We start from the raw sequence: 72089 nt of genomic DNA on the forward strand, positions 1-72089 counted from the left end.
GATGATGTCTATTGACCTAAGTGAGAGAGAGTCTGGACTCGAATATGTTGTTAAAATTCCCTTATTACGAAAGATTAGCCTGCGAAGGAATACTAGAATGACGAACACTATGAGTGTCTTATAACTTTTGACTCTGTTCAGAAAACGGTATCAACTCCTAGTATACGAGGTCTGTTAGAAAAGTATTTGATCTTTTTTGTGAACGCCTGATGGATTTGAATTTAGCGCGCTTACGTGAGCCCTCGAGCGCGTGTGTGAATCCATCCCCGCCTGTCAATACGGTGAGTTTCTGGCAGGCAGCAGCTGGGCGAAGCGGAGTGTCGCAGCGCTCGCACCCGTTTCTCACTGCGAGGGAGCTGACGCAGCGACTGGAGCAGCGCTGCCGCATCGGATGTTGCCAGGATCTGGGCGACAGCCAGGTGGAGACCATTCGGAAGATTCAGACGGCTCTCGGTGACGATGCTGGGGGCATCTCGGAGATTAAGGAGCGGTACAACCAGTTTAAAGACGGCTGCACATCGGAGCAGACGAGCCACGCTCCAGTCGGCCCACAATATGCCCAAATGATCGGCTCATTGCGGAACCGTCGTGTGACTGTCAGAGAAATTGCAGAAGATGTGGGAATCAGCACTTTTTTGGCACAATCCATCGTGACTGAAGATATGGCCACGAAGAGAGTGTCGGCGAAATTGGTGCCAAATCTGCCGACGACCGAGCAAAAGTAACTCACAGGACTTGCTGGACTCTACAAACAGTGACCCTGACTTCGTTAACGCCATAATCGCTGGTGCACGGATACGGCCCAGAAATCAAATCCCAGTCTTCACAGTGGAAGCATTCCTTATCACCGAGACCAAAGAGCGTCAGTGTCACCAAAAGAGCGTCACCCACGACACGACACCAGAAGTTCTAGCGAAACGATTAGGATTCCATCAGCTGCGCTACAATTACTGCAGATAACTCTGTGTAGCCACGCCTGGCTGCTCTCTTCGACTGCCCCTATTGATACTACTCCCGACATCCTACTCTGACTGCAGTAGGCCCTTCGAAGCGTCCTGCTTCCGAGTTTTATTCAGTTTTCCTCTCCGCCTCCGCCAGTACGTGGCCATATGCCTATATGCGACTATCGCCACCACGGTGCCTCTCGTCAGTGTTTTCATCGATGCGTTTAGGAGCCTCTGACGCGTTGACCGTTTCCTGTGGGTACTGCAAAGTAGCTGATACGCCAAGCCAGGACACTTTGTATCAGGGGGCTACACGTACGTTCATAGCAAACAGCATACGTAGGATAACAATTTCCATAGCAGGCCAGCAAAGCGGGTGGGAAGCGACCACTTGACAACGATGATTGCATTCAAACAAATGCACTCAACCAGATGCTGCACACCACAAAAGACAAACCACAAAATCAGACATCTACCAAACAGAAACGAAGAAGAAACTGGTTAAAAACCACAAAGCTCAGAAACAGAACTAGTAGGCACTCATTAAATCCAACAAAACTGCTTCTATGACTATGAGACACTAGAGGAGACCTTGTGTATTAACAGACTGGAACAGCGCTCAGCATTTTATAAGACACAAAATGCGATGCACATGAAAGGGAGTGATCAATCGGACCGAACGATCGTAAAAGGTTGAAAATCTTCCGACTGATCCTCGTGTACTGCTTGAACACATAGGGAGACTGTGGGCGTGGAGATCGGAAGGGTTCAACCTGGACAGAGTGTTCACAGACCCTGTGACAGTGCATGGCCGCGTAGTCTTCAATCCACCCAGTAGGGGCATGAAATGCCTTAATTCCACCGAGCATCCGTGGCGCAGTTACAACTAAACGCTATGCGCAGTACTTCCAACAATGCGGAGGAGCTGGAAAAGGTCACGGACGAAGAGCCAGAAAGCTGCAATCATATTACTCAATAGGCAATGGGCTGTGAAAAAGATGTCACAACTATGCTCTCATCAATAATTACAGTACAAATCTGTAAAGGAAACGGTGCATGGATAATTTCGTCAATTTTTCCTGACGAGATCCAACCCTCTGGAGAACGGATAGTGAGAACTGCACAGCACGCACAACGTAACAAATTAAACATCACTGCCTGTATGAACACATTTTCAAACGCTATGGCCCTCGTTACGAACAGATACGCGGGAACGCTACGTTAATGACAAGATACACGTGAAGAAACTATACATAGTTAACAGGTATGTCGACCCTATACATACAGCAGCAGGGCTGGAATAAAATCAAACACTGACATCACAATAGCAAATACAAAATCCATCGGGGTTCATCACGTCATGTGGGGCTACACATCGTAATCAATAAGACTGCCACACACAGGACACAAGAAACAAACAACAAGCGGATTCTGTTCATTAAAGCAGACTGGCAGAAATTACAGCACTTTCTAGCAACGCACGACCTTTCACGGATTTAAGAAAGTACTGACTGAAAGATAAATGACTGACGGAGATAAACTGACGGACATCTTGCAGGACGCCCACGATAAAGCAATCCAAACAGAACAGATAAGAGTGAGAGGAAAATATCCTTGTTGGTTAACTGATGTGGGGGAGTGGACGAAATAACGAGGCCATCAGTCCCATCGGATCAGGGAAGGATGGAGAAATGCTGTGCCCTTTCAAAGAAACGATCTCGGCATTCGCCTCGAGCGATTTACGGAAGTCACAGAAAACCTAAATCAAGATCGCCGTACCCAGGTTTGAACAGTCGCCTCGCGAATGCGAGCCCAGTGTGCTAACAACTGCGCCACCTCGCTCGGTAGAAATACCCTGGTCGAACGAGCTTAGCATACCAATCACAATTACTACCAAAAGGCAGTGACAGCTAGAAAGAGAGAAATACCGTTGGAACAGTTTAGGGAGGTGAAGCGACAATACAATGACTTGCTACTGCAAAGACGCGCTGTTGGGATGGGCTAACACAATTAAGCGACAACTTATGGGGACTTTGTGCAAACTGATGACCAAGAGGATGAAAACACCATTTGTGGTAGCCACAGGATTTTGAACCTCCACACAAGGATGGAGAAGTACTGCGAAATTTCTGTTTTACAGGCTCCTGCCTGATGACAACCAGAATACAGGTAATCCATACCACACCAACTTCAGAGGTCTATTATAAACAGAATACACAGTAAGAAAACTCGTCTATACAGACAGATCCGCGGTCTTTGTACGCTCAGGGGAAACATTTTATCAGACGTTGCACATCGTACAACAACTGAAATCAAAAAGATTACAATTGGTATTTCCCTGAATACAGCACTGCATCGGTAGAAGCCGCCTTCAGAAGTGTTGCCACTTGTCATGACTCTGCCTTGTGTAAATTCGACTGTGGCTGATTTTGTGCATATGAAGTCTACACGGTAACGCGTCGTTAGCTGCAACAACCCGGAAGGTGTGCTTCGTTGGTACTGCACACTTGCGCCTAGATAAACTTACGCTGCAGTGTTCTTCTTTGACACGCCAGCGTAGAAGTGCGCACCAAAACAGCTAAGTGAAAAATCCATGCAAAATGCATGTTTATTTATACATTAAATCCGACTACAGCGTTATCCCTTGTGTGAAACTATGTGTCCAAGATTCGTGTCATAATCTGAAGTTATAGATTCGTATATTTAACTATTCACATAGATTCTGCATAATCTTTCGCTGATTGTGTCAATACCCGTTTGTATTGTGATAAATTGCGAAATTTCGAACATTCATGAGTGCTGTGATAAACTTGTACTGTTATCGCCAAACTTAAACTTAATTGTGCTCTTTTAAAATTTTTGAGAATAGTATCTATCGTCGTTCAAAATAATCGTTCTCTAATTTTATTGTATAATTACATGAGAAATAGTTTTTTTGAGAATTTTCAGACGCTTACAAAACTATATTTTTGTAAGGTACTAGTACAAGTGTTTTCGATATCTAACTTATTTCACAGCAGGTCAGCGTTTGTGGTTCACAGTTACTGCCAAAGAATACATCACCCATGAATTTCATTATATATCAACGCAAATAAACATGCGTTTTTGAGAATTTAGGAAGCTACTATTATCCTTTGCATAATCTAGAAGTAATTTGTAGTAAATCGGCGTTTGTAATTTAGCTACTGTAGCAGATACTGTAACATATTCTGTTAATCTAGTTTTGCCTTAAAGAGGAGCAGCCCATTATACGAGGGCGGTTCAATAAGTAATGCAACACAGTTTTTTTCTCGGCCAATTTTGGTTGAAAAAACCGGAAATTTCTTGTGGAATATTTTCAAACATTCGCGCTTCGTCTCGTATAGTTTCATTGACTTCCGACAGGTGGCAGCGCTGTACGGAGCTGTTAAAATGGTGTCTGTAACGGATGTGCGTTGCAAACAACGGGCAGTGATCGAGTTTCTTTTGGCGGAAAACCAGGGCATCTCAGATACTCACAGGCGCTTGCAGAATGTCTACGGTGATCTGGCAGTGGACAAAAGCACGGTGAGTCGTTGGGCAAAGCGTGTATCATCATCGCCGCAAGGTCAAGCAAGACTGTCTGATCTCCCGCGTGCGGGCCGGCCGTGCACAGCTGTGACTCCTGCAATGGCGGAGCGTGCGAACACACTCGTTCGAGATGATCGACGTTTCACCATCAAACAACTCAGTGCTCAACTTGACATCTCTGTTGGTAGTGCTGTCACAATTGCTCACCAGTTGGGATATTCAAGGGTTTGTTCCCGCTGGGTCCCTCGTTGTCTAACCGAACACCATAAAGAGCAAAGGAGAACCATCTGTGCGGAATTGCTTGCTCATCATGTGGCTGAGGGTGACAATTTCTTGTCAAAGATTGTTACAGGCGATGAAACATGGGTTCATCACTTCGAACCTGAAACAAAACGGCAATCAATGGAGTGGCGCCACACCCACTCCCCTACCAAGAAAAAGTTTAAAGCCATACCCTCAGCCGGTAAAGTCATGGTTACAGTCTTCTGGGACGCTGAAGGGGTTATTCTGTTCGATGTCCTTCCCCATGGTCAAACGATCGCCTCTGAAGTGTATTGTGCTACTCTTCAGAAATTGAAGAAACGACTTCAGCGTGTTCGTAGGCACAAAAATCTGAACGAACTTCTCCTTCTTCATGACAACGCAAGACCTCACACAAGTCTTCGCACCCGAGAGGACCTCATAAAACTTCAGCGGACTGTTCTTCCTCATGCACCCTACAGCCCCGATCTCGCACCGTCGGATTTCCATATGTTTGGCCCAATGAAGGACGCAATCCGTGGGAGGCACTACGCGGATGATGAAGAAGTTATTGATGCAGTACGACGTTGGCTCCGACATCGACCAGTGGAATGGTACCGTGCAGGCATACAGGCCCTCATTTCAAGGTGGCGTAAGGCCGTAGCATTCAATGGAGATTACGTTGAAAAATAGTGTTGTGTAGCTAAAAGATTGGGGAATAACCTGGTGTATTTCAATGCTGAATAAAACAACCCCTGTTTCAGAAAAAAAATGTGTTGCACTACTTATTGAACTGCCCTCGTATTATACACATTCACCGCAAATTAACTCTTTTTTCCAGTTTTTTAACAACTGTAGGTAACCTGAAAACGCTTTAGAAAATTAGTAATTTTTACCAAATGCTTTTGCGTTGCCTCAATACAAATTTCATTTTGTGTATTTGCTTCGATTCTTATAGAAAATTAGCAACTTTTTAGCTCAACAGATTAAAAGATAATCAATGAGCTTAATTTAAGGTTATTTGTTCACTACCCTATAACACATTGCACCAGCCAAAATGCAGCCTCACTCTCAGTGGTATCCATGAACATGGGATGAATTGATTGACGTTCGTAAGCAGCTGGAAACCACCCTGATTGCTGTCAAACGATTGGCAGCTGCTGTGAATCGGTGTGTTGGAAGAGATGTTGAGAGTCGCGTACCTGAGATACCTGTACTGCAGATGCCTCAAGTACGGTCTTCTCCTGTGGATCCTGTCTCCTCTACAAGACGTACAGCATCTCTCATTACTCATCCACTTGACTGTAAGAGGTGTGTCAATGGTAGATCTAGGCGTCCTGTATAGGGTGGATGGGAACTAGGGAGGACTCTGGGTGTTGCACCGATCCCCCTAACAAACAAATTTGAGGTGCTGTCTTTCACTGAAACTAAACTGAACCTGTGGGACTCACTTCACTTGTTTTGAGGAAACCTGTTTTGTCTTAATTAAAGAGGAGGCAAATTCAAAAGCCTAGGGTATATTGACCATCGGCAGTTCAAATGTATGATGCTACCCTTAGCCAAATGTCAACAAAGAACAGAAAGGACACCAAGTGCCCTCAGTGTGTATGCCTGGGGCCCTCACTCAACATACCGAAGAGGCTATTCCAGCAGCCGTTAAGGGAACAGGGTGCAACCAACTGAGGTCACACTTGGGTCATTCTAGTGACTAGCAGGAAGGTTGCGAATGACGTTTCAACGAAGGTCGCAATTTGCAGCATTGTTGCCAGAACTGATCATAGCCTTTTGGTTCTGAGGTGAGATTAAGGACTGAACAAGAGACTTTGAAGGTTCTGTGACAAACTAGGCTGCAACTTCCTGGACTTGTGCCATAGGACTGAGAACTGTAGGATCCCCCTAAATGAGTCAGGTGTGCACTACACGTCAGAGGCTGCCACTCAGGCAGCTGACTGTGTGTGGGATGCTCATAAGTTTTTTTTTAGATTAGGCGACTCTCCGTTCAATCCAGATAATGACAGCTGTAGCAGACCCAGAAATATCAGTGTTGTTGTTGTTGTGGTCTTCAGTCCTGAGACTGGTTTGATGCAGCTCTCCATGCTACTCTATCCTGTGCAAGCTTCTTCATCTCCCAGTACCTACTGCAACCATCATCCTTCTGAATCTGCTTAGTGTATTCATCTCTTGGTCTCCCTCTACGATTTTTACCCTCCACGCTGCCCTCCAATGCTAAATTTGTGATCCCTTGATACCTCAAAACATGTCCTACCAACCGATCCCTTCTTCTAGTCAAGTTGTGCCACAAACTTCACTTCTCCCCAATCCTTCCTCATTAGTTACTTGATCTACCCATCTAATCTTCAGCATTCTTCTGTAGCACCACATTTCGAAAGCTTCTATTCTCTTCTTGTCCAAACTAGTTATCGTCCATGTTTCACTTCCATACATGGCTACACTCCATACAAATACTTTCAGAAACGACTTCGTGACACTTAAATCTATACTCGATGTTAACAAATTTCTCTTCTTCAGAAACGATTTCCTTGCCATTGCCAGTCTACATTTTATGTCCTCTCTACTTCGACCATCATCAGTTATTTTACTCCCTAAATAGCAAAACTCCTTTACTACTTTAAGTGTCTCATTTCCTAATCTAATTCCCTCAGCATCACCCGATTTAATTTGACTACATTCCATTATCCTCGTTTCGCTTTTGTTGATGTTCATCTTATATCCTCCTTTCAAGACACTGTCAATTCCGTTCAACTGCTCTTCCAAGTCCTTTGCCGTCTCTGACAGAATTACAATGTCATCGGCGAACCTCAAAGTTCTTACTTCTTCTCCATGAATTTTAATACCTACTCCGAATTTTTCTTTTGTTTCCTTTACTGCTTGCTCAATATTCGGATTGAGTAACATCGGGGAGAGGCTACAACTCTGTCTCACTCCTTTCCCAACCACTGCTTCCCTTTCATGCCCCTCGACTCTTATAACTGCCATCTGGTTTCTGTACAAATTGTAAATAGCCTTTCGCTCCCTGTATTTTACCCCTGCCACCTTCAGAATTTGAAAGAGAGTATTCCAATCAACATTGTCAAAAGCTTTCTCTAAGTCTACAAATGCTAGAAACGTAGTTTTGCCTTTCCTTAATCTTTCTTCTAAGATAAGTCGTCAGCTCAGTATTGCCTCACGTGTTCCAACAATTCTACGGAATCCAAACTGATCTTCGCCGAGGTCGGCTTCTATCAGTTTTTCCATTCGTCTGTAAAGAATTCACGTTAGTATTTTGCAGCTGTGACTTATTAAACTGATAGTTCGGTAATTTTCACATCTGTCAACACCTGCTTTCTTTGGGATTGGAATTATTATATTCTTCTTGAAGTCTGAGGGTATTTCGCCTGTCTCATACATCTTGCTCACCAGATGGTAGAGTTTTGTCAGGACTGGCTCTCCCAAGGCTGTCAGTAGTTCTAATGGAATGTTGTCTACTCCGGGGGCCTTGTTTCGACTCAGGTCTTTCAGTGCTCTGTCAAACTCTTAACGCAGTATCTTATCTCCCATTTCGTCTTCGTCTACATCCTCTTCCATTTCCATAATATTGTCCTCAAGTACATCGCCCTTGTATAAACCCTCTATATACTACTTCCACCTTTCTGCCTTCCCTTCTTTGCTTAGAACTGGGTTGCCATCTGAGCTCTTGATATTCATACAAGTGGTTCTCTTCTCTCCAAAGGTCTCTTTAATTTTTCTGTAGGCGGTATCTATCTTACCCCTAGTGAGACAAGCCTCTACATCCTTACATTTGTCCTCTAGCCATCCCTGCTTAGCCATTTTGCACTTCCTGTCGATCTCATTTTTGAGACGTTTGTATTCCTTTTTGCCTGCTTCATTTACTGCATTTTTATATTTTCTCCTTTCATCAATTCAATTCAATACTTCTTCTCTTACCCAAGGATTTCTATTAGCCCTCGTCTTTTTACCTACTCGATCGTCTGCTGCCCTCACTACTTCATCCCTCAGAGCTACCCATTCTTCTTCTACTGTATTTCTTTCCCCCATTCCTGTCAATTGTTCCCTTATGCTCTCCCTGAAACTCTCTACAACCTCTGGTTCTTTCAGTTTATCCAGGTCCCATCTCCTTAAATACCCACCTTTTTGCAGTTTCTTCAGTTTCAATCTGCAGTTCATAACCAATAGATTGTGGTCAGAATCCACATATGCCCCTGGAAATGTCTTACAATTTAAAACCTGGTTCCTAAATCTCTGTCTTACCATTATATAATCTATCTTATACCTTTTAGTATCTCCAGGGTTCATCCAGGTATACAACCTTCTTTTATGATTCTTGAACCAAGTGTTAGCTATGATTAAGTTATGCTCTGTGCAAAATTCTACAAGGCGGTTTCCTCTTTCATTTCTTCCCCCCCATCCATATTCACCAACTATGTTTCCTTCTCTCCCTTTTCCTACTGACGAATTCCAGTCACCCATGACTATTAAATTTTCGTCTCCTTTCACTACCTGAATAATTTCTTTTGTCTCGTCATACATTTCATCTATTTCTTCATCATCTGCAGAGCTAGTTGGCATATAAACTTGTACTACTGTAGTAGGCATGGGCTTTGTGTCTATCTTGGCCACAATAATGCGTTCACTATGCTGTTTGTAGTAGCTAACCCGCACTCCTATTTTTTTATTCATTATTAAACCTACCCCTGCATTACCCCTATTTGATTTTGTATTTATAATCCTGTAATCACCTGACCAAAAGTCTTGTCCCTCCTGCCACCGAACTTCACTAATTCCCACTATATCTAACTTTAACCTATCCATTTCCCTTTTAAAATTTTCTAACCTACCTGCCCGATTAAGGGTTCTGTCATTCCACGCTCCGATCCGTAGAACGCCAGTTTTCTTTCTCCTGATAACGACGTCCTCTTGAGTAGTCCCCACCCGGAGATCCAAATGGGGGACTATTTTACCTCCGGAATATTTTACCCAAGAGGACGCCATCAACATTTAATCATACAGTAAAGCTACATGTCCTCGGGAAAAATTACGGCTGTAGTTTCCCCTTGCTTTCAGCAGTTCATAGTACCAGCACAGCAAGGCTGTTTTGGTTAATGTTACAAGGCCAGATCAGTCAATCATCCAGACTGTTGCCCCTGCAACTACTGAAAAGGCTGCTGCCCCTCTTCAGGAACCACATGTTTGTCTGGCCTCTCAACAGATACCCCTCCATTGTGGTTGCACCTACGGTACAGCCATCTGTATCGCTGAGGCACGCAAGCCTCCCCACCAACGGCAAGGTCCATGGTTCATGGGGGGAATATATCAGTGTAAGTGCACTAAAATCTCAATGATTAACTGTTGAAGCATTTGCATCGAAATGCTCCTAAAAAAACAGTGAAGCTTAAATAATGCAAGGTACAGAACGATGGTTGAACCCTGAAATTGATAGCAGTGAGATATTTGGGAAAAATCTGATTGTATATCGAAAGGATAGGAAAATGGGAAATGGAGGTGGTGTATTTGTCGCAGTAGACAAAAAACTGGAATCCACAGAGGCAGAAGTTGAAGCTGTATATGAGATTGTTTGGGCAAGACTACTGAGTGGTGGACATAAATCGCCCACTAGACTCACCTCCTGATGTAACCGAAAACTTCAGAGAAAACCTCAGTTCACTTGAGTGTAGGTTCCGAAATCATACTGTAATCTACAGCAGAGACTTTAATCGTTCAACAGTCAACTGGGAAAATTACAGCTTTGTTAGTGGTGGGCCTGATAAGACATCCTGCGAAACATTATTAAATGTCTTCTCTGAAAACCACCTAGAACAGATGACGAAAATGTATTGCATCTAATGGCAACAAATAGGCCTGACCTTTTCGAGGATGTCCACATCAAAACTCGCATCAGTGACCACGACACAGTTGTGGCAACAATGATTACCCAAGTACAAAGGACAACTAAAACAAGCAGTAAGATGTACACAGTTAGAAAACTAGATAAAAAGTCAATAGTGTCATATATCAATGAGAAACTTGAAGCTTTCAGTATAGAGCAGGAGGATGTAGAGCAACTACAGCTGAAGATTGAAAGAATATTTTACCATGCACTAGATAGGGATCTACATCTACATCTACATTTATACTCCGCAAGCCACCCAACGGTGTGTGGCGGAGGGACCCAACAGAACAGTTCATAATGGGACAGAACCTCCATGGTACATAGTCACTGTAAAGAAAGGTCTAATGAAACAGAGATTACTCTGTAATAGGTGTAAAATAAAGCATATGGCCACAGATAGAGAGATGCTGAAAGAAATGCATTTGGCTGTCAAGAGTGCAATGTGTGATGCCTTCAACGATTACTGTAGCAGAATAATGTCAAACAATGTTTCACAAAACAAAAAGAAATTCTGATAGTATGTAAAGGCTGTTATTGTCTCCAAAGTTAGTGTCCAGTCCCTAGCGAGTGACAAAGGAATTAAAACTGAGAGGACAGCAAAAAAAGCTGAAACGCTCAGCTCCATTTTCAAATGTTCTTTTACAAAGGAAAACTCATGATAATTTCCTCAATCCTTGTACTACTGAAATGATGTATGCAATAAATTGTCAGTGGTATTGAGGAACAGCTGAAATCGTTGAAACTGAAAAAAGCTCCAGGACCCGTTGGAATCACTATCAGATTCTATACTGAATTTGCGGTTGAGTTAGCCCCTCTTCTAAGAGTAATCTATCGTAGATCCCTCCAACAAAAAACGTGCTCAGTTCTTGGAAAAAAGCACAGACCACGCCTGTCTACAAAAAGGGTAGTAGAAGTGATCTGCAAAGCTACCATCCAGTGTTCTTGACATCGATTTGTTGTAGAATCTTAGAAATTCTCAGCTCAAATATAATGTGCTATCTTGCACAGTATCACCTCCTCAGTGGCAACAAGCATGAATTCTGAAAACATCGATCTTGTGAAATACGACTCACACTTTTCACGTATGACACACTGAAAGCTTTGGATCAAGGCAGTCACGTAGGTGCAGTATTTCTTGATTTCCGAAAAGCACTTGACTCAGTACCGCACCAGTTCTTATTGTTAAAAGATAGATCATACGGGGTATCAAGTGATATTTCTGACTGGATTGAGGACTTTTTGGTAGAGAGGACACAGCATGTCAGACATAAAAGCAACTACAGGTGTGCGCCAAGGGAGTGTGTTGGGACCCTTGCTGTTCATATTGTATATCAATGATCTTGTAGACAATAATAATAGCAAGCTCATAGTTTTTGCAGATGATACAGTTATGTATGATAAAGTACTGTCTGGAAGAAGCTGCATAAATATTCAGTCAGGTCTTGATAAGATTTCAAAGTGATTCAAAAATTGGCAACTTGCTTTAAATGTACTGAAATGTAAAATTATGCACTTCACAAAACGAAAAAACTTAGAGTCCTATAACTATAATATCAATGAGTCGCTGTAGGAATCAGCTGTCTCATACAAATAGTCAGGTGTAACACTTTGTAGGAATATGAAATGGAATGATCACATAGGCTTAGTTGTAGGTAAAGTTTGGGGTAGACTTCGGTTTCTTAGTAGAATACTGAGGAAGTTCAATGTCTACAAAGGATATTGCTTACAAATCACTCATGCAACCAATTCTAAAATATTGCTGAAGTGTGTGGGACTGTACTAAATAGGGCTAAAAGGGGATACTGAATATATACAAAAAAGGGCAGCATGAATGGTAAAAGGTTTGTTTGATCTGTGGGGGAGTGACCCAGAGATACTGAAGGAACTGAACTGGAAGACTCCTGAAGATAGACGTACACTATACTGAGAAAATCTACTAACAATGTTGTGAGAACCAGCTTTAAACTATGACCCTAGAAATATACTACAACTCCCTACATATCCCTAGAAGAAGGGATCGGTTGGTAGGACATGTGTTGAGGCATCAAGGGATCACCAATTTAGTATTGGAGGGCAGTGTGGAGGGTAAAAATCGTAGAGGGAGACCAAGAGATTTATACACTAAGCAGATTCAGAAGGATGTAGGTTGCAGTAAGTACTGGGAGATGAAGAAGCTTGCACAGCATAGAGTAGCATGGAGAGCTGCATCAAACCAGTCTCAGGACTGAAGACCACAACAACAACAACAGGGATCATGTGGATAAGACTAGAATATTTGCAGCATGCACAGAGGCATTCAAACATTCATTCTTCCGACACTCCATAAATGAATGGAATGGGGAGGAATCATAATAACTGGTGCAATTGAAGGCACCGTCTGCCATGCGCCTCGTGGTGGTTTACAGAGTATAGATGTAGATGTAGGAGTAGATCTCATATCTGCACAAATCTCTTGTCCACATTATAAATATATATATATACTCTATGCTCCACATGGTATGATCTGTCCACACCAGTGATCACATAGATATGCACAGAGAGATCATAGTGCATTGACAATAGAGTATAAATATCTATGAAGTGAGCATCCAGATGCACAGAACGAGAATTGTGTCTGCACCATCTCCTGTGGCTCAAATTGCTTGATTGTGGGACACATTTTAGCCCATAGAACTTAGTATATTTTGAGTGTAATTACTTCGCTGCTACAGATGTATCTCCTTCAGAAGTACGGTGTACCATGAAACTTAATGTTTTACAGACATCTTAAAAGTTTGATACCAGGAGCTGAAGTTGGTTTAAAGATGGCTTGGCTTAAAGATGGCTTGCTCAAAAACAAGCATAATCTATTACTATAGGTTATCCGTCTTGAGCTGACTGCAAACTAATTAAAAAGAATTGCACCAGACACATTTCGCTTTTATTCACAAAGTATCTTCCGTGGTTATTTTGTAAAATAGCAGTGTTTGGTGTCGACAGGCTTCATTTCACATCTGCACTTGGTAGTTTTTGGCATTCTGCAGTATTTCCTGTGCTGCACTATTTACAATTGACTTTCTTTACATAATCTGCTCCGTCATTCTTTCCTAGTAGTGTTTGGTGTCGACAGGCTTCATTTCACATCTGCACTTGGCAGTTTTTGGCATTCTGCAGTATTTCCTGTGCTGCACTATTTACAATTGACTTTCTTAAACTGTTTTTCATTCTGCACTGCCACAGTATTTATGCTTGTTTGTTTGCTTTCGTTCGCGTTGTGAGTGTTGCCAACCTATGAAAAGATTTTGTGTGTGTGTGTGTGTGTGTGTGTGTGTGTGTGTGTGTGTGTGTGTGTGTGTTTGTCAGAGGGAGAGAGAAATTCTCCTGTGTGTAGGTAGAGATGTGAGAGGAGTGGGGGTGGTTTTATATATATATATATATATATATATATATATATATATATATATATATATATATATACTCCTGGAAATTGAAATAAGAACACCGTGAATTCATTGTCCCAGGAAAGGGAAACTTTATTGACACATTCCTGGGGTCAGATACATCACATGATCACACTGACAGAACCACAGGCACATAGACACAGGCAACAGAGCATGCACAATGTCGGCACTAGTACAGTGTATATCCACCTTTCGCAGCAATGCAGGCTGCTATTCTCCCATGGAGACGATCATAGAGATGCTGGATGTAGTCCTGTGGAACGGCTTGCCATGCCATTTCCACCTGGCGCCTCAGTTGGACCAGCGTTCGTGCTGGATGTGCAGACCGCGTGAGACGACGCTTCATCCTGTCCCAAACATGCTCAATGGGGGACAGATCCGGAGATCTTGCTGGCCAGGGTAGTTGACTTACACCTTCTAGAGCACTTTGGGTGGCACGGGATACATGCGGACGTGCATTGTCCTGTTGGAACAGCAAGTTCCCTTGCCGGTCTAGGAATGGTAGAACGATGGGTTCGATGACGGTTTGGATGTACCGTGCACTATTCAGTGTCCCCTCGACGATCACCAGTGGTGTACGGCCAGTGTAGGAGATCGCTCCCCACACCATGATGCCGGGTGTTGGCCCTGTGTGCCTCGGTCGTATGCAGTCCTAATTGTGGCGCTCACCTGCACAGCGCCAAACACGCATATGACCATCATTGGCACCAAGGCAGAAGCGACTCTCATCGCTGAAGACGACACGTCTCCATTCGTCCCTCCATTCACGCCTGTCGCGACACCACTGGAGGTGGGCTGCACGATGTTGGGGCGTGAGCGGAAGACGGCCTAACGGTGTGCGGGACCGTAGCCCAGCTTCATGGAGACGGTTGCGAATGGTCCTCGCCGATACCCCAGGAGCAACAGTGTCCCTAATTTGCTGGGAAGTGGCGGTGCGGTCCCCTACGGCACTGCGTAGGATCCTACGGTCTTGGCGTGCATCCGTGCGTCGCTGCGGTCCGGTCCCAGGTCGACGGGCACGTGCACCTTCCGCCGACCACTGGCGACAACATCGATGTACTGTGGAGACCTCACGCCCCACGTGTTGAGCAATTCGGCGGTACGTCCACCCGGCCTCCCGCATGCCCACTATACGCCCTCGCTCAAAGTCCGTCAACTGCACATACGGTTCACGTCCACGCTGTCGCGGCATGCTACCAGTGTTAAAGACTGCGATGGAGCTCCGTATGCCATGGCAAACTGGCTGACACTGACGGCGGCGGTGCACAAATGCTGCGCAGCTAGCGCCATTCGACGGCCAACACCGCGGTTCCTGGCGTGTCCGCTGTGCCGTGCGTGTGATCATTGCTTGTACCGCCCTCTCGCAGTGTCCGGAGCAAGTATGGTGGGTCTGACACACCGGTGTCAATGTGTTCTTTTTCCATTTCCAGGAGTGTATATATATATATATATATATATATATATATATATATATATATATATATATAAACAAAGATGATGTGACTTACCAAATGAAAGTGCTGGCAGGTCGACAGACACACAAACAAACACAAACATACACAAAATTCAAGCTTTCGCAACAAACTGTTGCCTCATCAGGAAAGAGGGAAGGAGAGGGAAAGACGAAAGGATGTGGGTTTTAAGGGAGAGGGTAAGGAGTCCGCTCCCGGGATTGGAATGATTCCTTACCCTCTCCCTTAAAACCCACATCCTTTCGTCTTTTCCCTCTCCTTCCCTCTTTCCTGATGAGGCAACAGTTTGTTGCGAAAGCTTGAATTTTGTGTGTATGTTTGTGTTTGTTTGTGTGTCTGTCGACCTGCCAGCACTTTCATTTGGTAAGTCACATCTTCTTTGTTTTTAGATATATATTTCCTACGTGGAATGTTTCCCTCTATTATAACCATATATATATATATATATATATATATATATATATATATATATATATATATATATATGCCAGCGTTTCATAGGTGGCAGCGCTCACAACGTGAACGAAAACAAACGGACAAGGATAAACACTGTGGCAGTGTAGAATGAAAAACAGTTTAAGAGAGTCAATTGTAAAAAGTGCAGCACAGGAAATACTGCAGAATGCCAAAAACTGCCAAGTGCCGATGTGAAATGAAGTCTGTTGACAACAACCAATGCTAGCAAGAAAGGAAGGAGCAGATTATGTAAAGAAACACCGTACGCAGCTTGTAGACCAACTCTATAAAGAAAACGCTGTTTTTAACCTAAAACAATCAAAAATGGACAAACGAATGTCTTCAATGTACAGAATAACCATGGAAGATGCTTTGTAAATAAAAGCAAAACGCTTCTGGTGTAATTCTTTTTAATTAGATTGCAGTCAGTGCAAGATGGATAACCTATAGTAACAAATGTTAGCAGCTGCTGCCAAAGATGGCCAAGCAAACTAGCTTAACTAGCATAATCATCTGTGGGGTCCTCAGTGAAGTCAGATGATGTCAACCACGACTATTCAAATGTTTTGTACAGTTATGGCATGACTTCACTAGTAAACTGCCCCACTAGAATAACCAAGCAAACTTTGCATACCATTGCAACTTCAGAAAAAAATATATGGATAACCAGAGGTATCAAAAAATCCTCTGAAACTCTTAGGTATCTCGCTTCAATCAAAAATAGACAGACTCACCCAGACTACAGGGTTATAAACACAAAATCAAATAGGGGTAATGCAGGAGTAGGTTTAATAATGAATAGGAAAATAGGAATGCGGGTAAGATACTACAAACAGCATAGTGAACGCATTATTGTGGCCAAGATAGATACGAAGCCCACGCCTACTACAGTAGTACAAGTTTATATGCCAACTAGCTCTGCAGATGACGAAGAAATTGAAGAAATGTATGATGAAATAAAAGAAATTACTCAGATTGTGAAGGGAGACGAAAATTTAATAGTCATGGGTGACTGGAATTCGTCAGTAGGAAAAGGGAGAGAAGGAAACATAGTAGGTGAATATGGATTGGGGGACAGAAATGAAAGAGGAAGCCGCCTGGTCGAATTTTGCACAGAGCGCAACATAATCATAACTAACACTTGGTTTAAGAATCATGAAAGAAGGTTGTATACATGGAAGAACCCTGGAGATACTAAAAGGTATCAGATAGATTATATAATGGTAAGACAGAGATTTAGGAACCAGGTTTTAAATTGTAAGACATTTCCAGGGGCAGATGTGGACTCTGACCACAATCTATTGGTTATGACCTGTAGATTAAAACTGAAGAAACCGCAAAAAGGTAGGAATTTAAGGAGATGGGACCTGGATAAACTAAAAGAACCAGAGGTTGTACAGAGATTCAGGGAGAGCATAAGGGAGCAATTGACAGGAATGGGGGAAATAAATACAGTAGAAGAAGAATGGGTAGCTTTGAGGGATGAAGTAGTGAAGGCAGCAGAGGATCAAGTAGGTAAAAAGACGAGGGCTAGTAGAAATCCTTGGGTAACAGAAGAAGTATTGAATTTAATTGATGAAAGGAGAAAATATAAAAATGCAGTAAATGAAGCAGGCAAAAAGGAATACAAACGTCTCAAAAATGAGATCGACAGGAAGTGCAAAATGGCTAAGCAGGGATGGCTAGAGGACAAATGTAAGGATGTAGAGGCCTATCTCACTAGGGGTAAGATAGATACCGCCTACAGGAAAATTAAAGAGACCTTTGGATATAAGAGAACGACTTGTATGAATATCAACAGCTCAGATGGAAACCCAGTTCTAAGCAAAGAAGGGAAAGCAGAAAGGTGGAAGGAGTATATAGAGGGTCTATACAAGGGCGATGTACTTGAGGACAATATTATGGAAATGGAAGAGGATGTAGATGAAGGTGAAATGGGAGATATGATACTGCGTGAAGAGTTTGACAGAGCACTGAAAGACCTGAGTCGAAACAAGGCCCCCGGAGTAGACAATATTCCATTGGAACTACTGACGGCCGTGGGAGAGCCAGTCCTGACAAAACTCTACCATCTGGTGAGCAAGATGTATGAAACAGGCGAAATACCCTCAGACTTCAAGAAGAATATAATAATTCCAATCCCAAAGAAAGCAGGTGTTGACAGATGTGAAAATTACCGAACTATCAGCTTAATAAGTCACAGCTGCAAAATACTGACACGAATTCTTTACAGACGAATGGAAAAACTAGTAGAAGCCAACCTCGGGGAAGATCAGTTTGGATTCCATAGAAACACTGGAACACGTGAGGCAATACTGACCTTACGACTTATCTTAGAAGAAAGACTAAGGAAAGGCAAACCTACGTTTCTAGCATTTGTGGACTTAGAGAAAGCTTTTGACAATGTTGACTGGAATACTCTCTTTCAAATTCTAAAGGTGGCAGGGGTAAAATACAGGGAGCGAAAGGCAATTTACAATTTGTACAGAAACCAGATGGCAGTTATAAGAGTCGAGGGACATGAAAGGGAAGCAGTGGTTGGGAAGGGAGTAAGACAGGGTTGTAGCCTCTCCCCGATGTTGTTCAATCTGTATATTGAGCAAGCAGTAAAGGAAACAAAAGAAAAATTCGGAGTAGGTATTAAAATTAATGGAGAAGAAATAAAAACTTTGAGGTTCGCCGATGACATTGTAATTCTGTCAGAGACAGCAAAAGACTTGGAAGAGCAGTTGAATGGAATGGACAGTGTCTTGAAAGGAGGATATAAGATGAACATCAACAAAAGCAAAACAAGGATAATGGAATGTAGTCTAATTAAGTCGGGTGATGCTGAGGGAATTAGATTAGGAAATGAGGCACTTAAAGTAGTAAAGGAGTTTTGCTATTTGGGGAGCAAAATAACTGATGATGGTCGAAGTAGAGAGGATATAAAATGTAGGCTGGCAATGGCAAGGAAAGCGTTTCTGAAGAAGAGAAATTTGTTAACATCCAGTATTGATTTAAGTGTCAGGAAGTCATTTCTGAAAGTATTCGTATGGAGTGTAGCCATGTATGGAAGTGAAACATGGACGATAAATAGTTTGGACAAGAAGAGAATAGAAGCTTTCGAAATGTGGTGCTACAGAAGAATGCTGAAGATTAGATGGGTAGATCACATAACTAATGAGGAAGTATTGAATAGGATTGGGGAGAAGAGAAGTTTGTGGCACAACCTGACCAGAAGAAGGGATCGGTTGGTAGGAAATGTTCTGAGGCATCAAGGGATCACCAATTTAGTATTGGAGGGCAGCGTGGAGGGTAAAAATCGTAGAGGGAGACCAAGAGATGAATACACTAAGCAGATTCAGAAGGATGTAGGTTGCAGTAGGTACTGGGAGATGAAAAAGCTTGCACAGGATAGAGTAGCATGGAGAGCTGCATCAAACCAGTCTCAGGACTGAAGACCACAACAACAACAACCCAGCCTTTATGCAACTTTATAAAAACTACAAGAGAATCTATAGAAAGGTGTTACTAGCTGCTAAAAAACTCACAAACCATAAAATACTGGTGCAGGTAGAAAAAGAAAGGCAAAGTAGACGGGAATATTATCAAATGGGAAACAGCAAATACAGGGCAAAAACTTTTGCATTCACAAATTGAGAACAAAAATAGACACATGAACAACCCAAAAGAAATAGCTAACTTTGTAAATGTGTACCTAAACAGTATTACTAAGAAATTACAACAAAACTTTCCAGACATGTTGTCTTACCCACCCAGAACCAACCCCAAACTCAATGGCACTCTTATCTGGCAACTGAGAAAGTGGTCATACAAGATAGACATCAATTAAAAAATAAAAAATCAACTGGTCTAGCTGAATTCCCAGAGTGTGTCCTTAAAAAATGTGCAAATTCCATAAAAGCTCCATAAACAAAAATAATGAATCATTCAAATCTGGCTGTTTTCCTGAGCACCTAAAACAAGTGAAAGTAATACCCATACTTAAAAATGGTAATGCTGAACATGCAGAAACCACATAAAAATCCCTCTACGGTCCACCATTTCCAAAATTATTAAAAAAGTAAGGAAAAATAGGTTAATGCAGTATTTAAATAATATTAACCTTCTTTGCTAAGAACAACATGTTTCCAGGCCCAAAAGAGGTACAGAATCAGCTATTGCACAGCTTACAAAGCTCATTTGTGAGGCACAGGATAAAGGTGATCATGTGAATGGAATTTTCTTGGACTTATCAAAGGCATTTGATAGAGTGGACCACATAATTTTATTACATAAAGTAGAGTTACAAGAAATAAGAGGTGTGGATAAGAAGTGATTTAAGTCCTACTTAGAAAAAAAGATGCAGCATGTTGAGATTTCACATACATCAGAAGGATTTCTAGTAAAACACTTACCAGATCCCAAAAATAGTATATTAGGTCCAATCCTTTTTCTCATTTACATTAATGATTTTCTGCAGAGTATCGGATGTGGGGAAAATACTATATTCTGCTGACAACAACATAGTGACCACAGCCAAAACTCCACACACAGTTTACAGGAGCTGGCCAGAGTTGCCGAGCGGATAAAGGCGCTACAATCTGGAACCGCACGACCGCTACGGTCGCAGGTTCGAATCCTGACTCGGACATGGATGTGTGTGATGTCCTCAGGTTAGTTAGGTTTAAGTAGTTCTAAGTTCTGGGGGACTTATGACCACAGCAGTTGAGTCCCATAGTGCTCAGAGCCATTTGAACAGTTGACAGGAAAGGTTAATGCAGCCCTCAAAGATGTTCACAAGTGGTCACTGACAAATAAAGTAACTTTAAACATGAAGAAAACTTATTGTATGCACTTCCAGTTGAATAAAAGTTACAATGATGGCTAATTAATAATTAATGATGATGTCTTAGAATGTGTAATGGATACCAAATGTTTGGGGTGGAAGGCTGATTGTCAGTTGAATTGAACTGAACATGTAAAAGATTTAACAAAGAGACTATCTTAGTATGTTATACTCCATGAATACTTGCACCAATGTGTAATTTTCATGCCTCAAAATGGCATATTTTAGATACATTCACTCAATCTGCAGTATTGGAACCATGTTTTGGGGAACAAGGGATGGGAATATTCAGTCTGTCTTCAAGGTACAGAAAAGAGCTGTGCAGATAATAACAAATAGCAGCAGTAGGGCCCATTGTACTGATTTATTAAAAAAAACTAGACATCCTGACTGTCCCATGCGAATACATTTTCCAGACTGTAATGTATGCAAGGAAAAATATTCATCTGTGTGCTACAAACAGCTCAATATATGAACATAAAACTAGATCCAGCCACTACTTATACCTAAACAGGAAAAACAAGTCCAAAACACAGAACAGTATGCTATATAATGGCCTAAAACTGTACAACAGGCTGCCACAGGAAACAAAAGGTGTAAACCAACTTCACATCTTTAGCCAAAAGCTAAAAATTTATTTATTAAGGAAAATTTGTTATAAGGCAAACGAGTATTTAGAATAAATGAAGATAGCTACTTAGTAGACACAGATACCACATAGGCCTGTATAAAGCGACAGTGTGTGGCATAAGTAATAGATACAGAGCCCATGCCTACCACAGTAGTACAAGTTTATATGCCAACTAGCTCTGCAGATGACGCAGAGACTGATGAAATGTATTGTGAGATATAAGAAATTATTCAGATAGTGAAGGGAGACGAAAATTTAATAGTCATGGGTGACTGGAACTCGATAGTACGAAAAGGAAGAGAAAGAAACGTAGTAGGTGAATATGGAATGGGAGTAAGGAATGAAAGAGGAAGCTGCCTGGTGGACTTTTGCACAGAGCACAACTTAATTGTAGCTAACACTCGGTTCAAGAATCATGAAAGTAGGTTGTATACATGGAAGAAGCCTGGAGATACTGGAAGGCATCAGATAGATTATATAATGGTAAGACAGAGATTCAGGAACCAGGTTTTAAATTGTAAGACATTTCCATGGGCAGATGTGGACTCTGACCACAATCTATTGGTTATGAACTGTAGATTAAAACTGAAGGAACTGCAAAAAGGTGGGAATTTAAGGAGATGGGACCTGGATAAACTGACTAAACCTGAGGATGTACAGAGTTTCAGGGAGAGCATTAGGGAACAATTGACAAGAATAGGGGAAAGAAATACAGTAGAAGAAGAAGGGGTAGCTTTGAGAGATGAAATAGTGAAGACAGCAAAGGATCAAGTAGGTAAAAAGACAAGGGCTAATAGAAAGCCTTGGGCAACAGAAGAGATATTGAATTTAATTGATGAAAGGAGAAAATACAAAAATGCTATAAATAAGCAGGCAAAAAGGAATGCAAACGTCTCAAAAATGAGACTGGTAGGATGTGCAGAATGGCTAAGCAGGGATGGCTAGAGGACAAATGTAAGGATATAGAGGCGCATGTCACTAGGAGTAAGATAGATACTGCCTACAGGAAAATTAAAGGAACATTTGGAGAAAAGAGAACCACTTGCGTGAATATCAAAACCTTAGATGGAAACCCAGTTCTAAGCAAAGAAGGGAAAGCAGAAATGTATTTCTTTATTTGTATTTCTTTATTGGTCCTGTAAATCGTGTTTAGGTACATATTTTGCACAAACGATGTATGACAAGTCAGGTTGGTACAGTATATACATCATCATACACATTGTTATTTTGAAAGGATAAATAATTAAAAATTATTCAATACATGTTGAACATTGATGACAAATTTAATATAATAAAATAAAATGATATACTTATTAAGAATATTTTAGCAATTACACTACACTTTTCTGGTACTCTAAAAACTCGGAAACAGAATAGAAGCAGTGGTCAAGCAAGTAATCTTTCATTTTCACTTTAAACTTTTGTAAATTTTGCATATGTTTCAAATAGGATGGCATGTGATTGTACGGCATTATGACAGTATGATACACTCCTCTCTTACGAATGTTTGTACTTACTGTATTGACATGCAAGTAATGCTTCTGCCTAGTATCATGAGGGTGGTAATCACAGTTGTACTTGAAGATATTTCCATCTTTTAAAATACTTCCTTTTGTGAAATTTAATATTTCATACATATATAAGCAAGGAAGAGACAGTATACTGAGATTTTTAAATATTGGTCTACAGGAGTCTCTGTACTTAGCATGGTTTATTATTCTAACAATCTTTTTCTGTAGCCTAAATGTTTTGTTTGTATATATGGAATTCCCCCAAAATATAATGCCGTACATTAGCAGTGACTGAATACTGCCATGGTACATTGAAATCACAATGCATGGCTTGTATTTTGTGCAAGGATTCTTACTGCATAAGTAAGTGTGTTTAGCTTTTTATTTACATGGTTAAGATGTGTCTCCCATTTTAGGTTTTGCTGTATATGTATACCTAAAAATTTTGTGTCGCTCACAGATGAGACAGTTTTTCCATCAATTTTAAAAATTGGTCTTGCAGGATGTAGTTTCTGTGAATTGTGGAAATTGACTGTCACTGTTTTTTCATTATTTATTATTAGCTTGTTTGTTCTGAACCATTGTGTCAAATTTTGTATTATACCTGTAGCTGTTTTTTGTAGGCTTTCCTCATCACGTGATTGATTAGGATATTTGTGTCATCTGCAAAAAGTACTGGTGTCCCTTTAGTTATTTTTTCTGACAAATCATTAACATAAAGAATGAAAACAATTGGCTCAAGGACTGACCCTTGAGGAACTCCATATGTAATGTTTTGTGCATTACTGTAAAATTTACAAATTTTTTGTGTTTTTATGTCTTTGTATTTTATTTGTGTGATCTGTTGACGGTCATGGAGGTAGGAATGTATCCACTTGTTTGGTAGGCCTCGTATTCCATAATTACCTAGCTTCTGCAACAGAGTATTACGATCAATTACATCGAAGGCTTTACTAAGGTCAAGAAATATGCCACACACATGTTGCTTATTATCTACTGCAGTTAGAAGTTAACTAAGAAGGTAAAAATAGCTGACTGTGTTGATCTGCCAGTTCTGAATCCGTGTTGTGCATCACTTATTATGTTTTCTTTATTTAGAAAGGCTGTCAGCCTTCTAAGAAATAGTTTTTCAAGAATTTTACCAAAGCCTGACAATACTGATACAGGTCTATAGTTTGCAGCTTCATGTTTGTCCCCTTTCTTGTACAGTGGTGTCACGTTTGCCATTTTCAAATTTTTCGGGAATATACACTCACGAATGATGAATTGAAAAAATCCGCTAGTGGTTCTATGATAGATGTTACACTTGCTTTGATGATAATATCTGATATTTCATCATCCTTTTTATAATGACAGATATTCCTCAGGTGTTGTTGGAGACAAAAATAGGGTTCTTGTAAGAATTTTTGTATCTGACTGGAGTGAATTGCTGTCTGGTTGTGAGGTGTAATGTTTGGTAACCAAGTGGTGTGCAACATTAGAAAAGTAGTTGTTAAATTTATTAGCCACTACTGTGGGTTGATTATTTTATTGTAGTTTTCATGAAGTTCTATATTTTTGTGGGCTAATGATGTAGTACCTGTTACTCCAGGTTGCTTTAGTCTTATTCCTGGAATTTTTTATTTGTTTGTCATTTTCCATTTTCTTTGCTTTTGTTATAACTTGTCTAAGTATTTGTTCATATTGTTTAAAGTAGTTGATAAATACAGGATTTGTGGTTTGCTTTGAGTATTCATATAAGTTCCTTTTATTCTGGCATGATATTTTTATTCCTGTTGTGATCCATTTATTTGGTTTGTGCACAGAATTTATATGTGAAATTTGTTTAGGAAAGGCTATTTCAAAAAAATGTTTGTATGTGGCCATAAATTTATCAAACTTGTCATCTGTGCTGTTTGAACTGTAAACATCAGTCCAGATTTCTCTCCTCAAGAGAGAACAAAAGTAATCTATGTTTTCATTATTAAACTTCCTCACAATAGTTCTAGTTTTCTGGGCTTTCGTGTTTCCTGAAATGGTGATTGTTAGTATTGGGGCATTGTGATCACTAAAACCAGTGTTTGCAGTCTGTGTGTTGCAGATATATTTATCTGTGTTTACAAACACCTGATATATGGTTGTTGCAGAAGTAGTGGTTATATGAGTTGGGTTGGTTACAGTTGGTTTTAGGTTAAAGGACTTCAGTAAGTCTTTGATTTCATTTTTAAATTTACTGGGTTTGGAGAAATCAACATAGAAATCTCCACATATGATAATACTTTTTTAAGGGTTTTGAAGTCCTCTAACAGCTCTTCCATATGATTATAAAAAACATTTTTATCGCCATCTGGTGACCTATATACACAGATGATTACAGAATTGCTAGTTGGCAGTTCTACTATTGAGAGTTCTATGTCTCTTTCTTTAGATAAGCTGTCAAATTTGGTTATGTTCGTGAAGTCTATATCTACTCGAACATATATGCAGCTACCACCACGCCTGAGTACTTCTCTACAAAATGTGGCAGCTAATTTAAACTGAGGTAGGTATGCTAGTTCTATCACGTCTTTATTTAGCCAGTGCTCAGTAAAGCATAAAACAGAAATATCACTCATATCATTTAACAATATTTGTATTTCATTCAGTTTATTGGAAAGAGACTGAACATTCTGATGGAACAATTTAAAGTATGAAGCAGGGACTAAATTGTGTCTTGCTTGACCACTTATCTCTTTTTTACATCTAGTATTGTTAGCTATAAAAAACCCTCCTTGATTTGAGGTGTGGGTGGTGTATTCTTGCTAGCTGGTTCCCTGGATTCTGGGCCCTGCCTTTCGTGTGCTGTGGTGCTTCTAATGGTAATCCACTTGTCAAGTAGCATTTGTTTCATTTCAGGAACTTGTATTGCACTGGTTTTCACATTGTATTTATTTTGGTGCAACACTGGTTTCTTCAGGTAGACTGGTCGATTCAGAGATACATGCATCTGGTTTGTACGATTGTTAATTTTAATTAACGAAGACTGTCTGTTGCATACTGGCTCCTTCCCCTGTCTGTTCAAGTGGAATGCGTGACGTGTGAATTTATCATGAGACAGTCTTTCCATTTCAAAGTTTATGGAAATTCTACTTTTGTGGCAAGATTTTGAGCAGTTCACTGTTTGCACTAAATGATGATTAACCATGTCAATGGGGAATGAGTATACAGAGGGTCTATACAAGGGCGATGTTCTTGAGGACAATATTATGGAAATGGAAGAGAATGTAGACGAAGATGAAATTGGAGATACGATACTGTTTGAAGAGTTTGACAGAGCACTAGAGAATGTAGACGAAAATGAAATAGGAGATATGATACTGTATCAAGAGTTTGACAGAGCACTGAAAGACCTAAATCGAAACAAGGCCCCAGGAGTAGACAACATTCCGTTAGAACTACTGACAGCCTTGGGAGAGCCAGGCCTAACAAAACTCCATCCTCTTTTGAAAGATGTATGAGACAGGCGAAATACCCTCAGTCTTCAAGCAGAATATAATAATTTCAATCCCAAAGAAAGCAGGTGTTGAAAGATGTGAAAATTACTGAACTATCAGTTTAATAAGTCATGGCTGCAAAATACTAACGTGAATTCTTTACAGACGAATGGAAACACTGATAGAAGCCGACCTTGGGGAAGATCAGTTTGGATTCCATAGAAATGTTGGAACACGTGAGACAATGCTGACCCTACGACTTATCTTAGAAAATAGATTAAGAAAAGGCAAACCTACGTTTCTAGCATTTGTAGACTTAGAGAAAGCTTTTGACAATGTTGACTGGAATAACCTCTTTCAAATTCTGAAGGTGGCAGGGGTAAAATACAGGGAGCGAAAGGCTATTTACAATTTGTACACAAACCAGATGGCAGTTATAAGAGTCGAGAGCATGAAAGGGAAGCAGTGGTTGGGAAGGGAGTGAGGCAGGGTTGTACTCTCTCCCCGATATTATTCAATCTGTATATTGAGCAAGTAGTAAAGGAAACAAAAGAAAAATTCAGAGTAGGTATTAAAATCCATGGAGAAGAAATAAAAACTTTGAGGTTCGCCGATGACATTGTAATTCTGTCAGAGACAGCAAAGGACCTGGAAGAGCAGCTGAATGGAATGGACAGTGTCTACAAAGGAGGATATAAGACGAACATCAACAAAAGCAAAACGAGGATAATGGAATGTAGTCGAATTAAATCGGGTGATGCTACGGAAATTAGATTAGGAAATGAGACACTTGAAGTAGTAAATGAGTTTTGCTGTTTGGGGAGCAAAATAACTGATGATGGTCAAAGTAGGGAGGATATAAAATGTAGACTGGCAATGGCAAGGAAAGCGTTTCTGAAGAAGAGAAATTTGTTAACATTGAGTATAGATTTAAGTGTCAAGAAGTCGTTTCTGAAAGTATTTGTATGGAGTGTAGCCATGTATGGAAGTGAAACGTGAACGATAAATAGTTTAGACAAGAAGAGAACAGAAGCTTTCGAAATGTGATGCTACAGAAGAATGCTGAAGATTAGATGGGTAGATCAGATAACTAATGAGGAGGTACTGAATAGAATTGGAGAGAAGAGAAATTTGTGGCACAACTTGACTAGAAGAAGGGATTGGTTGGTAGTGCATATTCTGAGGCATCAAGGGATCACCAATTTAGTATTGGAGGGCAGCATGAAGGGTAAAAATCGTAAAGGGACACCAAAAGATGAATACACTGAACAGATTCAGAAGGATGTAGGTTGCAGTAGGTACTGGGAGATGAAGAAGCTTGCACAGGATAGAGTAGCATGGAGAGCTGCATCAAACCAGTCTCTGGACTGAAGACCACAACAACAACATGGCATAATTATAATTATTGTAAGAACTGACCTATAAAAATTGTAACAAAATGACTTTTAAACATTGTAAGAACCCATGTATGTTTTAGTTCATAAGACAAAATTGACGACATCTGTAGAATTTGCACTGTTATACAGATGAATAAACATATCAGTCAATCAATATGAAGAGTAATTGTGCTTTTTTGCCAGTGTCATAGCTCAGATTCCACTTTACCTACGTTTCTTCAGTAATGGGATAAGAGGTGATAGCCAACAGTATTTTTTAAAAGTTTTTTGTTGTACTTATCCATATTGTAGTATCTCTGCTCTAATCAATTACGTTACAATGACACTGTAGGAAGGGCTGAAGAGTCACGAAAATAACACATTTGGGACTAGGAAATTGTTACACTAAATACAGTAAGAGATTTGGATCACTTACTTGCACATTATTATTCACCATTTTTATTTATTTATCCTGCTGCTTTTTATGGCCAAGTAAAATATTTATAACATTACTTCAACAACTCGTCAGAAAAGTAAAACCATACGCTATGTACAAAATAAATAAAAAAAGAAAGGTCAATGCTCGAATTCGGGAGTGATAAAAGAAGTGACAGCCAATAATATATATTTTCGTTTTCATTTGCACAGATTCACATTGCCGAATCAGTTATAATTAACTATGTTACAGTGACAATGTATAGGAAACTCTCTCATGCAGAACTACTTAAATACAAATCAGGGAATAAGAACCAACATAAATTGGAGGAAATTAATCAGACCGTCACGATAAATTTTATCTGCATCTGAACATAGCACAAAAAATGTATACACTGACTGGCAGTTTACACAGACACATTTACATATTTATGTAGCACTTGCCTCATAAACACATGGCCATAAGATCACAGAAATTATCTGTACAATACAAGACTTTATAATACGGTGTCTCTATATTTTTCAACATATGAAATGCCTTATATCAATATGACATTTACTATTATACCTTTCTTGTACACACCTACGAAAAGCAACAGGTCCTCCACTCACTCAGTCCTCTTCACACCCACAGCAACGACAATATTGTACTACTGTTACTAAAGCTAACATGTACATAAAAGTATATAAAACACGAGGAATATGTGCAATATTCAAGTTTTGCTGTTACTGCAAAATTTTAGACAAGCAGTATCATGCCGAAATCACGTGACTAGCCTGGCTTGACGTTGTGAACATGTGTAATAGACAACCCCCCCCCCCCCCACACACACACACACACACACACGGTATTGACCGACCCTGATACAGAGTTGGAAAAAAGAAAAAATCGTGCGGACGATATATACACCATATGATCAAAAGTATCCGGACACCTGGCTGAAAATGACTTACAAGTTCGTGGCGCTGTCCATCGGTAAAGCTGGAATTCAATATGGTGTTGGGCCAGCCTTATCCTTGATGGCAGCTTCCAATCTTGCAGTCATATGTTCAGTCAGGTGCTGGAAGGTTTCTTGGGGAATGGTAGCCCAATCTTCACTGAGTGCTGCACTGATGAGAGGTATCAATGTTGGTCGGTGAGGCCTGGCACGAAGTCGGCGTCCCAAAACATTCCGAAGGTGTTCTATAGCAATCAGGTCAGGACTCTGTGCAGGCTAGTCCAGTACAGTGATGTTATTGTCGTGTAACCACTCCGCCACAGTCCGTGCGTTATGAACACGTGATCGATCGTGTGAAAGATGCAGTCGCCATCCCTGAATTGCTCTTCAACATTGGGAAGCAAGAAGGTGCTTAAAATATCAGTGTAGGCCTGTGCTGTGATGATGCTATGCAAAACAAAAAGGGTGCAAGCCTCCTCCGTGAAAAACACGACCACAGCATAACACCACCGCCTCCGAATTTTACTGTTGGCACTGCACACACTGGCAGATGACGTTCGCTGGGCATTTGCCATACCCATATCAAGCCATCGGATCGCCACATTGTTTACCATGAGTCGTCACTCCACACAACATTTTTCCACTGTTCAATTGTCCAAAGTTCACACTCCTTACACCAAGCGAGGCGTCGTCTGACATTTACCAGCGTGATGTTTGGCTCATGAGCAGCCGCTCGACCATGAAATCCAATTTTCTCACCTCCCACCTAACTGTCATAGTACTTGCAGTGGATTCTGAGGCAGTTTGGAATTACTGTGTGATGGTCTGGATAGATGTCTGCGTATTACACATTACGACCATCTTCAAATGTCGGCAGTCTCTTGTCAGTCAACAGACGAGGTCGGCCCGTACGCTTTTGTGCTGTATGTGTCACTTCACGTTTCTACTTCACTATCACATCGGAAACAGTGGACCTAAGGATGTTTAGGAGAGTGGAAATCTCGCGTACAGACGTATGACACAAGTGACACCCAATCACTTGACCACGTTCGAAGTCTGTGAGATCTGCGGAGCGCCCTATTCTGCTGTCTGACGATGTCTTAATTACTACTGAGGTAGCTGATATGGAGTATCCGGCAGTAGGTGGCGCTGCACCCAGTATGAGAAACGTACGTTTTTGGGGGTGTCCTGATATTTTTGATCACGTAGTGTTATGTTGTATAATAAATGCAGAAAATAAAATAAAAAACGTGTGGTAAAAACGAGTCAACTTTATGAGAACCAAATCAATTATGACAAAGAAAGCGTTTTCTGTGAGGGCGAAAATATCTATTAAGGTGAAATTCAACGAAAATGTTACAACCCCGCGGGAGTTTCGATCAAAAGTTAATTAAAATCTGGTTACAAATTTTCTAATGTTGGTATCGTTTGAGGCAGTCATCGTTTTAACATGGCCCAGGTGGGGAGGGATTTTGGCATCTGACGTTTACTGAGGAAACGGGGAAGTAATGTTCACCGTTAGAGACTATGAAAAACCAGCGAAATGGGCCGTGTAAATGAAAACAGAAGCCAAAATTCGTGTCCTGCTTCTTGAAGTGGTATGTTTTCTTTTTTGTCTAAAGAAAAGAACCGTGGACTCTAACAGCATGTGATTTAGTTAAGGAAATAGCGGCTTTTTGGTTATGTGACAGGCTGTGAAGAATAATCCTGCGTTGTGGTAAAATGCGCTGTGCAAGGAGTGTATTGCTTGCCGGCGTTTTGCATGCCAAGGCCCATCAGTCTCGGTGACATCGAACACGTGGAACAGAGGGCAGATTAATTGTAACGAAAGTTGTTTATGTGCCATGTCAGCAGTTGGTTCCTAGAACGGTTCTATGTCAGCGCATAATAGCAGCGGTAGTGTGGATTGCGGTTGCGACACATTATTAATCTTCATAAATCCAGAACAAATAACTCTGTGACAATGACTATGCACATGGAAAAAAATTTAACACGGATTACCGGTGTGTGTGGAGTCAGTCTGTTTGTGCAGTACGGACTTATCCAACAGCCCTAAATAAATGAGAATATTATTATTTATTATTATGTGTTTTGTATAAGGAGACGTCGGGTTTTTCTTGTGCTGCCTGTGAAATATGTGTATTCCAACCTGTTTCGTTGTAAAACTATCCAACTAATGAACTTGTAGATCGTGGGTGGGGTAAAGTATTTGAATGAAAAACCTCCAGTGCCGAACTCATATTCAGATTATGGCGATTTTAATGAACTCTTTCCATATAATCCAGCGGTTTTTAAAATTGTTGTTGTTGTTGTTGTTGTTGTTGTTGTTGTTGTGGTCTTCAGTCCTGAGACTGGTTTGATGCAGCTCTCCATGCTACTCTATCCTGTGCAAGTTTCTTCATCTCCCAGTATCTACTGCAACCTACATCCTTCTGAATCTGCTTAGTGTATTCATCTCTTGGTCTCCCGCTACGATTTTTACCCTCCACACTGCCCTCCAATGCTAAATTTGTGATCCCTTGATGCCTCAAAACATGTCCTACCAACCGATCCCTTCTTCTAGTCAAGTTGTGCCACAAACTTCTCTTCTCCCCAATCCTATTCAATACCTCCTCATTAGTTACGTGATCTACCCACCTTATCTTCAGCATTCTTCTGCAGCACCACATTTCGAAAGCTTCTATTCTCTTCTTGTCCAAACTGGTTATCGTCCATGTTTCACTTCCATACATGGCTACACTCCATACAAATACTTTCAGAAACGACTTCCTGACACTTAAATCTATACTCCATGTTAACAAATTTCTCTTCTTCAGAAACGATTTCCTTGCCATTGCCAGTCTACATTTTATATCCTCTCTACTTTGACCATCATCAGTTATTTTACTTCCTAAATAGCAAAACTCCTTTACTACTTTAAGTAGGCCTACTATTTTTTCCAGTTGTCGAATGTTTTGTAACGTTTATTTAGAGTATCAGTTGATTGACTAATTTTGTATTTGGCCCCATTTGACTACAGTATGGGTAAAAGTCAGCTTAATCGATTGCCTTAAAATGTTCAACCTATACTTTAAAATTTCAAACAAAAATTTGGCAAACATGATAGTGATTTTGTACACACACTTGCCTGCTTATTTATATTTAGGTTTTAAAGGTATTAAAACCTATTCTTTAAATCACGTGACAACAGTACAGAAATGTAAAACACATTATAGGATACTTACAAGAATTTACATTCAGCTGTAGTTTTATATTTAGGTAGGCTATGTGACAATAATTACAATCCATACATAATGATAAAAAGTATTCCCCACCATTTACATAGCTGGTCTTCTACATTTTATCATTATTTCAGAAACATGTCATATTGCTCCACAGGTTCTTAGACGCTTTGCCAGTTATGTACCTGAGGGTGAATGGCATTTTTCAGCATCTGTTTCTTGTATTTCTCAGCTGGCCTTTATTTCTTGTGTTATGCGGACATCTCCATTGTTTTTGTGATCTAAGCCTATGCTCTTTTGGTAGTGAAGCTTTTACTCTATATGTGTATTGATGGCAATTTTAGATTTTGGAATGCACTTCTGCATGAGTCACTTTTTTTATTCATAGTGGTTCTTTTTGGTCTCTTGTTTCCAATACTCTTCATTTTGCATTAATACTGTTGCATCTTTCTTCCTCACAGTAGCTCCATACTGTAGTATGATTCAAAATGAGCATGGTAGACCTACACTGTACATATAAGCTTGTTGTTGGCATAATGTGCAAGTGATTTCATAATAAATAATATGGTGCTTAATTTACAGCAGACACTGTCTACATGTTGTCTCCATTGGAGTTCATTGTCTAACAAAGTGCTCAAAAAATTTACACAGGTAACTTCTTCCAGTTTTGTTTCATCTATAGATATGGAGTGTGCAATTTATCTTGACCATCTCAAATAACTTTTTTCTCTAGGAAAAAAGTGTAAAGCAAATGTTTAGCTATGAAGGGGACATTAACTGGCATGGTTTCCATTCTTATAACTGTGTTTGTTATGATGTTACAACCTTATTACTTAAAGTACTGCAGTGCTGTACTACATGTACACATTTTGTAATCAAGAAAACTATATTACAGTTACTATTCTGCTAACAAATATTCTCCAGTGATAAGTAGCATTTCTACCTTCTCGTTGTTGGTATACATTATGCTCGCAAACTGAAAATAATTGACTGAACTATTGGTGTATGCATTTTCCTTGTTGTTCCATTCCCTGCTGCCAACTTAGAGTTATGGTAACTGCACTGTGTGCTTAGTAGGGCCTACTGAAGAGTTAGTCAGTTTTGTGGTACTTGTTTTAATAGTGTCATGTTTATGAAAATGGTGTACTGTGATATGTTTCTGATCAATTCTTGAGGAGAGACTAGTTAAAATATAGGGTGCTATTTAAACACTACTTACTACACTTCATATCTTTGTAACAAACAGTGTTACAAGAAAGTTAATGATGCTGGTTAATGTCTCCCTGATAGCTACACATCATTTGCTTGACAGATTTTTTGTTTTTCTTCTGAGTGATTACGTATTTGGTCCATCCTTTATACATTTTTCTTTATTAGTGTAAATGATGAATATCGCCTTTTTTATACTTATAATTGCAGTTCTCTGAGCCACTGCTCCATGTTATTTTTTAGAGTAAATGGGCTACTTTTAAGAATTTCCAGATTTTTTTCCATATGATTAATAGTGTCATGTCATCAGCGTACAGTGATTTTATTTCCTTCTCACTGATTTTGATATTGTTTCAAGAACCAGCTTTAAGTGTTTCATCTAGGAATATAACAAAGCCCCTTACATACCTTACATATTGCTCCGACAGGGGGTGTGAGAACGAGATGAGTCTAATTACAGCACGCACAGAAGCTTAAGCCATGATTTGTCAATCTGTCCATATGTGTGACCCAAGTTTCAGTAGAAATATTCATCTTTGAATTTTGAAAAGGGTGGATTGATCAGTTTCCCCACTGAAAACAAGAGCATTTCATATAGTATACCATTTTGAACATCCTTCCTTTGCAAAACTGGATTTTCTGCATTGATTGCTCTGAAGACAAAATATAAATCACAACTAAATGCCGAAAAAGAATTCATTTCAACCTTCCTTCAAAAGACTCCAGACCCTAAGGAGTCACTGATAATTGCGAAACCGGTTTTTAATTCGGTACTGAAAAGTTACTAGTTAAGTACATTGTGCAGTGCTGATACAGTCCCATTTATAAGCATATTATGTTAGTGTAAATGTGAATTTTAATTTTTTATTATGTTGGAATTTATTTTTCTTTTCTTTTTGGTAAATTTATCAATTTTTTTCTTTTTGATAAGCTCAAACCCCCTTCCACATGGTGGTGCACCGCACAGGTTGAGAATTGCCGATTTAAGCGATAACTCTCCCCACACTTCATATGTAAACGGAATGGTAAACATTTGCAGAGTATGAATGTAGGTTGTAAATAAAGAGGCTGAGCAACAGTAGACTTGCCAAAGATCTCCTGAGACATACTATATTTAAATTTCAGATTTGCATTAAGAATTTATTGTTACTGGTTTTTGTTGCCAGTATACAGATTTTATCTGTTGTGCTGCATATCCACATATGCCATAGCTCTCCAGATTTCAAGTATAGCTGTGTGGATGACTGTGTCAGAAGCTTTAGTCAAATCCAGAAATACAGCAGATAGCCTACATTTGTTCCTTGGTCTAATGAATCTGTAATATTCTGTCGGGTTAGTGACAGCTGTTCCTGCAGATTTCCCTTTTCTGTTTTTGTAGTTTTTTGTGCTGGAATCAGAATGTTATCGTCCTGTAGGAATTTAATTGATCTTCTGTGCATAAGCATCTCTAAGAAACCAGGCATTAAAGGTTTGGAATTACTTTACTTCATCTTGTGAATGTTGCAGTTCCTGTTTCCATGCTTTTGCAGAAGGAAAATAAACAAACCCACTGAAGATAGCACAAAAAGTGCTAAAACATATCTGGGTGAAAGCAAAACTACAAAGGTGTCTTACATAAGGCAGAATTCCACTCAAATTGCTTTGCTTATTTTTATTTTAATGCAAATAGGAATGAGCAGCTTTCTGTATCAAAAAAGTGCTTCCGCACACTCACCTTCTACATGCTCCCCAAAATCCACAAACCTAACAATCCTGGGTGCCCCATTGTGGCTGGTTACCGTGCCCCCACTGGAAGAATCACAGCCCTTGTTGACAAACACCTGCAACCAATTGTCCAAAACCTAGCCTCCCACCCTAGAGATACTAACCACTTCTTGCACCAGCTCTCCACCATTCCCACACCCTTACCTCCCAGGTTGCTACTCATCACTGTAGACACAACCTCCTTATACACCAACATCCCTCATGCCCATGGCTTTGCTGTGATTGAACACTACCCCTCCCTATGCCATGCAGATTCCAAACTCACCACTTCATTCCTCATTCACCTAACCAACTACATCCCAACCAGTAACTACTTCACCTTTGAAGGGAAGGTACACAAACAAATTCGTGGCACAGCCATGGCCACCCACATGGCATCCTCCTATGCCAACCTCTTCATGGGCTACCTAGAGGAAACGTTCCTAGCTTCCCAAAATCCCAAACCCATAGTCTGGTTCAGGTTTATTTATGACAGCTTTATAATCTGGACCCAAACCCAGGACACCTTATCTTCATTTCTCCACAATCTCAACACCTTCCTTCCTAACCACTTCCCCTGGTCCTCCTCCACCCATCTTGCCACCTACCTAGATGTCAATCTCTTCCTCTCAGATGGCTCCATTCACACCTCAGTCCACATCAGACCCATCAGCCAACAACAGTACCTGCACTTTGCAGCTGTCACCCGTTCCACACCAAAGAATCCCTCCCATACAGCCTGGCCACCCATGGCAAATGCATCTGCAGCGATGAGAACTCTCACGCCGATTATGCTGAAGGCCTCACAAAGACCTTCACAGACAAGCAATACCCCCCCTGACCTAATACACACACAGATCTCCCATGCTACACGTGATCCTCACACCCATCCCAAGAACCAGCCACAAAGAAGCCCCTCCCTTGTCACCCAGTAGCCCCTGGGAGTGGAATGACCAAACCATGTTTTTCGTTAGGGCTTTGATTATCTATCATCATGCCCTGAAATGAGGGATACCCGACCAAAGATACTTCCATCCCCTCCCAAAGTGGTGTTCCACTGCCCATCCCACAACATCCTAATCCATCCCTATGGAACACCCACACCCAATCCCCTGTCACAGGGATCGTACCCTTGTGGGAGACCGAGATGCAAGACCTGCCCTATCCACTCACCCAGCACCACCTACTCCACTCCCATCACAGGCTTATCCTACCTCATCAGAGGCCAGGCCACCTGCAACCGCTGCACAGCATTTTACATTGGTATGATAACCAATCGGCTGTCAACCAGAATGAACGGCCACCATCAAACTGTTGCCAAAAACAAAGCAGATGAAATATTTGTGTTTCTGCAAGATGAGTCAGTGGAATATGTGGTGTCATATATGCTCAACTATGCGGACAACGTACATGAGGAGTACAGTGATGACGATACATGCTTAACAAGTGAAAGAGATATTTAAACAGGTGTTGAGCCATGTAGTTTGTCATCCTTGTTGGACAGGGAGCCACAAATCCTGTCTCCATTGAAGTGTAATGAAGGACAATTCTTGTCCAGGGAGTGAGTACTAAACATAATTGTGTACATGAAAGATCATACGCAGCATAGTGCAAAAACTATTATGAACAGATTTAGAATAAGTTCACAGCATTATGACTGTAGCGCGTAAGAAAGACTACGGACATTCAACGAAGGTCAAGGTGCACCTGTTACAAGAACTGATGTTTGCACATTTCAAGGATGCTCGATACAATTTAGAATGTGCATGATAGTGCCCTCCTACATAATGCGCATGAAATAGGCTATGGTGATTTCAAAAAGCAGCAGATGGTTGCATAACTTCAAACAGTGGTATAGAATTGGAGGACAGACGATAAAGAAATTTCCAACGAGGGTCAGGTTGACGATTTACAGCAAACTGTGGAATCTAACTGAAAATTTGCGGATGAGATAAAAAAACTTAGCCCACTGTTGAGTAAGGAATTTTTCAACTTCAACCAGTTGGGACTTGAAGAGGAAACGCATATGGAAGGAACTCTGAAAATCAAAGGCACCAAGAGAGTTGTATCAAGATAAACGAACATTAATGCTTTGACACATTCATATACAATTGCGCTGACTGTTAATCTGGATGATAAACTGGGTAGGAAGTTAGTTATTATGCTGTGAGAAGTTGGAGGTGCTCTGCCCCCCCCCCCTCCCCCCCTATGATTTTTCTCATGTGCATGATCTTGTAAGGACAGTAGGGAATATTTATGTCGTAGCAAGCAAGAGTGGGAAAGCAGGCATAAGAGAACCACAACCGTGGAGTGAGCACTGCTTTTGGCCAATAGCTGGTCAAAATAACATGCTTTGGCTTGAGTCCTGGTGTGCCTATAAAACTCACTCCTTTAGAGCAAACTGTCTCTCCTGAAAAGTGTGTGACGTTGCAAGTCATACCACCTGGAGCTACTGTTCAAATTCAGTCTTTGTTGTTGTTTTCCATTCCTATGAAGCATATCACACTATCTGCAGCTACGCCTTGCTAGGTAGTCAGTTTCACAACAAGCCTGATAACAGTGTGTCTCGCATTCAGTTGTATGCCATCACCAAAATTATTCTAAGAGTATATGCATTCATTAAGAATGGGTGCCTAACTGGGCGTTTGTAACTCCCAAGGCATTCTGCTTCAATATTGATGCTGTGAACCTTTGTGATCGCTGTGGTGTGCTATTTATTTGGTGTTCATGGTGCGAGTTAATGGTTTGTTTTGAACGTATGTCAACGATGTCTGTTTTGTGAAGTGAAGATTGATCTCTACACCTGTCAGACACTCACTTTTTTGCCCTGCTCATGCACATGGTGAGTCATTAGCAGTTGATATTTTTCATGTCATAGTTGTTAACACAGCACTTCCAAATGAGCCTTACTAAAAATTGAATTTGTGATCTTGCACTCATGGGGTTCTTTGTGACTATTTTCTGAGTTTCTATTTTATCACTGGTTCCAGAAACATTGAGTGAGATCGTTGCTCATGTGTTCTAGGATGTACTGGTTTCTTGTCCCTTTCAAGTTAAAATTTTACAGCATCTGTGGAATTTTTGTTCATTATAGTAGCAATTTTTATTCCATCTGTAGGGTAGTGTCTGCAGTTTTCATTGTCTTAATATTTCTGTTATTTGCACTCTTTTTACTACAATTTTCAGTGTTAATTATGTCACATGCTGTTTTACTTTCCTGTTTTGAATTTGTTATGGCTCTGTTTGTTAAACTGGCCTTTGCTTCTCTCATTGCCTACTTCCTTTTCTAATACTGTTTGTCAAAGAGCCTGTAGTCTAGACATAAGGTCGATTATTTCTTTTGTAGACGATTAACTATGGTGAACATGCTTCTTCCAACAAAGTTAAGTTAAATATTTTTGTCATTCCAGGAATGAAGAACCACGTTTGGAAACTTAACGTACAAGTACAACATGTTACCTGTAACACACAAGGATGCTTCCAGATCTCTGGGATCCCGACTGAAAGAGAAGGTCAGCGGATGGGCAAGGCTGATATTTTCAGACCGTAACTCAAGAAATCTTTTTCTCTTTTTGTTGCTAAATCTTTCATTTGCATTCGTGGAATTAGCTTACGGAATATGGACCAACAGTTTAGGTCTCATATCGGATTCGTTTCACATGTTTTTTGACTGCACAGGCCTTCTAGCAGGTCTTGCTGCTTCAGTAATTACGAGGTGGCGAGCAAATGATAAATTTTCCTATGGTTATGTAAGAGCAGAAGTTTTGGCTGGCTTTGTGAATGGCTTGTTTTTGCTCTTCATTGCATTCTTTATTATGTCAGAAGCTGTTGAGAGAGCAATTGAACCGCCAGAAGTGAAGCATGAAAGGCTATTTGTAGTATCTGTTCTGGGACTTGTTGTCAATCTTGTTGGGATTTATGCATTCCAACATGGTCATGGGCATTCTCATGGAGGCAGTAGTGGCCATGGACATTCCCATGGCAATCATGGCCATACACATTCTCATTCTCATGGAAGTCATTCACATAGTCATGACCCTGAGTTGAGTGGCAGCAATTCTCAAATAATGAAAGGAGTATTTTTGCATATTTTAGCTGATACTTTAGGGAGTGTTGGAGTAATTATATCGGCCATCCTGATGCAGATGTTTGGATGGATGATAGCTGATCCTATATGTTCGATGTTCATAGCCATTCTAATTGCATTAAGTGTTTTGGCACTGATAAAGGATAATGTGTTAATATTAATGCAGAGACAGCCAGTAGCTTTGGATCATGTACTTCCTCAGTGTTATCAGAAAGTCAGTCAATTGGCTGGAGTTTACAGTGTGCAAGAACCACATTTTTGGACGTTGTGCAGTGATGTTTATGTAGGTGCTTTGAAACTGGAAGTTTCTAAGGCAGCAGATCCAAAATATATTGTGAGCCACACACACATGATATTTGCATCTGTTGGTGTCAGGCAGTTGTATGTACAATTGGACTATGCTTCTATGTGATTCAGACAATATAAGAATTGTGTAGGTACCATGTGGTTGTTTCGTTAATGGTTGTACTGTTGGTTATGTTCCAGTTGGAAGGCAGTTGAAGAGCCTTGCAATTGATACAAATTTTATTTGTTGACAGTATTATTGTTGTGTAGGTATATTTTATTCTTTAAAAATGATCCCATAATTTAATGCCTACACTTGCATTTAAAATCACTGATTACCTGTTTGTATAAACAGAATGTTTTGTTCTGATAATATTAGTAGAGATACTCAGTGAAATTTTTATAATGAGAGAATGAAGAAGGCTGATGAAAATAGTGCCTCTTGTTGACTAAATTGATAGCTGTAGCATTCAACATAGAGGTTGCACAAATACTGTGCTATCTGTGAACTGTGATTGAATCGTCTGTATTCCACCTGGAGATACTATAACTTACACTTAAAAATTTATGATATTAGATGATGTATTTTGCTGTTAATTGTTAAGCTCTTGAACAAGATGAGCTTTAATAAGTTTCTCCTGTCAGTTTGTGCATTCCAAGTGGAAAATTGCAGCTGTGTTGCGAGTAAAAAGCTGTGAAATAAACTGTGTTGTTTGTGAATTTATATTGTCACCTTTGTTGTTCAGTAACATTGTCTTCCTCTCTCTTTCAAATAATTGTGCTGAAACTTTTAATTTCTGGTACTTGTTAAGTCTCTCTCTCTCTCTCTCTCTCTCTCTCTGTCTCTCTCTCTCTGTCTCTCTCATTTGATATATTTTCTTGTAATCTCAGTTGTGACTGGTTCACTGTAAGATAAAAAAAAAGCCTATCTGGTAGTGAAATAGATTTTTCTGGTGTAACTTAATCATGTCATTGTTAAATGGGTTGACTTAAATGAGCATGTTAAAGCATTGCACACACAATACAAATGTGTGACTGTTAATAAAAAGGCAATATAATGTAAAGGATAGTTACTACTCACACTATAGCGGAGATGCAGAGTCTCAGAAAGGCACAACAAAAAAACTGTCGGAAATTTAGCTTTCAGGCAACAAGGCCTTTGTCGAAAGTAGACAGCTTATACACACTTATACACACAGTCACACGAATGCAACTCATGCCCACATGACCACAGTCTCTGGCAGTTAGACCCAGACTGCGAGCGGTGGGGCTTTGTGGGAGAGGCAACTGGGTGGGGTAAGGAGGAGGCTTGAGAGGAGAGGGGTAGGGATAGCAGGGTAGGGCGTGCTTTTGACAAGGAAATTGTTGGCTGAAACATACCTTTCCGCCAGTCTTTTTGTTGTGCCTTTCTACATTTCAGCATTTCCACCATATGGCGAGTAGCAACTATCCTTTTCATTATATTGTTACATTCCATTCTAGATTTTCCATTGTTTGATTTTGTTAATAAAAAGAAATATTTATATAGCACTGTTTTGTTTGTTTTCTCTACTTGTTTTTCACTATATTAAGATCAATTGCATTATGGTTTGATTGGGACCATCTTTGTAGACCATTAATTAGCAGTGTGTTTGGTGGGATGATGTGAGTTTTGAATTTAAAGTTCAGTTCTTATTTTTTACTTCATTTCTTGTAAATAAGTTGAATATGCAATACTTCAGCATTTGTTAAGCTTTGGGCACTTAAAGGATTTCCATCTCGCCATCTTTAATGGTCACGGAACATAGCATATTCCAATATTAATTTTCATTTTAAATTGCTGCCCGCTGGCCTATTGGGTGCCAGGAAAGAGAGGTGTAGGGGAAACAGCTCCCATCTTTCTCACAGAACAACATTGTATTCAGTGTCCACTGCAGTGCAGTGGCATGTTGTTTTATTCAGTAGCTAAGGTTGCCAGAAGGCAGTAACATTCCTTGCCGGCCTGAAATTATGTGACTTCTGCCATTTCATACTGCCCAGAAAAGTGCCAAGCTAAATTGTGCATAACATAAGTAAAATTTATACCAACTAATCTGTAAACAAATGTATTCATTGTGACAGTAATGAATGTAGTTTAATATTTTGTCATGTTTACAATAATTAAAACAGTATAATAGATTTTTAAAATTTTGGGATAAAATTAATTTAGTTATATCAGCCGTGAAAGTAAACATTACTTCCGTAACAGCAGAAGCAAAATGTGACCAGTAATGTGGGTACAGCAATTTTGCTGTGTCCCCATGAAAAATCTTTAAAAAATGAGTTCACTTGAAAGCAGAAAGACAGGCATTCACAGTTGCATGCAGAAAGTACACAAATTGCTGAGGCTGTATAGAAAATGATTTAAGAAATAAAGCGTGGCAACAAAGCTTCTCCTCTCACCTATTTTCTCCCTCATTCCACTTCTTTAACTTATATATATGAGAGAGAGAGAGAGAGAGAGAGAGAGAGAGAGAGAGAGAGAGAGAGAGAGAGAGAGAGAGAGAGAGACTTGGCCCACTGTTCATATAACACTGGAAAGAGCCCACAGAGGAAAGGTAAAGAAGTGGAATGAGGGGGGGAAAATAGGTGAGAGGAAAAGTTCGTTGCCACACTTTATTTGTTAAATCATTTTGTATACAGCCTCAGCAATTTGTGTACTTTCTGCATGCAACTGTGAATGCCTGTCTTTCTGCTTTCAAGTGAACTCATGTTTTAAAAATATTTTATGGGGACACAGCAAAATTGCTGTACCCCCATTATCGGTCTCATTTTGGTACTATTGTTACAGAAGTAATGTTTACTTTTACAGCTGATGTAACTAGGTAGCAATTGCTGTTTCTTAATTGAAGAGTTTATTTCCTTGTCTCCCTGATTCAGAATTCCATCTCTGATGGCATTGATGTTAGTGACTGGATTCTTCTTCCTCGCCATGAAATTGTGATGAGGGCTGGTTCTAATGTCTTAATAAGAATATTTTACAAAAAGTTCTCACTAATCTTATCAGTAATCTGGAATGTGGATAGGTATTAAGATAATTAAGCACATCAAATGTATATTCTCAATAAGGAACTGTTTCACTTACAAAATCACTTTATTTGTTGGAAAATATATATGTTTGATGGTAGGTGGAAGGGGAAAGAAAGGAATGGTGGCATTGAACTAAACAAGTTATTTTAAGATGTATGTAATACTTTATTGGGCTTTTGAAGAATTGCATTAGGTAAAATCTTCTGTTAAGCAGGCAAAGGGTGCCCTCTTATGCTTTTTTTGTATAGTACTGCTGTCCACTATCTCCCTTGCCATCGGGGGTCTACATGCTTGTTTGAAGAAATCTAAAGTTTCTCTCCCATTTCATCACTGGATTTTGTACATGGGATAGTGATGGTTGGTGGTTCATTGTGAACATGACGTGAGACACATCCTGTGTATTCTCACTATTGTTTTATATTTGGGCCAGTTTCTTTGTTACTGTTTGACTGTTAATATCTTAAGTTTGTGTGGTACATTTATGAGAAATATTTAGAGTAATAACATATATGCTGATGATTTAAGGTTAGCAGAAATATTCTCCATACTCCCATTTTGTTACTAAATGAACTGGCAGTGTTCAAGGTGGATGACCACATTTGTGAGGAGTAGAGTTTGAATCTCTGTGCAGTCATCTGTAGCCAGCTTTGCAGTGGCTTTCATATTGGCTGCTTGGAAAAGGACATGTTTATTTTCTTTCCAAACCAGGGCTCAGATGGTAATGACAATTTTTCAAAATTCTCAGGCAGGTTAGCTGAGTGGCTTGGTTCCAGGATCCTGTGGTCTCAAGTGCTCATCAATTAGTAATTTCATCTTAGTATAAGCTGGCATTCCTTTGGGTACCGCAGCAGATGGATGTTGATATTAGAGAAAGATACCTCAGACACTCCCTTTGTTCTCACAGTTATATTTCACAACGTATTACCTAATGAAACAAGTCTTTGGCAGATTATACCTGTCATCACCTGCGATTTGCATACATAATCATCTATGATGATTCAACAACTTGGTCCGAGTGTCGAGTGGAGACTCGTAAAAGTGGGTCCTAATAGTATTCCAGAAGTAACTAATCAGTGTCATATCTGGTGCTGTACGATAATGTACCTGGACCATTGCAACAAGTACATTATAGCTAAATCAATGTACATCTACATCTACATTGATGCTCCAGAATCGACCATTTTTGCCAGTTGGCGGGGTACCCTGTATCAGTATTAGTCATTTACTGTCCTGTTCCACTCACAAATGGAGCGAGTGAAAAACAACTGTCTATATGCCCCGATATGAGCCCTAATTTCTCACATCCTATCTTCCCGGTCCCTACGTGCGACGTATATCGAAGGGAGTAGAATTCTGCAGTAAATGTCAAATGCCTGTGGTTCTCTATATTTCTCTGTATTGTTCCGCGAAAAGAATGTCACCTTCCCTCCAGCGATTCCCGTTCGAGTTCCAGGAGCACCTCCTTAAAACTGGCGTGTCGTTCGAACCCACCGGTAACAAATCTAGCAGCCCGCCTACGAATTCCTTTGCTTTCTTCCTTTAATCCCACCCGGTACGGATCCCGAACACTCGAGCAGTACTTAGGAATAGGTCACACTAGCGTCCTAAATGTGGTCATCCTTTACAGACGAACCCCACTTTCCCAGAATTCTCCCAATAAACTAAAGCCGGCAATTGACCTTTCCTACCACAATCCTCACACACTCGTTCCGTTTCGTATCACTTTGCAGTGTTACGCCCAGATATTTAAACGACGGGACTGTGTCGAGCAGGATACTACTGACGCTTTAGCCGAACATTAAGAGTTTCTTTTTCGTACTCGTCCGCATTAACTTAAATTTTTACGCATTTAGAGCTAGCTGCCACTGTGCCTTCTACAAAATTTTGTCAGTCGTCTCGTATCCTCCTACAGCCACCCAGCTTACACACCGTACCGTACACCGCACGGCACTATCGGCAAACACCCGATCGATGTCCTCTGTCGTTTACATATGTAGAAAATAAGAGTGGTCCTACCACTCTTCCTCGGGGCAGTCCCGACGGTACCCTCGTCTTTGACGAATATTCACCACCGAGGGCTACGTACGTGTGCCGAGCCGAGAGTGCCGGCACCGAATGTCGAAACGAGGTGTACCTGTTGTGAGGGCTTGGTTAATTTATAAATAACCTTCTCACCGGTTGTCAGCACAGAGAAGACTGCAAATATTCGACTTCTCGATAATTCTTCTTATGTCTTTTATGAGAGCTTAACATCCACCATAACCAGGCGTCATCAGCTCTGGTTTACAGGAAGTCTTCTGAAATGTTACTAATCACACACCACACGTCCGCCTCATGTCGGACAGTCTGTCAGTGTTTACGTTATTGTCAGAGTCTTCTGGCTGTTGGTATGCCTTGACTCAGCGGTGCACACACGAGATTCTTTGCCACTTCTGACGATCCCTTTGCACGACGTGATGCCGAGTACAGCTGTAATATTCTTGGCACAGAACAGAGCTGATGTGGAATAAATCAGACAAACAATAAAACATATGAAACAAGACTTGCTCCGTAATAAATCCTCTTACGTAATAATTAAACTATTAAGTTTGGGACGATTTTTCTGGATAAACAAACAGACATATCTTTTGCTAATAAAACTTGTTCATTTGTATTCACAGTTAGTATGAGATTTCACCCTCAGCAAAAAAAAGTTCTTTCTAAAATCTTTGGCTACAAAACATCTGGAAAATCTTGTACCTTCACACTACTAACAGAGAATTGGCTCTCAGAATCCATCTGTATGCACTGTATTAATAAAAATACATTGGAAGGCTAGAAGCATAATAGCTTTAATTTTGAAATAGGCTCCTGTTTTCCCAGTTTTATAACTACTTACTGTCTGCTTGTCCAGATTATTGATTTCATTAACACAAACCGGAAAAAAGTAGAAATAAATCCGAGAAACTCCATTCGTAAAATAAATAGAGGAAACATTATCGTACCTCAAAATTACACTGTGCTTCGTAAAATTGAAAGCGAAAAGGGTGTATTTATTTTTCCGTAAATAGTGATAAAATTTCATTTGTAGAGACTGTTGGAAAAATGTTTGCCACGACCGGGACTTGAACCTGGGTTTCCTGCTTTTTGTGGCCAGTGTCCTTTCGTTTAGGCTGTTTAATCACTCTTTGTGGCCTAAGCTAGGTTATCGAAGTCACCTGATGCTTCCTGCTGTGTGCCAACATTTATTTATATGTAAAATCAAACAGTGGAAAATCCGGGATGGAATGTAACAATATTATGAAAAGGATAGTTGCAACTTACCATGTAGAGGATATGCTGAGTTGCAGATAGGCACAAAAAAAAGACTATCACAAAATGAGCTTATAGCCAAGTAGGCCTTTGTCGAAAATAGAAACGTGCCTCCCTCCCCCTTATAAGTAAGTGGTTTCCCATCACGTGGATAAGGACTGCTTTCAAAATGCAGGAAATCCAGGCTACTGGCACATATTTTCAGTTATCAGTTCAGAGCATTTCAGCACAAGTACTGTGACAAGTAATTGTTGCAATGTAAATATTCAATTTGGAGATTGATGTACTCTACTTACACAGAAGTTTGCATGGTTTTAAATAGTGAACAGCTTTTTTGTTTGGAAATGCAAGTAATTATTCCTGTCTATGATATGAAGTACATGGCTTTGAAATGTGAAAACACTTGGTGTGAAAAATTGGTTGTCAATTGTCACCACTAAATGCTCTTACTTCTGAGCATTGTTAGTTTTATATGCTTCTCCTCTGACTCAGGATTTGCTGTAATTTTTTATGTCCTCCAGCTAGAATCCAGAGTTTTGAGGAACATCAGTCACCAACTTTACTCCTGTTCTTGTTTATTTTCTTAGATATTAATAAAATGTTTGTGTGTACAGTGGTGAAGAAATGTGCACTGAAGTTATTGATATAAAAGTGTGTGTGTGTGTGTGTGTGTGTGTGTGTGTGTGTGTGTGTGTAGTTTCCTGTCCTTTTTTGCAATTTTTTTTATTTTTATTTCTTTTGCATGAAATTGTTTATTTCTGCTTTTGTAACAGACATGAAATGAAATGAAATGTATGTGCTATACCTACTGTCCTCAACATTAGCAATCATTATGGAATTTGCTTACTGATTCACAGCAGTTCCGCAGAGTTGTTAGATGATTTTACAGCCAGTACAGTGAGAGGTTCTTTAGGCTTAAATGTTCTTTTCCCTACCAATTGATAGCTATTGAAAGTTGTGTGTGTGTGTGTGTGTGTGTGTGTGTGTGTGTTTGTTTTTTTGTTTTTTTAAGTAAATGTTCTGCATTTTGGTACAATGGTATCAGCTACAGTTATTCTGTATGTAACATTTGACTGTCTGCTTACAAAAATCCCAGTACTGGCAAAAGAAACATTTAAGACAAAAAATATTAATCCTAGTTTTCAGAACTCAATGTTAATTCATCAAGGAGGAAAGAGGGCTGGTTAGGGAAGAGTGATAAAGGGCCATTCATCTTGCCTCCACTCATCCTCACAGCAGGTGAGTTCTGCCCAATGCTTAGCATAAGCGACAAAGTTCAGCAATCAGGGGAAGTACTAACATAGAGTTCTGAATCCTAGGATTACTATTTTGTGCTATAAATCTTGCTGTTCAGCCTTTTTGTCTTATTGTACCATTTGTTAGTTTTCTACTGTTTGATTAAGATATTTCATATTTGATATGACAATATCTCTCCACTCTTTGTCTTATTTTTTAATTTTGTAGCCTTATATGTGGGAGGAATAATATGATATGTCAGTAATTCTGGGATCCCACACACTGTATCAGATTGGCATAAAAATCAGTAGAAGTTTTTGTGTCCTGAAACCAGTACCAGAGCCCTGGGAAGCCAAAGATGGATAATTGTTTATTTTCTCTTATTGACTGTTGTTTTTATAGTAGATTTTAGCCAGTTTACTTTACCTCTGATGAAAACTTGAAAGCTTGAAACACACGTATTTAAGTACTAAGCTCACAATTAATAAAATTCTGTTTTAAGAATCAAAATTGACAATGATATTCTGTTAATACATATTGCAGGAAGCAAAAACCCAAATCTTTGTAAAGCTACTACTGATTGGGAAATATTTACGTAGTGCAAGAATTGGGGCGTATTATTTATTAATATTATTCCTTTAAAGTACCAGCAACATATATGCTTTATAAATGAAATGAGTGATGAGATTTGTAAATAGTTGAATTTCTGGAATTCCAACTATTTCCTGCCTTATATTTGTGGACTATTTCTTGAAAGACATAAAAGAAAATAGACATGTGATACAAATCTGTAACAAGTGTTCAAAGACAAAATGGAATTATTGTTCTAAGTTGTGTTGTGATTGTTTGGGCCACAATTAATCTGAAGTGTAGAACAGTGAAAAGGGTAAAAGTGCAACCAGGAGAAATAAGAACTGGAAAGCTCTGGAAGTGTCTTTTACAATATGCTTGGTTTTCAACTGTAAACTGTATTCTTTATTTGGAGTTCTTATAGAGTAAATATTGATTGAATCTTGCTATTCTGTTGCATTATACTATATAAGTATTGAGAGATGTGAATTCTGTTTCTTAGTATCCATTGTTTTTTGTAGTGTGGGGCTACATTTTACACAATTGTTTTGTGCTTGTTTGTTCAGAATAGTTATTCAATAAAGATTTTGTGACCATCTGGCAATAAGCAGAAAGGACCGATTACTACCTGTTTTACCTGTACTTTTTTTGATAAGTTTGTTACGTGTTCAAATTGCCTTTTATGTCAGAATGTGTTCTTTTTAAATTTTATTTGCAGTAAATGAATAATCATTGACATAAGGGAAGCACACAAAAATGTCAGCTGTAATTTCATGAAGGCAAGGTTGTACAAAAAGGGCTTAAAATCTGCAGTCTTTGTTGTGTAGATTTTATGCACTATTTTTGCACATTTATGTTGTTTAAGACAAGTGCAATTGTAATTTGGCTGATTTTGTGGGAAAATATATATAATTTGTAAGAAGGTGAAGGTATTGTGACCATTATTTGATGTGCAGTGATTAATTATGTTGCTCAGCAGTATGATAACATATGTAAATATACTGTAAAACATCATACCATACATCCAGTGTGTGTTGTATATGTTGGAAAAATTATGCTGTACAGAGAATTGTTGTGTGCAATAGAATCTTCCTGACTTGATTATGGACTAGTTAATTGCTTTATTCAATTCTGATAAAAAAGAAATGTTTAATTCAGGGACCATAGAATATTTTCTTCTGCTACATGTGTTTCGTTCAGTGTTGTTCAGGAACAACCATTTACCCTGAAGGCCTAGGTACATCTTGATTCACTTGAATAACTACCTACCTTTAGTTGATACTGGAATGTACTAAATACCAATAGGTACTCTTGTTAATTTTTTCAAATAAAAAGTATTATAACAAAATTAAAGTGTGTTTATAATATTTATGACATTGTAGATACTATGTAGATTTAATATTTATCACAAGGTATTAACTTCTCTTGCATTTCTTTCAAATCTTCAAATATGTATGTATTCAGTAAATTCATTGGCACTTTGTTTTGCCGCCCCCCCCCCCCCCCCCCCTTGGAGTTGAATGTGTCGAATGGATATTAATACAAAGTATATAAGAATTACTTTAACTAAAAACTTTGTGTGAAATGAGTTGCAGCTACATATTGGGACAAAAGGAGAATGAATGCTTTTTCATAGTGACACACACACACACACACACACACACACACACACAGATTTACTATTATTATTATTATTATTATTATTATTAGTATACGTATTATTAAAAGAAAAGCTGTTCCTTATGCCTGGATGTGCTAAAGAAGTCAGGGGGTAATGAATCTGACTACTGGGTTCAGACATAAAGGTACTGAAACTTGCAAGCTTCTGTAGCCAGTGACGCCTCCTCCTGGCAGAAGGGCTGAAGGGGAAGGAAGAAGAGTAAAGGAAAAGGACTGGTGATGTATAGGGAATGGAGAGAGTTCTGAAAAGTCACCCAGAACTCCAGATCAGGGGAGATATACCTGATGTCTTTCCTTATCATTGTATCCTGTAAGTCTCCCTTGACCTGGGGTTCTGGGTGACTTTTCCAAAATCTCCCCATTTCCCTCATCAGTCCTTTTCCTTCACCCCTCTCCTTTTCCCTCCACACCCTCTGCCAGAAGAAGGAACCAGTGACTCATAAAGCTTGCAGATTTCAGTGCCTTTATATGTGAGTTCTGCTGCTGCCACTTGGTAAGTAGGTTTTTTATCTGTCTACTTACATTATACTTCACAATTTTATTTATGTTCTCTGGATTTAAATTGAAAATTTGAGTGAGTTAGAAAAATGTGGTAGGTCTTAATCATTTACAGATATAAGATGTTTTGTAATGTGGTTGATTATAGTGACATGCTTAATGCTTGCATGGTATTTGACTACATATTATATTGCTGTGTTCAGATGATGATTGTACACTTTGATACACATCTTTATCACTACCAGGTGTACTGGTAAGAAATGAGCAGTGTTTATAAATGGAACACTAATTTTGAATTGAAAAGTAAAAACATGTTATTCAAAGTACTGACCACTGCTTTCTATACATTTTGACCACCTTTCTGGCAATTTGTGGACACCACGCCAATAGAAATGTTATCAGACACCCAATTTTCGACTTCTTCGTAGGAATCGAAGTGTTCCTCAGCCAATGCGTGTCCCATTGATGAAAACAAATGCTAGTCGGAAGGGGCCAAGTTTGGTTAATACGGTGGGTGGGGTAGCAGCTCCCAGCCAAGTGTTTTGACTGTATCCTGAACCAGTTTTGCTTTGTGTGCAGGTGCATTGTCGTATAAAAAAAATACTTTGCCATGTCTTTTGGCCCATTCTGATCTTTTTTCGATCAATGCATAGTTCAAATTGATCATTTGTTGTCTGTAGCGATTAGTATTCACACTTTCACCTGGTTTTAGAAGCTCATGATACACCACACCTTTCTGATCCCGCCAAACACAGAGCATTGTCTCCTTGCCGAATCGATCTGGTTTTGCAATCTATGTTGGTGGTTGTCCCGGATTAACCCATGATTTTTCCCGTTTAGGATCCTTAAAATAAATCCATTTTTCATCGCCAGTAACAATATAATGCAAAATTGATTTTCTTTCGTGTCTTTGAAGCAAAATTTGACAAATGGTTTTTCGGTTTTCCATCTGTCTTTCATTCAATTCATGTGGCACCCATTTTCCACACTTTTGGATCTTTCCCATAGCTTTCAAATGGTCAGAAATTGTTTGTTGTGCAACATTTAGCATTGCTGCCATTTGCTTCTGACTCGAAGTATCATCTTCATGCAATATTGCTTGCAATTCGGTGTCTTCGAACTTTTTTGGTGGTCTTCCACGTTCTTCATTTCTTACATCAAAATCATTATTTCTGAACCGTTGAAACCATCTTTTGCATGTTGCTTGTGATAGAGCGTGATCACCATATCCCTCGACAATTATTCGATGCGACTCTGCAGCACTTTTTTTCAAATGAAAACAAAAAATTAATGCTTTCCGTAAATCATCACTTTCTGGTACAAAATTCGACATTGTTAACACGATGAAGACATATGATGTTTGTTCCATGACTTGATGTATACTAAATATCTTTGACAGATGTCATACCAGCCGAACAAAAAAAAAATTAAGGCTCGTTCACAACAAATGTTCCCTATCGACACTTCCTCCCCCCCCCCCCCCTTGTGTGTGTGTGTGTGTGTGTGTGTGTGTGTGTGTGTGTGTGTGTGTATATACTGTCATTTGACATTACAGTCAAGTCTTAAGCTTTTTTTGAAAATTCAGAGCTAACACAGTGAAAAAAATGTTGATGTGAAACATTATGTAATAGGTATAGGAAGTAACTGGAAGAAAGCACAGGTCACACACATCTACAAAAAGGGAAGCAAAAGTGATCCACAGAACAACCATCCAATATCTTTGTTATCCATTTGTTGTAGATTCTTGGAACATATTCTGAGTTGAAATGTAATGATATATCTGGAACAGAATGACCTCCTCTGTGCCAAACAGAATTGATTCTGAAAACATTGATCGTGTGAAACCTTGCTTGCTTTTTTCCCACGTGACATACTAACAACCTTGGCTTGAGGCTGTCGGATAGATATTTCCTAAAAGCATTTGACTCGATACCATATCTATGCTTACTATCATCAAAAATATGATCATATGAGGTATCAAGCAAAATTTGTGGCTGGTTTGAGTATTTTTTTGGTTGGGAGGACACAAGTAAGTTACCTTGGGTGGAGAATCATTGATGGAAGTAGATATCATTTTGGGTGTGCCCTAGAAATGTGTGATGGGTCCCTTGATGTTCGTGTTCCTTATTAATGACCTTGCTGATGATGCAGTTGTATTTAATAAAGTACTGTCTGAAAGAAACTGTACAAATATTTAGCCAGTTCTCGATATGATTTCAAAGTGGTGCAAAGACTAGCAACTTGATTTAAATGTTGAGAAATGTAAAATTGTGCACTTCTCAAAATGAAATAAAAAAACAACTTATTTTTCCTATGACAATAATAGTGTGTCGCAGTTGGAATCGGTCAACCCATATAAATACCTGTTTGTAAAAGTTCGTAGGGATATGAAATGGAACAGTTACACAGTCTCACTCATAGGTAAAGCAATCGGTGTACAGAGGAGATTGCATAAAAAACAGACTTGGTATCCATCCTGAACTATTGCTGCGGGGTGTGGGACTCGTAACAAATAGGACTAATGGGATGTTAAACGTATACCAAGAGGGGCAGCACAGGTTTGTTCGACCCATGGGAGAATGCCGTGAAGGTGCCGAGAGAACTGAAATGGCAGATGCTTGAAGATAGACGCAAAGTATCCCATGAAACCCCGATCAGAAAATTTCTAGAATGTACTTTAAGTGATGAATCTGGGAGTATATCACAACCCCTTAAATGTCATGTCTGTAGAGATCATGAAGACAAGATTAGACTAACTGCAATGTGCACTGAGGCATTTAAGCAATCATTCTTTCTACACTGCACATGTGAATGAAATGAGAAACTACCAAAATAATTGGTGTGGTGGCATACCCTGTATGAATTTTACAATGGTGTGCAGAGTATGGCAAAGGTCAGTGCTTGTGAGTAGCTACAGATTAGTCATGAATAAATAGGGACTAATGAGAAAACCAATAAACAAAATTATAAGCAAAAAGGCAGAAATGATGCAGGTTGGAAAGAAATTTATGCAGAAAATTAGATGTCTGATACGGTTTGTGTAAATATGCCATGATCATTTTCTTGGAAAGTGGAGTGGAGTGTGGTATGCATTAAGTGTAAATCCTGACACTGTGTTAAGTAAAGCTGTCCTTGGTCTGAATACCACAGTGCTTTAGTTGGTATGATCTTATTGTGAAGGTGATAGGCTTTTGCTTTCTTCCAACCCTTGAAGTTGGTCACTTTAATGGGGACACCAAACTACAGTGTAACTTCAAATTTTTCACATTAGTAGCAGAAAAGAATCTTAAGACAAACTGATAATGACCCTTGTCCTTTGGCGCTGAGTAATCAGTCTCACACAGTTCTTTAGTTCCGTCAGAAAAAGAAATGAAACCCATTGCACTTCATATGGACATAATTTAAAAATGAAATATGATAGTGACCATACAGTAGGCATTCTAGGCCTGTGGTGTGAATCTATCACAGCTCGACAATAAATTTTCAGAGCTCATTGTGAAACCACATTCCAGAGAAAAATGCTGTGACTGTTGTGACTTGTATTAGACAGAGAGGATTGATTTAGTTCATTCTACAGTTTCTATGATCTTTTATCTCATCTGGCCTAACTAATTAATTTAACTTATTTGAAAAATTTCTGCTCCGTGCTAGAATTAAGTAAGGCCTGATTGTTACGGCAAGCAGTCTTCTAAACAAAATGTCCTGGTCTGATCTCAGTCCCTGCTTAGACTCTGAATAAAAATCAACAATTCCAGCCAAATACTTCCCATATAAGAAGTCACACTAATTCTGTCAACAGCATCATCAGAATGGGCGGAGCAGATAGAATTTCAGGCCACCCTCTTTCTCTCAGGCTGGTAAACCTTAGCAATGATCAGTGGCAGGAGAATGCAGTAGGCATTAGAATCTACTACATTAAACACGTATAAAGGATTACGGATTAGTCGCCCAGTCGAATCTCTGGGAGAGGACTGCCAAAGGGGAGGCGACCATGAGAAAAATATCGGAAAAGTGACGAAAGGAAATTGTGTGTAAGTGTTATTGTGAGATGAAGAGGTTGGCAAAAGAGAGGAAGCTGTGGCAGCACACAAAACCAGCCAGAAAACTGATGAACGGTTCCCTCAAAATGGACACTGCCAGTATCCCAGCTAGAAAACTGACAAACATTTCCCTCGAAATGGACACCACCAGTATCCTTCCCTAGTCAAAGCACATGCCGTGTCTCCGAATGCGTCATCGTAGGCACGTTAAACTGTAATCTGCATTCCTTCTTTAGTGAGCATTATTTCAGTTCTGTTGTCAGTAACCCTTTTTTCCGTGTAACTGTTGAAAACGGTTACATGTAAAGCTAGGCAAATATTGACCAAAATGAAGAATTTTTGATATCGACAAATTTTTTTGAGGAATTATAATATATGCAGCCGATTCATTGAGTTCCAGGGCTGAATTTTTGCTGAAGAAACAAGTGGCAGCATCTGTTGCGACAACATTGCCTTCTTTGCTTGCTCGGCAGTGGATACCGGCTAATGTAGTAATCGGTGTATCTTCACAGTTTGTGCCCTCACATACTAAACAGAGACAGTGGAGTCTGGAGCCAAATGCTAAAACCAAAACTCTCACAAAAATTGAAAAGTAAAAACTTAGTTTGATAGAGGCTGTCCCATTCTCCTTCCGCCCCCTGTTAATTCTGGTCTGGGGGTTGTACCCTCTTTACTGTGCAGGCAAATCCTGCTCGGGGTGATGTCACTCCACTGTGCACTATTCCCGTCTGACCTGGCTGTGAGCTCTGGAGAGTGGAGGTACTCAAGTATATGTACGCAGTCAAGTTTCTGTTGACAAATATACTTTATTAGATTTTTTGTTGGCGAGCAGGATAGAAGGTACTGTCACCTCTATGATGCACAATAAGGTAAGAAGAGAAAAAAAAAATACAAAGATACAAAGAAAACGGCAGAAGCAGAAATTTTATTTCAAATTCGACATTTTCCCCTCCCATAGAGTACATAACTGAATGCAAGAAAGGAGTTATTAAGGTGTCAAAGCTTGAGGGTAAAACAAGGATTCCTTTGGGTTTGTAAGTTATTGTCAAAGGCTAGAATTTGTTAGTTACTGAACCAATAAATTTTACTCTTTGACAAATGCTTACAGTCCTTATGAAACCATGGTTGTAGCTTTTAAGAAATGCATTGTGATAGTAGAACTGAATGTCAGGAAGTTTATTAACAGTACATATGTACAAAGGGCTGCAGATATTTGAGGGTAACCTGTGGCTGTGGTACTGCATCACAGAAGGAAATAAAGAAACCCTCCTTGCCTCGCTGGTAGCACAGTCCCTAACTTGGGGGAGGTAGCTATTTCAATTATTCTCTCGAAATATGGGAAGGGTAGACTGATTATTCTTAGATTTTTCCTCATCGGCTGCACAGGAAAGACGTGCTGCCGCCTTATCTGCAACTCTGAATCCAGACAGCACCTCAGTTGCTTTCTGTGGGTTCAGAAGATATGGCTTCTCCATTAATAGTCCATCCCTACAGGAAGTGGTTATACAACAGCATTTCTTTGTAGGCATACTTAGATTTTTTTGTTTTTTCCTTGGCTGTAGAAGCCTGTGATACTACATAGAGGCATAATGTCCTCAAATGGTTTTATGGATGAGGGTTCCAATGACATCTTCCGATGTTTTGGTAGTCATTCCTCTTCCCACATCATTTCAAATGATGAGATGGCAATTTTCTCTCTGTTCAGTTTGAACAAGAGAAATGTGTCACTCAAGGTAGTGTTTTGTGTGCTTTTTATAATGTCAACCGTCTGATGTTTGCCGCTTGTGGGCGATTCTTACACCTTACATTCCTCTGCCAGGTGTGCAACGACCACCTGTCAGTTTCACCTGACAAGGCTGGAGGGATGAGTGGACAGGACATGTTTCAATTTTTCAACTGCAAAGCCTGTGTGTTTAATTTTAATACATGTCCAATCATCCTGCCCCTTCTTGTTGTCATTGTTTTCCTTATTGAGCAGAGAATCTCATTTCTTACCATACCAGTCCAGTTAATTTTCAAACAGTGGAACATCCAGGATGGAATGTAACAATATTATGAAAAGGATAGTTGCTACTCACCATACAGTAGATATGCTGAGCTGCAGATAGGCAAAACAACCTTTCAGCCAACAAGGCCTTTGTCAAAAACAGAAAAAAACGTAGCTGTGCTGCAAACGTACAGTCTCAGAAATTTCTTCTTCAAATTAAGATCAGTGTTTGATACCAGTAAAATTCTGCCCTCTTCGCCTGTAGTAGTCTGGCTTTTTATGTCCTTGCTTCATCCATTATACATTATTTTGCTCTCAAGGTAGCACAATTCTTTCACATTATCTACTCAGTCATCCTCAGTTTTAGTGGTTAATTTCTAAAACAATTTCTGCTAATCTTCATTACTTTAATCTTTCTTTGGTTTATTCACAATCAGTTTTCTATGCTCATCAGAGTGTTTAATCCATTCAATATACCCAGTAATTCTTCCTTGTTTTTGCTAATTATAGCGGTGTCATTAGGGAATCTTACCACTGGTATTCTTTTACTCTGAATTTTAGACGCACTTGCAAACCTGTGATTTATTTTCGTCACTGCTACTTCGATGTACAGACGCTAACGGCAGGTTCGAAAGACTGTCTTACGTCATTTTTAATCCGAGCACTTTTTCCTTGGACTTCCGTCTTTGTTTTCCCTTTTTGATTCTTATACATACCCATCTTCCCCTATGCCGTAGACATATTTTTCTGATGACTTCAAACATACTGCACCATTTTACATTATCAGGTTGTTTTTTCAAGCACGGCAAATGCTAGGAACGTTTCTTGATTTTTCTTAAGTCTTGCTTCTATTATCGAGCATGTCAGAGCTGTCTCTCTGGTGCCTTTACCTTTCCTAAAGCTAAACTGATTGTCACCTAACAGTTCTTAGATTTTCTTTTCCATTCTTATTTACATTATTCTCATCAGCAACTTGGACATATGAGCTTTTGAGGTGATAGTACAGTAGTCTTCACTCATATCTGCCCTTGCTGTCTACAAAATCATGTGGATGATATTTTTCTGAAAGTTGGATGGTATATCTGCAGTCTCATAGATTGTACACACCAACTTGAATAGTTATTTGGTTGCCACTTCCTCTGATGACTGTAGAAAGTGCAAAGTGATGTTACCTATCCCTTTCTGCCTTATTTGATTCCAAGTCAGAACTCTGTTAAACTGTTGACTCTAATACTGGGTCCCCTTTATATTCCAAATTGACATCCATTTCTTTTTCTCTCCTCCCCATCTTAAAGGCATCTAGCTTATTCTTTCCATGTATCCACTCTTCCCTCTACATTTTAACAGAATTCCACCTGTGCTCCTAATGTTGGCATCTCTGGTCTTTATTGGACTGAAGAATGGTTTGACTCTTCTACACAATGAATGTGTCTTTCCAATCATCATTTCTTTTTCAATTTCTTCACATTTTTCCTGCCTTCATTTTCCTGCCCTCCTTATTCATTTCATTCCTAAATAACTTATATTTCTGTATTCTTGTCTTTTTCCAGAGAATTTTTGTACTTTGTTCTTTTGTGAACCAGTATTCCTTCTGTAAGCTTGTACCTGTATTTGTGTCTGTCTTCTGTGAGTGCTCATTTTAGATATGCCCATTCTTCTTCAACTGAGTTGCATCAATCATACCTTAGGGACCTGAAAGCAAGGTACATAGAAATGCTCAGTATTTCAAAATGGTTTGGTCACTGACTTGGGGGTGCGGGGGGGGGGGGGGGGGGGGGGGGTGCACACAAAACCTGAAAACCTGGCTGATACAGGGTCTTGTGATCACAGCTTTTTGCAAATCCCTCATATTTAAAAACATTCAGGCTGTATACACCCTGGGAACAAATCGGATTTTTTTTCATCTGGGAGAAAACCAGCAAACACTTGGGTATTTGTAGAATTCCAGGAATTTTTCATTGTTTTAATTTTGAGTTACTTATTATGATTATGACTGGAAATAAGTGATACTCTAAAAAAGAATTTTACTTTAGCCCACTACTGCAGTACAAAATGAAGTATTAAAACATAAACAATAGCAAAACTCCAATATAAAACTCATGTTGCAAAGAAAATACACCATTTACAACAACAAAACACAGTCTCACAGTTTACATGCGACTCCCAAAACCGGATTTCATAAATCGATTTGCCAATACTGCTTCTGGGTGGTCATCACTATGTTTACATGCCACACATCTTCTGAAAGACAAAAACCGAATTTCAGAAACCATGTTATGCTGTCATGTTTACATATTAAGCTGCAGCCACAGTGGCTCCGATATTGGTGGATTCCACCAACAACCATCATCAGCCAGAGACGATCGATCTCTTCAAATCAGTACACCACTACATGTGCGGACACACTATAGCCAATACTATCTCCCGAACATACAGACTTCGGACGACAATTAGTGAAATTCAAATCAGTTTGTTTTCTTTGGACAAAACGACCGACGCTCTCGCACATGAAATACATAGCACAAGAAACTGACAAGTTTAGTCCAAGAAAGACTGAGTCTGTGGCATCCAGAGGATGATAATATCATAACTGGCAAACAGTTTGGAATCTATGGATTGAAATTGCAGGTTTATTCCAAACCTCAAGTACACAAAACCTTTACTGGAAACTTTAGGCACAGGCTAACCTCAAAAATTAATTTGTTCAAGTGGTGAGGGTGGCGTATCTTACATGCTTATAGCTACTGTACTGGATCTTTTTTGTGGTAGGTTGTCATTAGTTGTCTACAAATTATTATTATTACTAGTTACTGGTGTTTCATGACTGTTGGCTAGTGATATTGTTAATATGAAGTGGTTTGCAAATGTTGTGTACGGTATGTTTTTCCATTTTTAAGTGCTTTAGGTTTTCATTGTACCTTCTGCTACATTTTTGCTTGTCTTTCACAGAAGCAGCTTGCAGGCCCCAAGGAATCATCTCATATCATGACATGACATCATCTCTCATGCTATCCAATATCGCTGGTAGTTTTCAAACTGCTGATATTCTTTGAACCAAGCCATTCTTTGCTGATGCCTCATGGGTGTATGTATAATGGTGGATTTTGCGTTTTGTATGTGATAAAGCATTTCAGTTATGGAAAACTTTGTATCATGCACTTTTCCTGGTGTGTGCATGTAGAGCCAAATACGGCAGGTATGGTGAAGTGCCTGAATGATGACTGCATTTATTCGTTCAACGTCTTGGGAAATTTGAGAATACATGTTTCGAAACAACATGGTTGCAGTGGAGAAGGGGAAGTTTATATTCCAGACAATGGAATATAATGGAAGGAAACATTCCACGTGGGAAAAATTATATATAAAAACAAAGATGAGGTGACTTACCGAACAAAAGCGCTGGCAGGTCGATAGACACACAAACATACACACAAAATTCAAGCTTTCGCAACAAACTGTTGCCTCATCAGGAAAGAGGGAAGGAGAGGGGAAGACGAAAGGAAGTGGGTTTTAAGGGAGAGGGTAAGGAGTCATTCCAATCCCGGGAGCGGAAAGACTTACCTTAGGGGGAAAAAGGACAGGTATACACTCGCACACACGCACATATCCATCCACACATACAGACACAAGCAGACATATGTCTGCTTGTGTCTGTATGTGTGGATGGATATGTGCGTGTGTGCGAGTGTATACCTGTCCTTTTTCCCCCTAAGGTAAGTCTTTCCGCTCCCGGGATTGGAATGACTCCTTACCCTCTCCCTTAAAACCCACTTCCTTTCGTCTTCCCCTCTCCTTCCCTCTTTCCTGATGAGGCAACAGTTTGTTGCGAAAGCTTGAATTTTGTGTGTATGTTTGTGTTTGTTTGTGTGTCTATCGACCTGCCAGCGCTTTTGTTCGGTAAGTCACCTCATCTTTGTTTTTATAGACAATGGAATATGATGCACAAGAAAAGTGAAGTGCCTGGTAAATCTACAGAATTTTGTTCTTTCTGCCTACAGTATTCTGATGCAGTATGTTACACTGTAAGGTTTCTTTCAGTGCATTTATGTGGGTTATTTGTGGTAATGGCGGTATTCTCGTAAGAAATGGCTTCGATATTTAAGTTGCAATCATCATAACTTTTTGTTGGTCAGAAATTGTGTAATAACTGTATTCTAACTTCAGTACCACTCAGATATTTGTTTTCAGTAATATGAGGCTATCAGCGCAATAGTGGCCTGACCCAAATATTTGGAAAAAATGAGATATTCACACAAAAATCACTTTACGCCCTATCATTACGTCCTACAATCGCCGGACATGTATTCGGACACCACGGACAATGTGGCAGCATAGGATGTCATTATGCACCGTGCAGTGCCAAATGAAACGGCGCACAATAGTGGCTTATGCCACTTAGGCCACTATTGCGCCATGTATGCATAGCAAGTAGGCCAGTGGGACAGTGTACTATACATCATATAGCACATGACAGCCGGCGGATGACACAGCTGCAGTGCAGACTCACAGTATTGTGGTCGACACACCGCTGAATGGTCATTAGTGTGTGTGTACTACAGAATGACATGTGCAGTGGCCTCGATGACAATAGGTAAGGATGGTGTTATGTTCCCTTGATGGACTCATATGATTTGATATGGACACCGGTGCAGTTAAGGAACATTTCCATTTCAGACCTATTTGGATCGGACACTACTACCGATACCTCAGACGTGGAATATGCACCTGGCCGATTCAGCCAGCGTGCAAGGGGTACAGTGGATGAGTTAAGTGTCATGTTAGCAGAGCCCAATCTACCCGGTACATTAAAGGATACCACACCCACTACGTCAACCATGCACGTACAGGTAGGAGATTGTAGTACTGGTACCGTAATTGCACCACAACGAGGAAGAAAATGGGTCCGGAATGCAAACCTGTGGGCACGGAACGTTCGAAAAGAAAAGCGATAGAAAGGGGAAGAATACATTAACGTGAAGGGAAATGTAGTGCCAAAGAAATGTCTCACCCTCGGAGCATGCGCGTGTCAGAAGGAATGTGGTCGATATTTTTCACCTGAACACCAGCAACATCTATTTTACTCATTCTATGCATTAGGTAGTTTCAACTTGCAGTCAGCATACGTTTTTGCTATGGTGAAAGTAGTCCCTATGGCACGCGCGTATTCCTCTGGTACTACAGAGTTGCGACGAGTAACAACACACCTATACCATTTCCAGAATGATGAGGGAGTGGAGGTGAAGGTGTGTAAAAGGTTTTTAGAACATTTTGCAGGTACCAGATGGTAGGATTACAAGGGTTCTTTTGCACAAAGTGCAGCACCTGACCCCACCCATCGATAAGCGAGGCACGTGCCCTGCTCAAAACAAAATGCCAATAGCAACAACGGTTGCGGTGAAGAACTTCATAAAACGGTTTCCAGATATCAGAGCCATAATGCGCGAATAAATGAAACAGTGGATCGGAAGTATTTGTCAACAGACCTGAGCACAGGGAAGTTATACCATTTATATAAAGCCAAGCATGATGATCCGGTCTTGTACTACATGTTTGGTCAGATATTTAATACAAGATTTAAACTGTCCTTTTATCCCCCAGTAAGTGATTCCTGCCATTACTTTAACCTCTATAACATCAAACATGCTGCAGCCAACACCGTGGAAAAGAAGGGTAAATGAGAACGTGAAAGAGAGTTACATCAATGAAAGGCCGAGAGCATGCAGAAAGGAATGCATCATGATGCAGCAGAAGGGAGCCATCAGGACAATGATACGAACGTGATTGCCTTTGATTTGATGAGGACTTTACCAACACCGGTATTTATGACAGGTATCTTTTACTACAAGCGGCAATTGTGGACATCCTGCCATGGAATACACGACCTACATACCAAGAAAGCTACAATGTATGTATGGAGTGAGGGCGAAGCATCCCGAGGACCACAAGAAATTGGATCATGTCTAATGCATTACATTAAACATAACGTCCAAACAAAGCAACTGATTTTGTACTTGGATCAATGTGGCGGGCAAAATCAGAATATAAAAATGGCCTTATTGTGTCAGTTCATGGTTCTGCATGCAGACTTCATACCAGAAGTAATCCACCATAAATTCCTAGTCAGTGAGCATTCACACCTATCATGTGACCGGGACTTCAGTATCATCGTGAAGAACAGGATATTTCACCCGAACATATACACACCCTCTGACTGGATGAATGTCATTATCACTGCATGAAAACAACAACCCTTCACCGCTATACCGATGACAAGGAATGATTTCATGCCCACAGTACATTTAGAGAGAAACATACGTATCCATAAAGAGTCAACACAAAATACCAGGGTGCAATGGTTCCGTATTCAGTGGCTTCAGTATAAAGCATCCTCTCTCGATATGTTTCATAAGTACTCCAATGAGCCAGATGTCCCATTTGCTGATGTCAGTTTTGCTAAACAAGGGTCAAAAGTAATTGAGACTGGACATACTATATTCCAATGGACACGCTATTAGTGCACTGAAAAAGACCGATTTAATGACCTTGCTGCAATTTGTACCCCTGATGTACCATGGTTATTACCATAACTTGAAGACATCTGCACAGCCGTGTAGTGACACCATCCCTGTAAATGATGATACGGATGATGAACATTAACGCCTCATGTGTATCGTGTCCAATGTTTGACTACAGTGTGTAAAGCAATAACGGCCTATCCCACATGTTTCGTGTATTACGGCCAAGTGCGCTGAAACAATAGTGGCCTAACTCACATGAAAAAGGTCTAAAAGCACTATTACAGTTAACTCCACATATAGCCGATTACCAGACACTGTACCACGTTATGTATACCACAATCATTGCTACATGCCACAATCACTACCTTACACATCAACTCTGCAAACATCAATATCTTCCAGTGGCCATTCTCACAAATCAATGTGCTGTGGGTTAGGCCACTACAGTGCTGATAGCCTCATATGTTCCTGCACACTTGAAAACTTTTGAATGTTCAGAATCACATCAGTGACCATAGTCAGATTTTTACAGTAAAATAGATATGAATTGCAGCGACAATCCAGATTTGTGAGTGGTGTAATCTGTTTTTGTGAATGGTGTAATCTGTTTTTGTAATGGATGTTTCAGAGTTTCTGAAGTGGAAGTCCAAAGAAGAGAAGACAGTGAGAAGTAGCTTTTTGTGTGTTTCATGGTTTATAGGCCTACTGGGGAAACTTGCCATGTAAAAAAAGTAACACATCAAGCATGGTACCCTTATCATGATGCAGAAATCCAAGCGTTGTTAATAAAGTAATTAATTCAGTGTTTCTTTTGATTCCTTTATCGTATAGCCTATAGTTGACAAAATTTAATTGAAATACCGAGTTGATAATTTCAGCATAAATTGGACTATGTGCATCTGCCTCTAATGGCTTTGCTGTTTTTCACAGGTAAAGTATGAAGATTCACCAGTCCTTCAGTATATGCATGTTTACTAGTCAGTTGTGGCAAAAGAAATCACTGACTCAAGCGTAATTTGCTTGGTAGATATAATTGGAAATTGCCTTTTTAGTTGTGATTTTATGTTTTGAAATTATAGTTTTCCCTGAGAGTTTATCTGGCTGCCTTTCTTGGCCATGATTTAGACTATATTTAACAAGTTTACTGACATGGTTAGTGATGGATGTTTCACCGCCAGGTCAGGCACACAGTATTAAGCGTGTTGCTCTGCTGTCGCTGGTGGCAACAGCATGGTAGTCAATGTGTTTAGCAGGCACTTAGGAACCTTGAGCATGAAGTATATGCATCTACAATAGTCTTCGCTAAAAAGACACAGCTAGAATGCAAATTACTGTTTGAGCAATTATCCTTTCCACAGTTAAAAATCTTATGTTAAATATGTATCTAAAACTGAATTCATGAACTACTTTCTAGTCATTTAATCACTTGGTTTTGTAAGACATTTAAATAAAGATACTACAGATCCAAACATTGTCTGGAAATGGTAAGGAATATCACATATAAGTAAATATTTTTGCTCAACAAGATTGAAGTGTAAAAATACTGATATCTGGTTGTTATCACAAGACCACTGGCCACAGCAGAGCTATCTGCTGTGACCACCAGCACCTTCATGCCAGCCAATGGGTTAATACACAAAACAGGACAGTGCAAGACTTGGTCCCTAGTTCTCTTTGCTTGAAGCAACTAAAATTAAATTTGAGGTATGCTGGAACTGTGTTATCAGTATATTCCAAAGCATATTTAAAATGTCTGCATTGAAATGGCACTGACGGTGCATAATATATTTTGCAGCCAATAACAGATACTTAAAAACTGATGTGGGAATATATTTCAAGAAGCAGTCTAGAACTAAATCTGAAAATTATATTGGCACACAAGTAAACCCATCTGAATGGCACACTGGGTTACACAAGCATTAGCTGTAGGTATAGAGTAGGTAATTTACTCAGAAAACTCTATACAAATTTTATTGTAAAGCACGCTAAAAGTTAAGGAAAGATGCAGTGCATAAATGAGATAAACTTGGGCAGGCAAGAAATGGTTTTGCTCAGATATATGGAAAATGAGCTATAGTATTATATTGACATATTTGGTGCAGTTTTTCTGATCCCAGCACATTGGAGGTGCAAATTTGTGGAGAGGAGAGATTACATTGAACCTATTATATATGGTGCACTTTTTGTTGCAGTGCTGGGATGATGTCATCGAGATTTCGAAATTAGGGGCCTAGAAATGAAACTTTCATCAGTTTTAATATTTGAAAATAAACACGCCTGAAAAAGGAAGCTGAATTGGACTTTCAAATAAACTGCAAAAATTTTATTGTTTTGCACATTCACTGCAGCTGACAATTAAAAGCACAGGGTTAGTGGTTCGTGTTGACCTTTATAAGTGTCGGCCGCAGCAACCATGTTGAAGATTTTGAAGTAACAAAGTAGTAGTTGACATTCTGATATTAATGGATAACAGTAGGAACCACAGCAATTAAATAATGTAAATTACTTAAATGAGGAATTAAACAAATGTACATAGCTTTAAACACAGTCATTAACCACACTTCTTAGTCACTGCATATTTGTACGCTGTAACTTATACAGTAACCTTTTCTTTTCTCGTCTTTGATCTGGGACACATGTCACATCTTACATGTTTTGCTCGATCAGCTCTAGGTTTACAAGGTCCACATTTCAGAATTCTGGTAATTGTGTGAGTTGATAGCTGTCTCTTCAGATATGGTCTCATCAAGTGCCATTTTAGGAGCTTGAAGCAAATATGTGATTCTTCAATTTTCGGTCAGTGATGAATATATCACTGATGTATTTACCACAGAAATATTCATGGTGGTATAGAACAGTGCGCGGCCATCTTCTTGCACTCCTGCTGGGTCGAGTAAATTGTGCACTTCACTTCCAGTGCATCAGTTTCTTCTTAGGTAGTATCACAGTACTCTACTATCTCAGGCTTGTTTGTTGTGATGCTCAATGAAGCAGCATTATGTGTTGAAGAGACTAAACTACCAACCTTTTTAAGTTTTTGTATGAAAGATATAAGTAATACATTTAGCTGTCAAGAACGCCTTTGGAATCTTTCATTATTATTTTTTACATGTGTGGCCTTTTTATGTCCTCTTCCCAGTTTGACAAGTACATATACAATTTCGAGATTATTCTCCAGAACTTTACAAGCCTCGGACATAAGCACAATGATTTGGACATCATAGCATGTGTTAATAAACCACGTGTTTCAGTTATTACTGAGCATTGGTATACCAAAAAAGAATCTCTGCCCATCTTTCAGTAGGGGAATCAAGCCTTATGGTGATGTTGCAAAAAATTGCAATAATTAGTGCCCCAAAGATGTAAGTTCTTTAAGTGATGAAGGTGTCACTGAACTTTCTGCGATAAACTGTAGATGGGAAAGGAAACATATAATATTAGATATAGACAGATCTCCATCTGCAAGTACAGATATTTTCTTAGCTAATCTCTAACAATTGCCTGTAGAGAGAGATAGTAGATACTCTGGGAAAACGGCTGGGTAATTATACTGATACTTGTACACAGTCTAAGAAAATCTTATCTAAGAAAAATCAGTTTTCACTGTTAAGAATGGCGAGTGATACACACAAATCTGTGTGCTCTGATATGTAATATAGGGTACCCAGGGCTTTATTCTGGGGTGCCTTCTTTTGTTGATTTATGTAAATGAGAAAATACTGCTCCCCAAATTCAAGAGTAGTTCTGTATGCTGATGCCACATCAATTGCGTGCAAGCATAAAGGTCATGAGCAACTACAAATACTATGAAACTGTATTACAAATGAAATAATTCAGTATTTCAATGAAAGTCATCTCGTTGTCAGCACAAGATAACAGCAGTAATGGATATTATTCCCACAAGACAGATTTTAAAATTCACGTTGTGCTCTGGAACTTATATTACCATCAAAGCAAAATATGTTTATCCTGGAAATAACAATACTGGGATACATACGTTCACTCTCTGCGAAGAAAACTGACTTAAAATATATTTGCTATAAATATGTAGAGCAAATACTGAAATCTGCTTATCATATGTTAATGTATTCTAGTATAAAATATGGAACAGAAGTATGGGATGCCAAGCACAAATAAATCTTCATAAGTTTTTAAAGTTACAGAAGAAGGCTGTAAGAAAAATTCTGATTCAGAACTAAGAGATTCATGCTATGTTCTATTCCCTAAAGTTGGGATATTAACTGTTATAAATTTGTATTCTGATCACCCAGAACGTTATGGCCACCTATCTAGTACCCAGTACGTCCACCTTTGGGATTGGTAACAGCAGTGATGCATCATGGCATGGAAGCAGCGAGGCACTGGTAGGTCGCTGAAGGGAGTTGACACCACATATGCACACACGAGTCACCTAATTCCCATAAATTCTGGTGAGAATAAATTCTGACACCACATTCAATCACATCCAAGATGTGTTCGATCAAGTTCAGATTTGGCTTGTTAGGGAGCCAGCACATCAATTGAAACTCACCACTGTGTTCCTTGAACCACTCCATCACACTCCTGGTGTTGTGACATGATGCATTATCTTGTTGCAAAATGCCTCTGCCATCAGGAAACATGATTGTCACAAAGGGTGTGTGTGTGTGTGTGTGTGTGTGTGTGTGTGTGTGTGTGTGTGTGTGTGTGTGTGTGCAACCAGTGTAAGATACTCCTTGGCCATCTCTGTGCTGCCCAGAAATGCGCTGCATGGAGTGCATTATCATTGGTGACAACCAGACAGGTTCTGATAGTTTCCTTCAGTTGATTATGAGCTGATGGTCTTGAGGTTCACAGCACCCACACATTTGCTCCTGAGATGTATCCCCATTTCTTCTTGTTCATCTTACCCCGAGATACTCCAGTTCTCAGTCTATTGAGGATCTTCCATGTCTCGTATTGGAGGTGATGACTTGCAGCAAGTTCTTCTTTGGGGTTGTCCCACTATTTCTCTGATGATGAGCTATGCCAGATTTGTATCCTATGGTTTGCATGTGTTATCTGAATTGGTTGCATTGTCTGGAGGAAAGTTTTTCTTGATTTGAGTCATGGTGGTTGCTGTTCTCTTCCAAACAGGGGTGTCTTTGGCCCCATCTGCTGCTTCTTTCTTTCTATTTCAGCTGCTGTTCTCCTTCGGATGTCTGGAGGTGCTGCACCCGTGAGGTAGTAGATTTTGCTAACAGGAGTTGCCCGCAAGCAGCCAGTTACAATCTGTCCTGTTTCATTTAGAGCACTGTCGATGGTCATGTGCTCATTTCAGTCACAGCTGCCTATCTCGTGGTTTCAACATTGGCATATGCGTGGGCTGTCGGTTGCAGAGTTCCATCATTTGCAGTGTTTGTGCACTGTATGTTCAGATACACTCGCACTCTGTCCAGCATTAATGTCTGATGTTCATTCTGCCACAGTTTGCCATGTTTCCTGTTTTACAAGTCTGTCCAGCCTACAACAATGTTCGACATCTGTACTGAGGGGTGGCCTCTCAACCCCATGACACCTGGACTTGGTGTCATCACAGCACTCCTCAAACATCCAACAAGTCGTGCAGTTTCTGAAATGTTCGTGTTGAGCATCCAGGCCATCACTATCTGCCCTTGGCGAAACTCGGACAGATCATGTGCCTTCCCCATTCTACACACAGACAGCACGCTGTGAAATTGTTATTAAAAATTCTTATAATTATGTAGGGTGTACTCATCCAACTGCTTTTATCAACTGCTGCCACAATCACCGAGTTCCTTCATGTTCACTGTAACTTGGTTTTTACAACAAGACTGACCAATACAAACATTATGTTTCAGAACCTTTATTTTACATCACATCATAATTATTATGTTACTCTGACAAAACCCAAAAATACTGGCATGCTTACAACACTGACGTACATCTTACTTAAGCACTTACCCGCTTCTTGCACGAAATCTAGTAAGACAATGCCGACCAATGCCAACATGGCTTGATTTGGGTCTTATATATAAATCTGAACATTCCTCAGTACTGTTAGAAAGGGTTTTTTTTAATAAAATTACAATTAAAACTGTTGCCTCAAAATTAATGACATATTTCAACAGTTGCATGTGCTCTTATATAGAAAATACATATATACATATTAATGTTCAAGCATTTAACGTTTTGGGAGTGTGTAAATACTCAAAATATGAAATATCACCAATACTTCTACTATTTTTATAAAATGCAAAAGATACATAGATCAGAAAATGTTCCTACCAATGTATATGTTTTAAAGTCTCCCACTGAATGTGGCAAAACGAGTCTTTTTTTTTAATTATTGACAAAACACCTACAGAACTGCCTATGTTTACGCACCACTTATAACATTTTTGCTAATTACATTTTAATTTTCTAATCAATTTTGATTCTCTCAGTTGGTTTTTTGTTTAGATACTACAGACTTTAATTTAGATACTGTTTTAACACAAATCCATTTCGGTTTCAATGAAATGACTTTGACCATTGTACTCGATCATTTGTTCCATATTTCACCTAATTACATTAATACTAAATATTCCTACCAATTACAGTACATATACTTCAATACAATTATAATTAAGTAACTAGTTTCATTGTAACAATTTTATAAGTATAGGTGTATCTATATCACTATCTTTTGTTTATGTCAGTGATTCCTGTTTATTTCAAATTGGATCAAAAAATACGTGTTTTAAATGGGTTTTAATGGACTGTTACGTCTCGACAACCCCCAAAAGGATTTGTGCAACTAAAAGTTGAACAAAGCCTTTTCTGGCAGATCCACGTAACAGTACTCATTTTACAATCAATGAGATGTATTAGCAATTTGCATATGATATGAGATCAGACTTCCGCTTAATCTCCAAAATGAAGTGTACACATAAATCACAATGAAATTTAAACTATGTTTTAAATTAAATATATAAGATTATTATAACTTATTCTGTATCAGTTTCAACTGGATCAGACAAAATATTGATTAATAGCACAAAGAAAGAGTAAGTTAATTCACATGATTGTCTGTAGCTTGTATTTCAGCATGAATATGAGGTTAATCTATTTCAATCATAAAAATTATCTAATGGAAGTTAGCTGAATTGCTCTTGTTTCTGAATAATTATGTCAGTCATTAGAGCCTCCAGGTTCTCCTGAGTGCAATGGAGACACTGGTGTATACAACTCTTTCTCAATACAGTTGGTACATTGTGGAACAAGCATTAGATTGTACTTGTCAGCCTCCTATCGTAGGCAGGTGCACCAAGTTGTTCTTAGTAATGCACAGCATTAGACCATAATATACCAAAGTATTCAGCTTCCTCCATGTGTAATGAGAAGCACTGAACTGAAGCTCAATGTGGTTCTCTGCTCATCGGAAGTTCTTTGTTGCAAAACGTGGAATGTGGTTCATATTCCACTCTTTATGACCATTATATTTCATGTATTAATATAATGGAAGGAAACATTCCACGTGGGAAAAATTATATATAAAAACAAAGATGAGGTGACTTACCGAACAAAAGCGCTGGCAGGTCGATAGATACACAAACAAACATAAACATACACACAAAATTCAAGCTTTCGCAACAAACTGTTGCCTCATCAGGAAAGAGGGAAGGAGAGGGGAAGACGAAAGGAAGTGGGTTTTAAGGGAGAGAGTAAGGAGTCATTCCAATCCCGGGAGCGGAAAGACTTACCTTAGGGGGAAAAAAGGACAGGTATACACTAGCACACACGCACATATCCATCCACACATATAGATGTATGTGTGGATGGATATGTGCGTGTGTGCTAGTGTATACCTGTCCTTTTTTCCCCCTAAGGTAAGTCTTTCCGCTCCCGGGATTGGAATGACTCCTTACCCTCTCCCTTAAAACCCACTTCCTTTCGTCTTCCCCTCTCCTTCCCTCTTTCCTGATGAGGCAACAGTTTGTTGCGAAAGCTTGAATTTTGTGTGTATGTTTATGTTTGTTTGTGTATCTATCGACCTGCCAGCGCTTTTGTTCGGTAAGTCACCTCATCTTTGTTTTTATATATAATATTTCATGTATTTATTGTTTTGAACAGAATTTCCCAACTGATCATATTTAAACATTATTTAAACATGTATTAAATCTTTTTTTGTAATTTTAACTTGTTCTTTGATAACATATCACTAAAAATATATTCATATGAACTACATGAAGTAAAATTGTAACTTTGGATTTCAGATTATATAACTAGTACGAAATTCTCAAGTGCTATTGCACTAGTCTCTGCACTTTACATTAATATTCACATACATTACTGAATAATCACACTTCCACAGAGTCCACTTGGACTACATGTACAAATATTGATTAAGTCACAGTATACAGGCTCTTTCAAGATTTTTGGTTCACCACTTTGGGTTCCAACACACAACAAAATGAAACATAAGTGAGTAATATATCAATTATATCAAAGATATCTATACATGTGACATCTTTGAAACTACAGTTATACATCTATATGTAATACGTGTTTAAATCATCCTTATCAAAAACCACCAATACATCAAGTATACTTGCTCTCTAATTAGCAAAAGTGTATCATCAATTATATCAAAGATTATCTATACATGTGAAATCTTTGAAATTCCGTATATTTAATAATGCAGAAATGCTGGCTTGTTTCCCGGATCCTCCTATACATTCTCATGCATAATTAGGTAAGATAAACTTATTTAATTTTTTTGAAAAAATGAATAGTGTGTTTACCACAAGAAGCAACATCTGATGACTATCACTTTGTCAGAATTAGCAATATGTGTCACTGAGTATTCATAATCTTTCATATAATTGCTAGACCCCTTAAAGTCAGGTGTGAAAAGTTACAAAGAAAAATTATACAACCATAATCTATAATATTCTAGCATAACATGGACATGAGTCGTCACCACATCTCACCTTATTGAGTTTGTTATGTTTTTGTTTCACGTATGCATATGTATCATTTCTGGCCAGTATTTTGTTCAGGAGGCACGTCTGAGAGATACAAATCAAGTTACAGAATTCTGGTCAATGCATCACATATATTCTCCTTCCAATCAGCAAGGCACATGTAAAGTATAAGTCCAATGACATATTTTACGTAAGAAAATCAACTTCAAGTAATAGTGTATATAGTAGAGGTAAAAGATACTTCAAGCAGAAGAGTGTGTAAATAAACAGCCATAAGTTTGAGAATGTGTAGACAATAAGTGAGTATTGGAAATTATATTACATGTAACAGTACATAAACAGTTGCCTAAGTTAAAACTGATCAAGTTAAACAGATGATTACAGCACCCATCATATCACTCAAAAGTATTTTCTTTCAGGAGGCAGTTCTGAGAGATACAAAATCAAGTTACAGAATTCTTGTCCACGCATCACATATATTCTGCTTCCAATCGACAAGGCATGTATAAAGTATAAGTCCAATGACAAATTTCATGTAAGAAAAA

At 39.4% G+C, this 72089-nt stretch overlaps 1 protein-coding gene across 5 annotated transcripts; it reads left to right on the forward strand.

Annotated features, from left to right (window-relative positions):
- The first annotated feature begins 30341 nt into the window (after positions 1 to 30341).
- On the forward strand, positions 30342 to 41211 carry LOC126481540 (zinc transporter 7). Of its 5 annotated transcripts, none has more exons than XM_050105359.1 (3): positions 30342 to 30352; positions 32987 to 33055; positions 38767 to 41211. In XM_050105359.1, exon 3 carries the CDS (start codon positions 38809 to 38811, stop codon positions 39853 to 39855), a length of 1047 nt encoding a protein of 348 aa, XP_049961316.1. In that variant the 5' UTR covers positions 30342 to 30352; positions 32987 to 33055; positions 38767 to 38808; the 3' UTR covers positions 39856 to 41211. The 5 variants fall into 5 exon arrangements, with proteins under 5 accessions (XP_049961316.1, XP_049961313.1, XP_049961315.1 ...); XM_050105356.1 differs by lacking the exon at positions 30342 to 30352 and adding an exon at positions 30608 to 30781; XM_050105358.1 differs by lacking the exon at positions 30342 to 30352 and adding an exon at positions 30608 to 30781 and having other exon boundaries at positions 32990 to 33055.
- Positions 41212 to 72089: the final 30878 nt, after the last annotated feature.

This window comes from Schistocerca serialis, chromosome 5 (genome assembly GCF_023864345.2).
Source record: "Schistocerca serialis cubense isolate TAMUIC-IGC-003099 chromosome 5, iqSchSeri2.2, whole genome shotgun sequence".
Lineage (NCBI taxonomy): Eukaryota > Metazoa > Arthropoda > Insecta > Orthoptera > Acrididae > Schistocerca > Schistocerca serialis.

Bases quoted from the DNA above. Each gene is read 5' to 3' on its own strand.
- LOC126481540 (XM_050105359.1), top strand. From the start codon at position 38,809: ATGTTACCTGTAACACACAAGGATGCTTCCAGATCTCTGGGATCCCGA.